General features: G+C 42.4%; 5 protein-coding genes across 14 annotated transcripts in view; 3 read left to right on the top strand and 2 right to left on the bottom strand.

Annotated features, from left to right (window-relative positions):
• Positions 1-18, bottom strand: part of serpinb1 (serpin peptidase inhibitor, clade B (ovalbumin), member 1) — a 13228-nt gene extending 13210 nt beyond the window's left edge. The window contains exon 1 of the mRNA XM_076278315.1: positions 1-18. This exon is cut by the window's left edge and continues 94 nt beyond it. The gene's annotated coding sequence lies outside the window, so the exon portion shown is untranslated.
• Positions 19-33256: 33238 nt separating this feature from the next.
• acot11b (acyl-CoA thioesterase 11b) lies at positions 33257-43365 on the top strand. Of its 2 annotated transcripts, none has more exons than XM_076278314.1 (16): positions 33257-33372; positions 35484-35698; positions 36388-36457; positions 36556-36616; positions 36742-36843; positions 37139-37268; positions 38267-38423; positions 38558-38677; positions 38805-38943; positions 39147-39202; positions 39343-39409; positions 39484-39567; positions 39659-39792; positions 39880-40011; positions 40179-40305; positions 40406-43365. In XM_076278314.1, the coding sequence occupies exons 2-16, from the start codon at positions 35509-35511 to the stop codon at positions 40562-40564; spliced, it is 1728 nt and encodes a 575-aa protein (XP_076134429.1). In that variant the 5' UTR covers positions 33257-33372; positions 35484-35508; the 3' UTR covers positions 40565-43365. The 2 variants fall into 2 exon arrangements, with proteins under 2 accessions (XP_076134429.1, XP_076134428.1); XM_076278313.1 differs by having other exon boundaries at positions 37133-37268.
• A 295-nt stretch (positions 43366-43660) lies between these two features.
• Positions 43661-44621, bottom strand: lrriq3 (leucine-rich repeats and IQ motif containing 3). Its single transcript, XM_076275398.1, has 3 exons — positions 44355-44621; positions 43925-44248; positions 43661-43795 (listed from the first exon to the last, which is right to left on the bottom strand). The coding sequence occupies exons 1-3, from the start codon at positions 44619-44621 to the stop codon at positions 43661-43663; spliced, it is 726 nt and encodes a 241-aa protein (XP_076131513.1).
• A 601-nt stretch (positions 44622-45222) lies between these two features.
• Positions 45223-49478, top strand: fpgt (fucose-1-phosphate guanylyltransferase). Of its 6 annotated transcripts, none has more exons than XM_076278308.1 (5): positions 45223-45257; positions 45363-45463; positions 47060-47227; positions 47308-47400; positions 48067-49478. In XM_076278308.1, the coding sequence occupies exons 2-5, from the start codon at positions 45391-45393 to the stop codon at positions 49470-49472; spliced, it is 1740 nt and encodes a 579-aa protein (XP_076134423.1). In that variant the 5' UTR covers positions 45223-45257; positions 45363-45390; the 3' UTR covers positions 49473-49478. The 6 variants fall into 6 exon arrangements, with proteins under 6 accessions (XP_076134423.1, XP_076134425.1, XP_076134424.1 ...); XM_076278310.1 differs by having other exon boundaries at positions 45235-45257; positions 45368-45463; XM_076278309.1 differs by having other exon boundaries at positions 45248-45272.
• Positions 49479-49595: 117 nt separating this feature from the next.
• tnni3k (TNNI3 interacting kinase) lies at positions 49596-68676 on the top strand. Of its 4 annotated transcripts, XM_076278303.1 has the most exons (26): positions 49596-49675; positions 50679-50790; positions 51045-51153; positions 51323-51408; positions 51533-51630; positions 52002-52112; positions 52932-53030; positions 53377-53515; positions 53875-54019; positions 54274-54378; positions 54642-54736; positions 54835-54984; positions 55796-55882; positions 56177-56233; positions 56611-56703; positions 56796-56853; positions 57470-57664; positions 57883-57987; positions 58403-58455; positions 58551-58603; positions 58799-58931; positions 59440-59549; positions 60791-60850; positions 61495-61664; positions 67441-67523; positions 67741-68676. In XM_076278303.1, the coding sequence occupies exons 2-26, from the start codon at positions 50751-50753 to the stop codon at positions 67815-67817; spliced, it is 2511 nt and encodes an 836-aa protein (XP_076134418.1). In that variant the 5' UTR covers positions 49596-49675; positions 50679-50750; the 3' UTR covers positions 67818-68676. The 4 variants fall into 4 exon arrangements, with proteins under 4 accessions (XP_076134418.1, XP_076134417.1, XP_076134419.1 ...); XM_076278302.1 differs by lacking the exon at positions 49596-49675 and having other exon boundaries at positions 49974-50790; XM_076278304.1 differs by lacking the exons at positions 49596-49675; positions 58799-58931; positions 59440-59549 and having other exon boundaries at positions 49975-50790.
• Positions 68677-70705: the final 2029 nt, after the last annotated feature.

Genomic DNA, 70705 nt, shown 5'->3' with positions numbered 1-70705 from the left:
TCTATCTTTCTGTGGAACTTGCTCTTCCGGCCTTTTAGTGGCAACGCCACGCCCACTGGATATAGACACTCAACCCTAAGTGTGTGTGTGTGTGTGTGTGTGTGTGTGTTCGTGTGTGTTCGTACAGAGGTAGTAAATGTGTCTACCTGTATGTAAGTATCTATTAGGGAGACAAAATGGAGGATGTGGTGTTTGACTTTTAGGTGTAGTCACAGTGGTAGTATCACACGACACAGCCATAAAGTAGGGTGAGGGACTGTGTGTGTGTGTGTGTTGCTGGTGGACTTTAGACTTTTTTGTTACACATACCGCATTTTCATCTGTCTCTCGCATACACAGCAAAAAGTATAAATAAGAATGTAGATACACACACACACATCCCATATCCAAAATGAGCAAATCAAATCTGAATCATCACCACACTCAACAGCGAAGTGTGTGTGTGTGTGTGTGTGTGTGTATGTGTGTGTGTGTGTCTGCCTGTGCGTGTTAGAGAGAGAGAAAGGGAGAAAGAGAGGGAAAAAGAGGAGAGAACCCAGATACCACAACTTATTATAACAATGACTGCATTTACATGCACCTCAGCATCCCGGTTATGATTGGGATTTTTAAGCATTGGGCATGTAAACATCATATCCCAACTTCTGAAGCCCGGATAAGCCCATATTCCAGTTTTGCTAGGTGGAGTACTCGGAAAAAAGTAACCGTGATACTGTAACATACACATCTTATCCTGGTTTATCATGCAAACGTGTGTGACTGTGCTAACAGATCTTAACTGTTATCCGGGATATATTCATGCAAACGTGTGTGACTGTGCTAACAGATCTTAACTGTTATCCGGGATATATTATCTATACAGGGATATCAATAACCAGGCTTCTCTGTGTTCAACACCAATATCTTGAATAATTGGGATAAGCCACATAACCGGGTTACTGACTGCATGTAAACGCAGTTACTGTTCAGAATTATTCCTCTCAGTAATTCAGACTGGAGTATAACTATAAATCATATAAATCTTAGTTTAGAGATGTAAAACATATTTGTCCTATTATATTAAAACAATATGTGCATCGGTTTTGGTCTGGCTATCACCAGACCAAGCTCAATCTTTTCAGGTCAGGCTGGGTTTACCCAGTCTACATCGGTTTTGTATTGTGTGAATAAATCACAACATTTAATAATTTATCATAAATGATCAGATTCATCATACCATCAAATAAACCAAACTAAAGAAGATATGAGAGAGACTCATGACTCTAATTTACAATTTTAATTTTTTTTTGCGCCAAAACATTACACATGTCTCATGGTGCTTTACGGAGTGTTAGACAATCAGAGAAAAGAAGGCCCATGGGTAAACGGGGGCGAGGAAAAACTCCCTATAATTGGAGATACATATACTGTAGGAAGAAACCTCGAGCAGATCCACGACTCAAGGGCCTGACCCATCTGCCTAGGGTCAGTTACAGAACAGTAAGGTCTGTATACATGATAAATGTATAAGTTAGTCAGATGTAGAAAATATAACATGGTGTTTAAAGCCACCTGAGGTGTATGTTACAAGAGGTGGGATGGTTACATATCCGGTATGATAATGCATGAATCCTATTTAGTGTCAGAAAGTTCAAATAGTCCAGTGTAGGAAATGGAATTGTCCAGGGGGATTAGGAGTTGTCATAGGGCAAGTGATGGGTCGCTAGGCTGTACCTGCCAGGAATACGGGCAGAGTTGTCATAGGACAAGTGGTGGTAATTTACATTGTTGTGCCTCCTGTAGTTTGTTAGCCTGGGAGAACCCACATGAACCTGTTAGCAATTCACAGCCAGTTAGGCCATTCACAGCCCTTTTCAAAAACCCAGGCATGAATCACAATCTCTTATCCGACATGGGATGGGCTTTTATGATATAGAGCAGTGCATTCGACACAATCAATGGCTGTGCTGATGGCGACAGGGTTAAACATATATGGACATGTATTTTTTTTTAACTGAGTAAACTGGATTTTAACCCTTTGTTTACAAGAAATATTTGATTGTTGCACTTCTGAACTGATTTGGTAAGAGTTTAATGCACCAATTTAAGTTTAATTTCACTGCTGGTTATGCCCCTGAAAGTAAGTCTATGACGCCTTTCCAGACCCATTCTCAATCTCAATTGAGATTTGAGAAACATTCTGGTGTTAACCAGGCTAGTAGTTTTGCTTCTGTCTTCCCTCTGCCTGCTCTATGAATTATCAGTTATCAGAATTCTGGCCATTTTTAACATATATCTCTGTGTCACAAGGTCACCAAGTACTGTACGGAAAAGGTGCTGCCTAGCTCAGGTTGCTGCAGCTAACAGCTAGAGCAACCAGGCAACTACAGTGCTACACTCTGGGGGCATTTTTAAAACCATGCCCCCATAGAATTGCCAATGTTTTCCTTTAAGTTGTGCTTTGCCGCTTTATAACTCAATGTGCTTGTGTGCATTTGATCTCTGTGTGTGTGTGTGTACTGTGTATGTATACATAGGCTACATACTCTGTGTGTGTGTGTGTGTGTGTGTACTACTACTTGGGAGAGATTGTGGTGGATTGTGGTGCATATCCCCTGGGTAATGAGCGAAATACAATATAGATAGGAAAGGAAACAGTGGTGCCACTCTGTGGTAGTAGTACGGTGTCTTGTGTAATCCTGCTGGATTTTTTTGCATATTTTGCTAGTATAGAGTCTAAGGAACAACATTTGTTTTGTCTTCAAATTTTCACTATCCATTTTCACACTTAGATGACATCATCATTTATATAATGCATAATTGAGACTGGGACTACTATCACTTGGGGGTCAAATGTGAGAAAACACTGGTAAAGAGGGTATTTTGCCTAATTTTTGGGTGCTGATTCTGAATATCATATTTACTTAGCTGATTTTTTAGTTTTAAACCTGCTAATTAGGATTTGCGGCCTAAAACTGGCTTCCATAGAACGGGTGAATAGGGTAAAACTAGAAAAGCATTTCCTGAAGGAAATACAGTGCATGAAAATGCCAAAAATATGATGTAAAATATCACAGAGTAAAAATAAACTATATTGGTTGCTAGGTAGATGAGGTTTAATATAGTTGGAATGACTGAACAGTTAAATAGGTGGATAGTTTAAATGGTTAAATTATTTATGTAGATAGTTGACGATAACTGACAGTTGGAATGGCTCTAATGTTTGCTAGCAGTTATGCTATCTATGTTAACAAAGATAATAATGTTAACCAAGTTACTTAACTTGTTAATTTAGCTAAAGTTTTCTAGCAGTTTTTAAAAAAAATGTTAATAATGCTAATGCTGTTAACTATGTTAACAATGCTAACTATGTGACTTAGTTAACTTAGCTAATAATTTATAGCAGTTATGCTAAAATACTAAGAATGTTAACATGCTAACCATGTGACTTAGCTAACTTAGCTATTCATTTTTAGCAGTTATGCTATCTATGCTAACTATATTAACCATGTTACTTAGCTAACTTAGCTAATGTTTTCTAATAGTTTTGTCAAAAATGATAACTATGCTAACAATGCTAACTAGCATGTTAACAATGCTAACTATATTAACCATGTGACTTAGCTAACCTAGCTAATCATTTTTAGCAGTTATGTTAACTATGCTAACTGACATGCTAACATGTTAACTATGTTAACCATGTGACTTAGCTAACCTAGCTAATAATTTTTAGCAGTTATGCTAACTAGCATGTTAACAATGCTAACCATGTTACTTAGCTAACCTAGCTAATTATTTTTAGTAGTTATGCTAACTAGCATGTTAGCAATGCTAACTATGTTAACCATATTACTTAGCTAACTTAGCTAATCATTTTTAGCAGTTTTGCTAAAAATGCTAACAATGTTAGCAATGCTAAAATGCTAACTATGCTAACCATGCTAACTAGCTACAGTGGGTAGGAGTCATAGTTGATGACAAGTAACAGTTACAATGGCTGAACAGTTAAAAAGTTCAGTAGTTTAAAGGGTTAAATTGTTTAACAGTGAAATATTGTAGTGAGGACTTTTATTTTGAAACAGTTTTTGTCAGAGGAAGCAGTTGAACAGGATGTGTAGCCTTAATAGAGCCAGTTTGTATGCTTAAAGCCTGAGACTGGCAGTTGATCCAGGTGGCCTGACCGCCTGGCATAGGTTTCTAATTGTGGGGACATTTTGAGTAGTTTTTAATTAATATTTTAAAAAGTATAAAAGTTACAAAGATGAAAAATGTTAAACGGTTGAAGCTGCATTAACTGCGTTAGAAGAAGAAGAATAATCAGAAGAAGAAAAAGCCTTGGAATAACAGTACAGTGCATTTTCATGCACTGTAAAAATTAACTCCTTGATATTCTTATGAAACTTTACTAGTTGATTATTTATGTAGAGACAATATTTTTTTATTAAGTTTTCTGAAAATATATGTTTATGGATGTAATTTAACAATATCTCATTCATTATGTACTAATTTGCATACATTTCAATTACAAAAAAAGAGACATCTGAATATTGGATAGTTAACATTAAATGTAGTCAGGTTGAGGTTATCTTCAGAACTTCAGGGTTCCCACACATTTTCCATTTCAAAATTCCATACTTTTTCCATACTCAAATGTTCAAACTTCTCGGTAGATTTTTCTGACCGTATTCTAGATATTGTCAATGGAGTGTTCTATTAACATTGTGAAGAGCTGTATAATCAGTGTTTGGAATAACGCCGTTTAAAAGAACGGCGTTAGGTAACGACGTTAATTTTTCAGTAACGGGGTAATCTTTATATATTTTTCCTGTCGTTACAACGCCGTTAACGTTACTGGACGTTAAATGCGGTGCGTTACTATGCATTGATTGAATAAACTGTGTAATCCGAACGCACCCCTGGCTCACAGCTAGTGAGGAGGTGGGTTAATAACGACGTAGGCGATTATAATTGGCTAAGGCAGAGTCATGTTTCATGATAGCCAATTAGAGCCAGTGTTTTTACACACTTGCCAGCACACAGGCCACACACACACGCAACACTAAAAGAGATTCGACGAAACAGCAGGTCAGGAGCAATCCGACGATGAAAAGTTGGCATTTTCAAGGTGGAGATATAAGCACTACTTCAAATTCATTGTGGTCAAAGGCAAGAACGTGCATGTAATGTGTACATTATGTCGAAGCGAAGACTTTGTCGACATCTGTTGTAAGCAACTGTAATTTAATGAAGCATCTCACACACGCATCTAAAGCTAGTGGACAAAAAACACCGATACCTCCACCACAGATGATAGCTCGCCATCCACTAGCAAAGAAGGACTCTAAGCAAAGTCCTCCAAGCAGCAAAAGCTCGATCTTTCTGCCTCACAACAAAAACCTATGACACAGGCTGAAGTCAACCGTAGGTCTGTGGATGTGCAATATCTTTGAATTTCCCCTTTGGGATTAATAAATCATCTATCTATCTATCGAATAAATATCGAAAGTTATGTAGCCTACAAACACCTGTCTGTTCTACTCATTTCAACTGGCTGCTCAAAAATCCAAATTTTTTGACATATAGCAACTTTTTTTTGTAACAGTAACGCAAATAGTTACTTTCCCTGGTAACGAGTTACTCTTATCATAGAGTAATTCAGTTACTAACTCAGTTACTTTTTGGAACAAGTAGTGAGTAACTATAACTAATTACTTTTTAAAGTAACGTTCCCAACACTGTGTATAATAATGTTTATTATTAACTCGTTAGCCCTCAGAAAACACTTGCCCATTGTTGGATACTTTTCGATGGGGAAGTGCTGTGTTGGAAGGTGCACTCACATTTGATACAGCATACTCAGGCCTCAGAAATCACCGTAAACAGTATTATTTGTTTGCAATAACAGTTTATCAGATAATGCAGTATCCATGTCTTGGTAACTTTTACAAAATCAAAAAAGTCTACCAGTGTTTTAGCCGAAAATAGCAGAGCTATGTATAGGGCACGTGCATAGAACTGGGGTTTTCGATTTGGTTTTGGTACCAGGGTCCCCTTGTGGGAGAGATTTTTTTCTGAGGACCCCCATTCAATTGTATCTTGATGATGTGGACTGACATCTTAAGCTACACAACAGTAGGAATGGTTTATTATGACCTGAGTGAAGTGATTAGTACTGTAGATGCAATAGTCTGGAAACACAAATATTTCTCCATACCCTTGTTTCTTTTTTCCATACTTATCCAGACCTGGAAATTACTAAAATCAAATTCCATACTTTTCCAGGTTTTCCATACTGCGCAGGAACCCTGGAACTTTTTCTGGATTCAGAGCCTTAAAAGAACGGCTTGTTCAAGCGCCAGTCCTCGGTTATGCCGATTTCAGTCATCCCTTTATCTTAGAGACGGATGCAAGCCATGCAGGATTGGGGGCAGTTCTGTGACAGGAGAAGGATGGGTTACGGCGACCAATAGACTTTGCTAGCCGGGGCTTGCGGCCAAGTGAGAGGAACATGTCGAATTATAGTGCCATGAAACTCAAACTCCTTGCAGTCAAGTGGGCAATCACGGACAACAATCCCCTCCAATACCTGCAGTCAGCGAAAATCGTCCTGGGACAGCTAATTGCAATGCCGATGCCCTTTCTAGGCTTCCCACAAGCCCCACGAACACTGTGCAATCTGTCACACGGCCTGGACGTCCCCCTGCCGATTGCCATAGCTGTCCCCCTGCCGATTGCCATAGCCAACATGTAAGCCTCGAGTGCACCTATCCAAAACTCTTGGATGACAGAATCTTGTATGGTGGACACCATCCCTGGTCGAACCAAAAGAGACCTGAAAGTCCTGCAAGGGACTGATCCCTGTATTTCCAGATACTGTGGTTTTGGCGACAGGGACGACCACCTACCCGTTAAGACAAGTGGAGTGAACCAAGGGAAGTCTAGCAGCTGATAAAGCAGTGGTCTCAGATACAGGAAGTGTATGGGACCTTGTACCGAGCGATCCAGGCTCCTCCTTCCAGGGATCCAGTGCTGCAGCATTTACTGCCCAAGGTGTTGCGAGTCGAAGTGCTCACTAGCCTACACAACAACCATGGCCATCTGGGAGTGGACAGGACCACAGATTTGATATGCTAGAGGTGCTACTGGCCCCAGATGTGGCATGAGGTGCAAAAGTGGTGTTCTGAGTGTGAGCACTGTGTGGTTGCTAAAGCAAGACAACCCAAGCCAGAACCTTCTTGGGAAATCTGTTAGCTACTAAATCTTTGTAGATAATCTCCATTGACTTTACTCTCTTGGATTGGGCTAGCACAGGACAAAAGAATGTTCTGGTAGTCATAAATGTTTTCTCAAAGTTGACCCAGACCTTTGCCACCCCTGATCAGAGAGCTTCCACCGAAGCTAAGATTTTAACTGAAAGATGGTTCTATTTGTATGGCGTGCCAAGGAGAATCCACTCTAATCAGGGGAGCAGCTTTGAGGGGGAGCTGTTGAAGCACCTGTGTGACATCTAAAGCATAACAAAGAGTAGAACCACCACTTATCATCCAGAGGGGAATGGTCAATGTGAACATTTCAACAGGACACTTCATGACTTGCTCAGGACCTTACCCCCTGAAAAGAAGCATAAATGGCCCCAGTTGCTCCCTCAGCTCCTGTTCGCCTATAATACCACCATGTACCAGTCCACACAGCACTCCCCATACGAGCTGATGTTCGGTCAGAAGCCACAGTTACCAGTCGACCACCTACTTGGAAATACTGGAGGTGACCACAGGGACAGTCCACCGACTGTTTGGGTGGTGCAACATTAAGAGTACCTGACTTCTGTCTATGCTACTGCTAGGAAACACTTAGAAGAGGCTGCGGCATATCGTAGGCATGGTGGTCCTGACACCGTACCCATATTACCACGTCACTCTAGTCTTTTTCTAGTGGACGGTGGTAGTGTAGTGGAATTCCCAGAAGATGACAGTAAGTTATGGTCAATATAGGCCTACTTCTTGCGAAGCCATTTAAAAGTATGACAGCCAAAACGGGCAGCCTGCAGGAATAAATGTTATTGCACAGACTACACAGCCATATCTACCGGTATGTATAGGTTCGCGCATGCATAAAAGTTACAGTTCGTTGTGTTTGTGAACAGTCGATGTGCTTTAGTAAAGCTTTGTGCTTCATTCAGCATTATAAACCAGTTCTTACGCTAACGTTTTGACCAGCAATGTATCTCTCTTGCCTACCTTGCCTCACCATTTCTGTTTTTGAAAGAAAGATGTATGTCCATGGCCTTCAAATCTTAGTGTTCTAATCCTTGGTGGTTGTGTGCGTGCTTGCGCTCTTATTCTCATTCTCTCTCCTGCGCAAACATTATGTCCTGCATGCCTAAATAAATTAGTTTGTTTTACAGAACATGGCCTACTGTCACACTGCATGCAGGCAAGACCCATTACAACAGATCAAGTGACAGTCCAACTAAAGAGATTGCGCAGCAATAAAGCAGCGGGGCCTGACAGACTGTGTCCAAGGCTACTCAAGGCCTGTGCTGCTGAACTGGGGGAGCCACTGAAGCACATCTTCAATTTGAGCCTACGCCTTGGACAAGTTCCAACACTGTTGAAGACATCATGTCTTACCCCTGTCCCTAAGAAGCCACACCCTAGTGAGCTTAATGACTACAGACCTGTCGCTCTTACATCACATGTGATTAAGACAATGGAGCGATTGGTCTTAGGTATGCTCAGACCCCAGGTACGCCATGCACTAGACCCGTTACAGTTTGCATACCAGGAGAAAGTGGGCGTGGACGATGCCATCACTTATCTTCTACACAGGACACATTCCCACCTAGACAAGGGGAAAAGTGCTGTGAGAATCATGTTCTTTGATTTCTCAAGTGCTTTTAACACCATCCAGCCCCTCAGATTGGGAGACAAGCTCTTGCAGATGGGTGTGGACGCTCACCTGGTAACCTGGATTACAGATTACCTGACCGAGCGACCACAGTTCGTCAGACTGAAGAACTGTCTCTCTGACGCTGTGATCTGCAGCACCGGAGCGCCACAGGGAACTGTGCTCTCTCCAGTCCTGTTCACCCTGTACACATCTGACTTCTGCTACAACACCGAGTCATGCCACATGCAGAAGTTTTCTGATGACACTGCAATTGTGGGGTGTATCAGGAACGGGCAGGAGGAGGAGTACAGGAGCCTGGTGGAGGACTTTGTGCAATGGTGCAAACTCAATCATCTTCAACTTAACACTTCAAAGACCAAGGAGATGGTGGTGGATTTCCGCAGGTCTAAGCCCCCTCTGCTACCAGTCCACATTGATGAGGTCAATGTGGAGGTGGTTAGCACCTACAAGTATCTGGGTCTCCACCTGGACAATAAACTGGACTGGTCAGCCAACACTGATGCACTCTACAAGAAAGGGCAGAGCAGGCTGTACTTCCTGAGGAGGCTGCGGTCGTTCAATGTGTGCAGTAAGCTCCTCAGGATGTTCTACCAGTCTGTTGTTGCCAGCGTCCTCTTCTATGCAGTAGTATGTTGGGGAGGAAGCACAAGGAAGAAGGATGCGGGCCGAATTGACAGGCTGGTAAGGAAAGCTGGCTCTGTAGTGGGAGCTGAACTGGAGTGCATCACTTCACTATCTGACAAAAGGACCCTGAACAAACTGATCAACATCTTGGACAATGAGTGTCACCCACTCCACAGCACTATTGTTAAGCAGAAGAGCCTGATCAGCTGGAGACTTCGCTCACTGCCTTGCACAACTGACAGACTGAGAAAGTCATTTGTCCCCAGGGCCATTGAACTGTTCAATGCCTCACTTAAGGGAAGAGGAGAGATAGACTTCTCTGCATAGTCTGTCTGCCTCTTCACCCCCTCCATGTTTGGATACTGTCTGTCCACTAGCCACTTTTACCACTGTCTTTATGCCTCACTGTTTGCGTGCTATATTAGCACATATGCATAACCCCCCCCCCTCCATGCCACAGCCGAACTGTGGCCACACTTATACATTTTCTTTAAATAGTTAAATATATAGATATATAGACTTTACTTTACTTTATTTCTGCATTGTTGCACTGTTGGACTTACTCATTTGCACTATCATCATGACCACTATCACCATTGCACTACCATCATGACACTCATTCACACAGAGCACCTTAGAGCACCTTACCATACCTTACTATGCACAGAGAATCACAGGCTCAGTCCCTGCCTCAGTCATTGCAAGCGCCTCTGATTGATTAATCACCACTATGTGGATACTGTTTTTAGAATTGATTTAGATTAAGTGTTAGTTAGTATAATTTGTATTTTAGTATATTTAGCATATTCTTTATCTTCTACTGTCCTTATTGCTTAGTTGTGTTTTTATATTATATACTTTAACTACTCTTTCTGCTGTAAAAGAATGCGTTTGTGTTGTCTGTACTGTATGCTGCTGAGACCTTGAATTTCCCCTGGGGATCAATAAAGAATCTATCTATATCTATCTCTATCTATCTATCTATCGATCTATAATCAAAAGCACACATTTTGTAAATAAGCGGGTCGGATCGCGGGTCGGGTATAATTTTGTCCTAATTAATATTCGCGGTCCGAGTTGCAGTCGGATTGATTAAAATATCGGGCGACCGCGGGCCGCTTGTGACCAAACCCGCGCAACACTGGTGTGTACCCGTGTGTGTGTGTGTGTGCTTATGACATTTGCTGGCCATTTTAACCTTGTAAACGTCACTTTTCGACCAGTTTTATTTGATTCACGTAGGGGGGAAGGCCTAGGAGAATTTTTTTTGAGCCGGGGGGAGGAAAAAAAAATTTGACCAGGGGGGAGGACCAGGCAGAACATTTTTAACCCGATCGTCTGGCGACCGGCCCTCCCCCCCGCTAAATATCGTACAGTCCCTTATTTGTTCTAAAAAGCCTTTCAAATGCGTCAATGACGTCATTCATTAGCAGAAAGCTAGTGTGTTGTGGGCAACAATGACCCAACCTGTAAGAAATCGAAAGGACGTAAGTACTCGTTCATTCAACTTTTGACCTATAATCCATATTGATCTTGCAGAAACCACAATCCAATCTTCGATTTTTCAACGACAACCAGGTGAAAGAGAAACATTTAGCCGTCTAGCTCCATAGACCCCCATTGTTTTGCACTTATTCGTGATCGCCCCTAGCGGAACTGCAGCAGATTGCAGGTACAATGGAATTAATAGGGAGTTATCCGGCTCTCCGTAAACGGGCTCTGATAGTAGCCTACTTCGCGTCTTTCGTGGTAGGATCGTAGGATGTGTCATGATGTGACATTTTATGGACCTCTAACGTATCGCTCTGCTGTGTCCTAAAACCACTAAAAAGGGAAGTTCTTTATTAAAAACACTTTGACAAATCCTAAAAAAGTGCCGTTGTTCCAGTTTAGATGGTGAGCAGTTTAACTGGTGATATTTGCATAAAATCAGTGAATATTCAACAAGACCCTGCCTACTTCTTAATCTGCTCTGCCTCCGATAGTGCAGGTTTATATTAGGCTACATTTTCACGAAGTGTTTGCAAGTGAGACAATATAACGGATATCGCTGAAAACATCACCAGTGTATGTCTAATACATGTCCGTTTATGCATTATCCACAAATATGACACATACTGAATGAATGGAAAAAAATAAAACTAGCGATCTAGCTGGGATTTGAACCACGCATGGACAAGAAAGTTGATTGGATTAGCTTCTACATCGTCTATACCACTACACTAAGAGCCGCTGAAATTGATGCCAGATTTCTATGTATATATTTAACTGTTAGTCAAAGTTAACACAGGTTAACATAAGTGAGAAATATACGCCCATGTTAACTGGTGCCATCACAATTTAACATGGGCATATGTGTGGCAGGGACAAGATAACTTTGAGAATTTATTGCATCGACTACGCCACCTAGGGGACGGGAGGCCGGCCCCTAGGACAAGGAACTAAACTAGATTAACCCCTGAGGGTAATTGGAGCACACAGGTTCGTCAAACCCAAGGAGCCGGAGACATGCGTTGCATCAAAAATATTTATTCAAACATGACACATTAATTATTACAGTTGCACAGTAAAACACAACCACACAATTGACACAGTGACCAGGGGGCTACTATATAAGGCACTGTAGTTATGTGGTTGACTAGCACCTTGCTATTAGGCGAGTGACCTGGTCTCAGGGGAGGGGTAACTAGAGCAGGGCAGATGCTTACCACAGCGAGCCGGACTACTGCAGGACAGAGGGGAGGGGATCCAGAAAATACACACCATGCATGAGAGAAACACTGCAATCCAAGCAAAAGACACCTCAATGTGCACACAGCAAGGGAAAGTGAAGGCCTCCACCACGAACTCAGTCCTCCGCTCACGTGGGCCACACTGCTCCTGTCTGACAGAGGGGAAGAGGAGACACAAGCACTAAATAACAGGGTGATTGATCTTACAAGCCAGGGATGCTAGCAGTACTACAAATGCTACTTATCTTCGGCAGCAGGTTTGGTGCTCCAGCTCATCAAAGGTCAAATGGGACAGCAACCCTGGTCACAGCATTGGGATTATAGACAGGCATGCATACACACCTACGCACACACACAAACATGCACATGCACAGCAAGCAGGGTAGCAACCCAGACAGACTGGGGGTTATCCCGAGCGGGGGAAGAACAGCAACCCTGGTCACAGCATTGGGATTGTAAACCAACATGCACACACCCACACACACACATGCACATGCACAGCAAGCAGAGTAGCAACACAGGTAGAACAGGGTTTCTCCCACAACCAACAAATAAAAGTAAAAAGAAGTGCATGCAGGTTAGGCCCGAGAAACGGCGACACAGCACTGCATAGCCCAAGCATGCATTGTAACCAACAAAACAAGTCCTAACACCAGCCAGAGCCAGTAGCTAGCAAGATCACAGATTAACAAATATCCTAATAATTGGACATGACATTACTAAGTAATAATGACAAGACAAACACTAAAAGGAGACAAAGCAGCAGTCTCTTAGGACGTGGGAACAGCCGATGAGTATAGCCAGCATATAGGCCAATCTGTAAAGCACAACAAAAGCTAAAATTACGATTAGCAGCTTGTTCTAAAAATAGACTGCACAGCGTTGCTTTAACGTACATACCTCAAAGGATCGCCAGCTATGATCCAATTACAGGTACGAGGAGGAGAGACAACGCACTCACCACTCTACTGCTGATAGCAAACTAAAGCAGACAACAACGTTTAGATATGTGACAAAGCAGAGAGGCCGTAATAGTATGTTGAGCATGATAGCCTACCTGACACCAACAAGTTGCCCGCGTTGCGGTCCACTGGACGTAATGCATGCGAGTTTCCAAAGCAAATACCAACCGCACTAAAACACACGACCGAACAAACAGCTAAGATTCCACCTCAAAGAGAGTCATTTAAAACAATGGGAAAGCAAGCAGTGCTTACCTGTTGAGCCAGCGGTTTCACCTACACGCACACAAAGCTACCGGTATCCCACGTCACTAACCAGGAAGTCCTTTCACTGACTGAACGACGTACATGTCAGTCGAGAGCCACTTCCTTAAATACTAATCCAGGGTACGCCCCCTAATCAATAACCTGTCAGTCAAGATGACTCAAGGTGGAAACCCATTTCACCACAATCTGCCCTCCAATTTGTTTTCGTCGTCCCGACGATAGAACCAACTGGCATCCCCATCTTAGCAGCTGACATTACTGGTTGGGGCCCACCGGCCAGGGCAGGTGATGTGGGTTAGAATGTTGGCCAGCTGTATGTCGTGTCGTTCGGCGCACAGCGAGGGAACTTGAACCAGGCTGGTCAACTAAAGAAGGAGTGGCTACCGGTGACGAGGGGTGATACTGCTGTGGGCTGTTGGGGACAGTAGTATTCATGGGGGTACCGGCCTCCAAGAGTGTCTCAAGTGGAGGTTCAGTAGCCACTGGTGAATGCGGCCCTCCAGCCACAGGGGGAAAGGGAGCTAGGGGAGTCCTTGAGATTATTAGACATAACTCCTCCTCAGCAATGGGGTCGGTGCAATTGGTCTGGCCCAGGGAGGTCGGGGGTGTAACTAGTTGGCGAGGGGGCTCTGCTCCCACTAGAGGTTTCAAGAGGTCTCGGTGCACCTGTTTAACCTTGTGCACTGCGTCTACGGGGGCAATGGTATAGACTACTCCCCCACTGTTTGGGACTTTGAGGACCTGGTAGCTCACCGAGCTCCAAATGTCCTGAATCTTGTGGCGGCCTCTAATGCCACAGTCCCGTAAAAGAACCAATTGGCCCACTTGCAGTGGTGCATCCCGCACCCGCAAGTCATGCCTTTCCTTTCGTCGACTAGCTGCTACCAGGGACCGGTCGCGGGCACCCTCGAAAGCCACTCTGAGCCTGGCCTGGTGCTCCACCACCCAGTCTTGCACGTTACCTGGCTGGGGATCTTGAACACGGCCCAGGAGAAAGTCAACCGGGAGCCTTGGTTCTTGGCCAAACATTAAAAAGAAGGGGGATTCACCAGTGCCCTGATGGGGGGTAGAGTTGTAAAAAAATAGTACTTGTGGGAGACAAGATGCCCAGTCCCTTTTTCGGGAGGGTGGCAATGTGCGGAGAAGGTTGTGAAGTGTCCGGTTGAACCTCTCACACTGCCCATTACCCGCAGGGTGGTAAGGGGTGGTGCGGGACTTCGCAACTCCATACAGGTCACAAAGCTGATGGATGAGGGAACTCTCAAAGCTTTTTCCCTGGTCTGAATGGATTCGGCTCGGGACACCAAACTTATAGAACCACTCATTCAGCAAGACACGTGCCACCGTAGGCGCACGCTGATCCCGGGTAGGAACGGCCTGAGTGAATTTGCTGAACACATCAGTCATGACGAGGACATTCTCTATACCACCGTTAGATGGTTCCATCACTGTGAAATCTATGGCCAAGATTTCATTTGGCCTAGAAGCCAACAAGTGGCCCATGAAACTGTGTGATCCAGTCCCAGAATGCTTTGCCACTTGGCACCGTCCACACTCTTGGCACCACTGTTTGATGTCTGTAGACATCCCTGGCCAATAGCATCGGGACCTCACCAATTCGGTAGTTCTCTCAATGCCCTGGTGGCCATGTTCCTGGTGCAATTGCGTCAGGATGTCTGGCTTCAAGACAGCTGGCAAAAGGAGTTGGAGGCACTCTTCCTTCCCGTCAGGGCGGAAGATCCGACGGTGTAACAGCCCCTCCCTCTCTACCAGGCGATCCCACTGACGGAACAGCATTGCCACACTCTTAGGGGCCCGTCGTTTCTCTTCTGGAGTTGGTGGGACTTGCCTCTTCCAGAATATCAGAACCTCCTGCAGGAGGGGGTCAGCCTCCTGCAAGGAGCGAATGTCAGAGGGGGAGTGAGATGGAAGGACGGTGACCATAAATTGGGTAGCACAAACTTGGGGTTGTATCGCTGAAGCTTGCTGCAAAGGTTCGGGGACGGCAGTACCAGGGAGGGTATGTTCCCCCAAGTCATGACCAGACATGTACTGGCGCGACAATGCGTCTGCATTCTTATTACTGCGTCCTGACCGGTATTTAATCTCAAAGTCAAATGCAGCAAGCTGAGCTGCCCACCGTTGTTCTGTAGCCCCAAGTTTGGCCGACTTGAGGTAACTCAACGGATTGTTGTCCGTAAAGACAACGCATTTCTGACCAAGGAGGTATTCCCTAAATTTTTCGGTCATGGCCCACTTGAGCGCAAGGAATTCCAGTTTCATTGAACTGTAATTGTTCATATTGCGCTCAGTGGGCCGAAGACCTCTGCTGGCATAGGCTATGGGTTTAACCCCGGTTTCCTGCTCCTGTGACAGAACTGCTCCCAGGCCGTTAAAACTAGCATCGACCTCCAAGATAAAGGGACGCGAGAAATCAGCATAGCCAAGAACTGGGGCGGAAACCAACTTGGCCTTCAATGTCTCGAAGCTGTGCTCACAGTCCGGTGTCCATGCGGTGGTGATAGACTGTCCTAACCCTCGCCTAGACTTGGTGCTTCCAAGTTCAGCCACCAGTTTGTGTAAAGGGCTAGCCAGCTTTGCAAACCCTTCTACAAACCGCCTATAGTAACTGGCAAATCCCAAGAACGAGCGTAGTTCTGACACATGACTCGGACGTTGCCAGCTGGCTACTGCATCAATCTTAGTTGGATCGGTGGAGACTCCTTGACTGGAGATAATATGTCCTAAGTACCCAACTTCCTTACGGAAGAACGCACACTTCTCTAATTTGGCCTTCAACCCTTCTTTGTGAAGTCGACTGAGGACGACTTCTAAGCGTTGGAGGTGTTGAGAGACAGAGGCAGAAAACACTATGATGTCATCGAGGTACAGGAGCAGTGATTGGCTTTGCTGATCCCCAAACAGTCTCTGCATTAGCCGCTGAAACGTGCTTGGGGCGTTGCATAAGCCAAATGGCATCCTGTTCCACTCGAAGAGGCCAAAAGGTGTACAAAAGGCCGTTTTGACCTTGTCTGGCTCGGAGACCGGGACCTGATTATAACCGCTGGCCAGGTCTAACGTTGAAAACCAACAGGCCCCTGACAGGGTATCAAGACTCTCCTCAATCCGTGGAAGGGGAAACGCATCCTTTCGTGTTCTACTATTAAGTAAGCGGTAGTCCACACACATGCGCAAGGTGCCATCTTTTTTCTTGGCCAAGACAATAGGCGAGGCGTACGGACTGCAGCTCTCACGGATGACATGGGCGTCCAGAAGTTGGTTAATGTGGGCCTTCACTGTCTCATATTCAGATGGGGGAATACGCCTATACCGCTGCCGTACTGGGGTATCATCCAGCAGGGGAATGTCGTGTGCAATGAGGTTCGTACAGCCTAGGTCACCCTCATGGGCAGAGAAGACAGAGCTGTACCGCAGAAGTAAGTCTCTAACCTCAGACTGTTCTGGTTCAGACAAGGCACCCAAGTCCGCCGCCAGAATCCGATCCTGCACAGCACTCGTGACTACTTGGGAGGAAACTGTTGCAGTGGTAGACCTCACCTCAGTTACACCTGTGGGCAGGCTAATGACATGGGCAGCTGTTACTGACCCTACACTAGCACGTGGGTAGAGAAGAACGTCAGTTACCCCGACATTAACCACTGGGACGAACACAGTGCCCCTAACGATTTGGACGAGGCAAGGCGACGCCAGCAGACCAGCAGGTAACCCAGATTCTGGAGGCTCGAAAAGTGCAGCCAAACCCGCAAGCTGTTCAGAACAAGTACAAGCCACAAACTTCATTACCCCACCAGGTATGCGTACAGCCTGTGTGCCACGAACCCGTACCATCCCTCTGGAAGCATTCTGACTTTTAATGGCTGATTGATGGCACTGCTGGAGTGCCTTAAAGATGGGCCCCGGAGCTTGAGTCACAGGAGGGGAATCAAACAGAGAGGGGCCATGGGCCCCAAAAAGCTCTTGATAACAGCGGCTAATAACGTTCATGCCTAACACCCCAGGAATGGCAGGGGGAGCACCAGGGGGGTCCCGTACCACTAAGATGCCACAACGCGGGATGGTCTTCCCACATAGGACAACATCAAGTTCTAAATACCCGATATAGGGGATTGCCAGGCCATTGGCAGCTTGAAGCCGAAGCCAATGACAGGACTGAAGGCGATCATTGCCCCAGGGTTCAAACTGCTGACAGAAAAAGCTCTCCATTACTGTAGATACCATGGATCCGGTATCTAGTAAGCATTGGACCATAACACCCCCCACTAAAACATCAATATTCGGACAAGAGGACATCAATCTAGACACCACACCCACTTGTGAGCCAGTGGAGACCCCATCTGAGCTGTGGCTCAACAACTCAGTGGGAATCAGTTTTCCGACTGGCGAGACCCGTGGGAAGACCTGGACCGATCTGAAGAAGGAGCGGAAGAGGAATTGGGACGAGGTTGGGAGGGAACTCGTTCCCCGTCACAGTCCTTTGCAAAGTGACCTGGCTGTTGACAACGACGGCAAATGAAGGGGGCATTACGATAAGGACGATTGGGCATGGTGGAGGTTTGCAATGCGGCTACAGTCTGAGTGAGCTGATTCAGCTGCTCTTGTTGGTGCTTCAACATGGCCTTTAACTCACCCAACTCTGAGCATGGAGGGGTAACTGGAGTGGTGGGCTGAGAGGAGCCTCGCACAGCATACTGCAGGCCATAAGCTGAGGGTAGGGAAAAGCTACGGGCTCTAGCACCTGCCGGAAGTCCCTCCCTTTCCCATCTCAGGGCTTCCCTACGGATTTCTAGCAGGGTGGTGGTGGGCTGACCACGGATATATTGTTTCAACTCTCTACGAAGGGAACTATCCAAAACATGTTCTACAAACTGATCGCGAAGTAAAACCTCTGCATTAAGCACACCACCTGGAGCACACTGCCTGACTTTGTCCATTAAAGCCATTAGGGCCAAGGAAAATTCCTGCAAAGTCTCTCCTTCTTCTTGCTGTCTAGAAAAAAATGCCTGCTGCAAGGTTACGTAAGACTGGGAGGGACCATAAAGTTCCTTCAGAATGTCTAAGACCCTGACTGGATCAACCCGCTCTACACTGGGTCGATACTTAATTTCTTCCTTGGCCTCTCCCTCCAAATGATCAAAGATGAAAAATGCCTTATCAGCAGTAGACAAGTGGCGGGCCCGCATACATGCCTGCACCTCCTCAGTCCACTCAAGTATGCCTATCCCTGTCTTCCCATTAAACATGGGACACTTGCGCTCTCGTGGTAAAACGACCAGGCGCTCAGTTACTGGCGCGGCTGGTGTAGGACCAGATGGTCCAGGAGCTAGTGGATCACTATTAGGAATGGGTTGGGGAGTTGACCGTTCCTGTAGTAAGCGCTCTTTCTCAGCTCTGAGCTGCAGCACTAGGTCACGAAGCTGCTCTGGACTTAAATCCTCATCCCCCATACTTGAAAGGGGAAAGCTACACTAACTACACACAACAACCCTACCTTTGGGTAGATATTCCAGGACTCCTAGGCAAGAAGCTGCTGCTTTGTCCCACTGTCAAACACATACAATCCACTAACACCGTTACACAGTCAACACAGTCAAGGAAAGAAACAACAAATGAACGCACGTCTCTGGCTTACACAAGAGTAATCCTGCCGACTACGCCAAAATGTGGCAGGGACAAGATAACTTTGAGAATTTATTGCATCGACTACGCCACCTAGGGGACGGGAGGCCGGCCCCTAGGACAAGGAACTAAACTAGATTAACCCCTGAGGGTAATTGGAGCACACAGGTTCGTCAAACCCAAGGAGCCGGAGACATGCGTTGCATCAAAAATATTTATTCAAACATGACACATTAATTATTACAGTTGCACAGTAAAACACAACCACACAATTGACACAGTGACCAGGGGGCTACTATATAAGGCACTGTAGTTATGTGGTTGACTAGCACCTTGCTATTAGGCGAGTGACCTGGTCTCAGGGGAGGGGTAACTAGAGCAGGGCAGATGCTTACCACAGCGAGCCGGACTACTGCAGGACAGAGGGGAGGGGATCCAGAAAATACACACCATGCATGAGAGAAACACTGCAATCCAAGCAAAAGACACCTCAATGTGCACACAGCAAGGGAAAGTGAAGGCCTCCACCACGAACTCAGTCCTCCGCTCACGTGGGCCACACTGCTCCTGTCTGACAGAGGGGAAGAGGAGACACAAGCACTAAATAACAGGGTGATTGATCTTACAAGCCAGGGATGCTAGCAGTACTACAAATGCTACTTATCTTCGGCAGCAGGTTTGGTGCTCCAGCTCATCAAAGGTCAAATGGGACAGCAACCCTGGTCACAGCATTGGGATTATAGACAGGCATGCATACACACCTACGCACACACACAAACATGCACATGCACAGCAAGCAGGGTAGCAACCCAGACAGACTGGGGGTTATCCCGAGCGGGGGAAGAACAGCAACCCTGGTCACAGCATTGGGATTGTAAACCAACATGCACACACCCACACACACACATGCACATGCACAGCAAGCAGAGTAGCAACACAGGTAGAACAGGGTTTCTCCCACAACCAACAAATAAAAGTAAAAAGAAGTGCATGCAGGTTAGGCCCGAGAAACGGCGACACAGCACTGCATAGCCCAAGCATGCATTGTAACCAACAAAACAAGTCCTAACACCAGCCAGAGCCAGTAGCTAGCAAGATCACAGATTAACAAATATCCTAATAATTGGACATGACATTACTAAGTAATAATGACAAGACAAACACTAAAAGGAGACAAAGCAGCAGTCTCTTAGGACGTGGGAACAGCCGATGAGTATAGCCAGCATATAGGCCAATCTGTAAAGCACAACAAAAGCTAAAATTACGATTAGCAGCTTGTTCTAAAAATAGACTGCACAGCGTTGCTTTAACGTACATACCTCAAAGGATCGCCAGCTATGATCCAATTACAGGTACGAGGAGGAGAGACAACGCACTCACCACTCTACTGCTGATAGCAAACTAAAGCAGACAACAACGTTTAGATATGTGACAAAGCAGAGAGGCCGTAATAGTATGTTGAGCATGATAGCCTACCTGACACCAACAAGTTGCCCGCGTTGCGGTCCACTGGACGTAATGCATGCGAGTTTCCAAAGCAAATACCAACCGCACTAAAACACACGACCGAACAAACAGCTAAGATTCCACCTCAAAGAGAGTCATTTAAAACAATGGGAAAGCAAGCAGTGCTTACCTGTTGAGCCAGCGGTTTCACCTACACGCACACAAAGCTACCGGTATCCCACGTCACTAACCAGGAAGTCCTTTCACTGACTGAACGACGTACATGTCAGTCGAGAGCCACTTCCTTAAATACTAATCCAGGGTACGCCCCCTAATCAATAACCTGTCAGTCAAGATGACTCAAGGTGGAAACCCATTTCACCACATATGCAAGCCTCAAAACAACAAAATAGGTTCATCTTTGCCTCACATACCAAAACCTAACTGATGTACAACAAACTGGCATGTCCCATAACACTTTATTCCGTTTTGGGGGTTAATAATATGAAATACGTCAGTCATGTGCAAAAATTATCATAACTTAGTGTCATGTCTCGGTGAAGTTATGCAGTGAGCTGTCTAATGATTTGAAGTGAACACATGAAACTTATTTTCTCCGAGTTAAATATTATTTAATTTGTTGGTCCTAATTTGACGACACAAAATGGTTATCATGGTAGCATATATTACAAAACTTTGATGTAGCTAGAGTTTGATGACAGATGTTGCTGTTTCAGATTCCCACGTAGCCTAAATTAGAAAATAGTTTAGCCTACTTACTGCTCGTTCAGCAGCCTGTTGCAAAACATTCACTTAGCCTAGATGTTTGCTATAATGAATATCTTGATCAATTGACAACATAGACCTACATTCATTTAATAGGAACACCATGCTATTGCATAAATACAAAATAACCAGTGGTGCAATTGGTTAGCAGCGTGGACTATTGCTGCTAGCTTGCTATTTTAGTGAGCAGTTCGAGGCCCAAGTGATCTTCATAATTTTTGCTTTCTGCACAAAAAACGAGCAACGTCTGATGGGGTCATTTGTTACTGTTTGTGATGCAAAATTACTGAGGCAAAATTAATCTGCATTATTCAAGGCATGCATTCGCTGTGTTTGCTCATGTTATAGGCTATCACCAGTTAACATGGACATCAGGATAGCTAGTAAGCTAGTAGACTAGTCTAATAGACTAATAACAAGTGTTGCTCTCTGTGGTGTAGTGGTGATAGTGCTTACTGTTTAGAACATTTTGCCTCAGTGAGACTCATGTTCGAAACCCAACAAAACCTTCGCTGATTTTACATTACATTACATTACATTACATTACATTTGGCTGACGCATTTTTAACCAAAGCGACTAACAACATGGTAAACAGTTTAAGTTTTAGAGCGATTCTCAACAATATGATTTACTTTGACACATTTCCTGTTTGCACAACATTTTGTGTGGATGCTTAAGCAGACATGCATTATAGGCTACATAGCGATTCCCGCATGTTTTCGGCAAGATTTTGCTTCATATTCTGTCGTGCACTGCAGGCTTGTGAAATTGTGAATCTCCAGCACTGGAAGGGCGGAAGCAGAGCAAAGCGTTGTTAACAAGTAGGCAGGGTCTTGTTGAATATTCACAGATTTTATGCAAATATCACAAGTTAACCTGCTCACCATCTAAACTGGAACACCGTCCCTAGCCAAATCTGAGCTACATCTTCCACAGTTGTGTTGTAATAAAGACGGATGTAAAAAAAAAAAACTTTAAATATAAAACTATGTAAGTTGTTATCGTTCACATCAATATATTCAAATCATGCTAAAAATAAATTGTAGAAATAAATGTTGTTATAACTGTCCCCCAGTTTTGTTCCATTTTCAGATCATATAAATAACTAAAAGAATGCACACCCTCCAAGGTGCTGGCAAGGGAAAATAAACTAAGAAAAACTTGGTCGCTGCACACTCTATCTTTTTTTCCTTTTATTGTAATCCCAACGTTTCGGCCTGTCAGCCGATTAAAATAAAAGGAAAAAGTGCAGCGACCAAGGTTTTCCCAAGGTTTTCGTTACCACCATGTCTACATTACTGTTCTAAATGTCCTAGTTGTTCGTAGATAAATGTGATTTCATATAAACAGCACTCGCCACATTCATAGCCTAGGCTACTGTCAATCCATCAAAACTTCGCAGAAATGTGCTCCGATGCTTTCGTTCTTATCCAGAGAATACGGTTATTTTTTATTTTTTTTTGTATTTCAAATCTTTTATTGTGAAAAACATTTCAAAATATTACACATTTATACACATTCAGAGTTTTTTTTTTTTTAAGTAGGAAATAACAACACAAACAATAACCCACACACAACAACAAATAACAAAGCCCACCTCCCACCCTCACACAAACACATAACCCTCCCCCCACCCTCACACAAACACATAACCCACCCCCCACCCTCACACAAACACATAACCCACCCCCCACCCTCACACAAACACATAACCCACCCCCTACCCTCACACAAACACATAACCCACCCTGGGACTTCCTGATCTATTACATTGCTGAGGCAATAAGATATTATGGATAAACAAAACAACATCTTAACAAGATCAATGAATGTGCTGGAGAAGGGGATACCAAATCTCCTCAAATGTCTCCAGTCTGTTTGATAGCACATACCGTATCCTTTCTAGGTGCAAAAGTCGGATCATTTCGTCTAGCCACATTTTAACAGAAGGGGTCTCACTTTTCTTCCAAAATTGTAAGAGTAGTTTCTTAGCTGTAATTAACATGTATGATAGCAATTGTTGTTGGAGTACTGGGAGTGAATTAAATTTATCTGACACGCCTAGCACCACCAAAATTGGATCTGGTTCCAGTGAAGTCTCAAGCATATCTGATATTGATTTAAATATCTGGACCCAAAATGGTAAAATCTTAGGGCAAAGACAGTAACTGTGAAGTAGAGAGGCTTCATCTGCCATACATTTATCACACAATGGGGAGATTTCTGGGAATATCTTGTGTAGTTTTGTTTTTGAGAGGTGGAGTCTATGGATTATCTTAAACTGAATCATACAATGTCTTGAATTAGCAGAGCATTTATGTATGTTTTCCAAAGCATCATCCCAGAGTTCTTCACTTATTCCCTCATCCAAATTCTTGTTCCCAAAGAGTTTTAATACCCTACGTAGATGGTACGGACCTGCTTAATAATGCAGAATAAAGTGTTGAAATGAGATGCCAAGCTCCACCTCAAAATATAAACAACACATCCAAAGTTGTGGGTTCAACACAATCTAGTTTGTACATGTTTCCTCACATAGTCCCTCACCTGTAGATATCTGAAGAAATTATTTTTATGTAGACCATATTGACTTTGAAGTTGGCTGAAAGAGGCAAAAGTTTTATTAATGAAAAGATTTCCAATGTTCAGAATACCCAACTCTCTCCATTGTGAGAAGGCAAGAGTCCATATAGGATGGAGGAAAAGATGGATTTTTAGCTATAGGTAAAGAAAAGGAAAGAGACTTAGCATTGAACCTTGACTTAATCTGTTGCCATATGCGAATGCCATTATAGATTATACAATTATGACTATAGCAAGCCTTCTGAATTTTTGTTGGTGCTAATACCAATGTGCCAATGTCATATGGAGCACAGTCTGCTCTTTCCATTACAATCCAGGATGGATCTTTAAAAGTGTGATCCAACCACATAATCATAATGCGGAAAGCACAGGCCTGATAATAAGAAAAGAAATCAGGGAGACCCATGCCACCATCTAACTTAGGTCTGCAAAGATGTGCTTTTTTATTCTAGGTGTCTTGTTATCCCACAAAAATGGAGTTTAAGTGGATCAAGCTGTTTAAAGAATTTCTTAGGGAGGAAAATTGGGATATTTTGAAAGAGATATAAGATTTGTGGGAGAAAGACCATTTTTATTGCATTAACTCTCCCTGCTAGTGAAATAGGGAGTGATTTCCAAAACTCAATGTTATTCTGCAGCTTAGATATTAATGGAGGGAAGTTGTACTTGTACAGTGATTGAAAGTCCTTAGTAACTCTGATACCTAAATATGTAAATTCTTGCAGTGATATCTTAAAAGGGAACCCCTGTAAGGCTGAGAGGTTGTGTGTTTTTACCGGAATTAATTCGCTCTTTGACCAGTTGATCCTATAACCTGAAAAACTTCCGAAATGAGATATCAGATCTAGTATGGCTGGTATTGAGGACAAAGGTTTAGTCACGTACAATAATATATCATCTGCATAAAGGGAAATCTTATTTGATGTATTATTGATGTCATTTCCATGTATGCAGACCTCAGACCTGATCTTTTGTGCCAAAGGCTCAATGGCCAGGGCAAATAGTAAGGGTGATAAGGCACACCCTTGCCTTGTACCTCTGTGCAAGAGAAAAGGCGGAGAAAGAACGCCATTAGTTAAAATTCTGGTACTAGGTCTGTCGTACAAGACCATCAACCACTTTTTGAAATCGTTACCAATTTTATATTTTTCTAGTGCAGAAAATAAATAAGGCCACAATAATTCGTCAAATGCTTTCTGTGCATCTAATGATAGGATAACTAAATCAGAAGACTTCTTTTTCTGAGAGTAAATAATGTTAAAGAGGCGTCTAAGATTAAAGAAGGAATGTCTGTTTGGTATAAAACCAGTTTGGTCCGGATGAACAAGTTTACTAATTAAAGAGCTAAGCCTGAGAGATAGAGTTTTAGCTAGTATCTTTTGGTCAGATGTCAAAAGTGATATGGGTCTATAGTTGCCCACTTCCATTGAGTCCTTCCCTTTTTTAGGTAATACTGTTATGATGGCCTCGTTAAGTGAGGGAGGTAAAGTGCCATCTTCTTTTGCTTGTGTAGATAGATAGATAGATAGATAGATAGATAGATACTTTATTGATCCCCAGGGGAAATTCAAGGTCTCAGCAGCATACATACAACACAAACACATTCTTTAACAGCAGAAAGACTAATTAAAGTATATAATATAAAAACACAACTAAGCAGTAAGGACAGTAGAAGATAAAGAATATGCTAAATATACTAAAATACAAATTATACTAACACTTAATACAATATGTAAAAATATACTAAAATACAATTACAAAAATACAAATTATACTAACACTTAATCTAAATCAATTCTAAAAACAGTATCCACATAGTGGTGATTAATAAATCAGAGGCGCTTGCAATGACTGAGGGACTGAGCCTGTGATTCTCTGTGCATAGTAAGGTATGGTAAGGTGCTCTGTGTGAATGAGTGTCATGGTGGTAGTGCAATGGTGATAGTGGTCATGGTGATAGTGCAAATGAGTAAGTCAACAGTGCAACAATGCAGAAATAAAATAAAGTAAAGTCTATATAGCTATATATTTAACTATTTAAGAAAATGTATAAGTGTGGCCACAGTTCTGCTGTGGCATGGAGGGGGGGGGGTTATGCATATGTGCTAATGTGCTAATATAGCACGCAAACAGTGAGGCATAAAGACAGTGGTACAAGTGGCTAGTGGACAGACAGTACCAAACATGGAGGGGGTGAAGAGGCAGACAGACTATGCAGAGAAGTCTATCTCTCCTCTTCCCTTAAGTGAGGCATTGAACAGTTCAATGGCCCTGGGGACAAATGACTTTCTCAGTCTGTCAGTTGTGCAAGGCAGTGAGCGAAGTCTCCAGCTGATCAGGCTCTTCTGCTTAACAATAGTGCTGTGGAGTGGGTGACACTCATTGTCCAAGATGTTGATCAGTTTGTTCAGGGTCCTTTTGTCAGATAGTGAAGTGATGCACTCCAGTTCAGCTCCCACTACAGAGCCTACAGAGAGGGTGTATACATTCTCAGAGAGGGTGTATACATTCTCAGAAGGTAAGGAGAGAGAAGATCACTGAATTGCTTATAAAACCCGTTTGGAAACCCATCGGGCCCAGGGGTCTTACTATTTTTCGAGAATACGGTTATTTTGCTCTGGTTGTATGCTCATTACGTCACTTTAGCATTGATTTCGGAAAAAAAGTTTATTACTCAGCCGTTAAGTCAGTTACGAGGTTATGACACCAATTACACAATGTTGTATTACTCCGAAAATAGAAAAAGTTCATATAAAGGCTTAAAACGCTCCAGCTGTAACGTTATTTGATGTTAAAGTGGCGCCAAAATTGAATGGGCTTCAATGGGATGGCTAGGTGAACTGGTCTACTATTTAGCCTCAGATCAGCCATAGTGTCTACCAGAGGTGGGAGTAAGTCACACATGTGCAAGTCACAAGCAAGTCTCAAGCAAGTCCAAGTCATTTTTTGTGACAGTCAAGCAAGTCAAGTCAAGTCATAGCTTGGGTCAAGCAAGTCAAGTCAAGTCATAGCCAAATCATTGAAATTCATGATGATTTACCCATGTTTTCATCTTTAAAATAAGCTACAATAGGCTAGTTATGAACTGCTGGAGTTTTATTTGTAACAAACAAAATAGACATTGCATTCTATCAAGCCTACATCTGAATGGTTTATAGAATAAGATGAAATGTATACGAATAAAAATAAATGTATTTCAAATAGCCTATTATTGTTTCAATATGCCTCAAATATTAGGTAGCCTAAGCTACAGCAAATCATGAAAATATATTCAAACAGTTCAAGTTACACCTGTCCTGACCTGTCACATCTCCATGGAACCAATAATGTTGAAAAAGTAAACTAATCAATCAACCAAACGCTGCCGCCGACGTCACTGCCAAAGTTTGACAAGCGCGACAGCGCAATTGATTTTAGGTTTAGGACCGTCAATGCTATTTCATATTATACATAAGCCTACCATGTGAAATAAGCTAATTTTCTATGCTGACTGCTGGCAGTTAGCTAGGCCTACTTACTGTTGTTAGCCTACTACTAGGCTGTAACGTATGGAACATGGACGTGTTTAAAAGGGAGGGAGAAAGAGAGGCGCTTACTTTAGGTTACATTGGCAACATTTTCGCTATATAGATTAAACTTAGACAAGAAAATGTTTCACTTTGCTATTTCACACATTTTAATCTAATATGGCGTTAACTAAAAATCATAATATATTCAAAGCCTCTTAACATGCCTCAAATTTGACGTTAGGTTTCTAACACGACTAACTTCGGATGAAAATCAACTTGGTGTTATGTCGCTATTTTGCACACTTGCAGACTGCTGTTCATTTCTCCTTTGACTTGTCAGATACATCATCTGTGAAGCCAAACATTATTATGTTTTGGTATAAACGTAGAGCCTTCCATATTTGAAGTTAGCCTCTCAGTCTGTCTCATTTGATCTGGCACTTGCTGTTGGCCTGTCGCGTCGCGTCACTTGGTACAATGACAGGTTCGCTCGCGTGACGCATGCAATAGCACGGGTAACCATGAAAATTGTGCACTTTTTGAAAGAAACATGAAACTTCTACCATAGCAGAGAATGTATAATAAGGGGAGAACCGCCACTCACGGGAAACTTCCGGTTTCTGAACTGGTTGCAGTTCCTTTTCTGGTTCCACATGAGGGCGCTCACGAATAAGTGCAAAATGAATGGAGGCCTATGGAGCTGTACCCCTCAAATCCACTTTTCTCGGGATATCATTTTTTGCCCAGACATTTGTATGTTGCAGTCGAAAGAGGAGGCAGAGAAAATACAAACCGCTGAGTATTATATTTTTTGAGTCACTTATTTATTCTAAAAAGCCTTTCAAATGTGTCAATGAAAGCTAGTGTGTTGTGGGCAACAACGACCCAACCTGTAAGAAATCGAAAGGACGTGACTACTCGTTCATTCAACTTTTGACATATAATCCATATTGAGCTTGCAGAAACCACAATCAAATATTCAATTTCTCAACGACAACCAGGTGAAAGAGACAAATTTAGCCGTCTAGCTCCATAGACCCCCATTGTTTTGCACTTATTCGTGATCGCCTCTAGCGGAACTGCAGCAGATTGCAGGTACAATGGAGTTAATAGGGAGTGATCCGGCTCTCCGTAAACGGGCTCTGACCATAGTTAGGTTATACCAAAGATGGTTGATTACGAAGATACTTCATGAGAGGCCATTTCCTGTCCCTGGAAATTTATGCAAATAGGGTAGCAGTACACGCCCCCGCACATTTATGCAGTGATCGGGCTCTTATTTTAACATTGAGGTCTATGGCAGAATCCAAGAATTTCCCAGAATTTGTCAAAGCCTTATTTTTCTGAGCAATGGATGCACATTTCGGACACGGTATCATGATCTCCAAACCCACAAATGTAGAATGTCGTGATAGTATGACCCTCCAGTCAGGAGAAAATCAACATTAATGAAGGTGTACACCAAGTTTATTTTGTACTCCGGCTTGTCTGGCGTGGAACCGAGGCGTTCAAACGTAAGTCATACGTCAGTGACACGCCCCTGTGCAGGCGGGAACTGAACCAGAGCCCGTCTCTCACTGAACTCCACTTTGCCCTCATAGACATGAACTAGGACGACCCATCTTGCTACGCATTCATTATCTTTGGTTATACCATGAGGTTTTTTTTTCAGATTGGGAGGGAAGTCAAATTTGACCTCTGAGGCCCAGGAGAGGTCAAATCCAAGATGGCCGCCAATAATATTCAAAAGTGCCTCTCACGTTGGAACCAAACACAGTAGAAAAACACTTACGGTGTCATTTCCCACTAACTTTTGGGTGCCCATTCTGTATCTGATAACTTTGAAACCACCAGAGTTCAAGAAAATGCATTTATGTAAAGGTCAAGGTAAACAAAACATCAAAATATAATTTTTTTATGTATCCCAATTAATTTCTTTGTTGCCGCTGTATTATTCAGTTATTAGTTGTTATTTCATGAGATTTGTGGCTAATTTCATTTCTTTACAGCACAGAATTATCCACAGGTGACCCCCCTAGACCATTTTCACAGACCTGCAATACCACCGCTGGTTGAAAAAACCCTGCTTTAGAGAGTTGTTGCTACAGGCCACAGTACGCACAATGTAGAGAGCACTTCAACCGACATATTCTAACAGGTAAACAGATTGACTATGAACAAACAATATTATTACATTATTACATAATTTTATTCATCTTGCAAATTAATTTAACCATAGCCAGGAAGGCGTTTTCCTTGGTAGTTAGCTTTTGAGGTAAAAACCATGGACATTGATCAAAATAATTATCCTAGCTAAACTAGAAGATAGTCTGGAACATTTATGTGAGCTGAAGCTAGTTTAATGATTGAACAGAGTATATTGTAGATATGTCAGCTTGGTAATGTGAAATTTGTTATGGCTGAAATAGGTAATGTTAACAGAGTAGCCTAGTTAAAGGGACACCAGGCAACGTTTTCGTGTTACTCCTCTTCGTAAGTCGATATATGGTTAAATGACTCGTTACAGGGCGAGTGAAGACTCTCTCGCCCGCCCCTATTGCCTGTAGGAAGAATATCCCGCTTGCAAGTTCAGTGTATCCTACCCGCCGACCGAAGCAGGCAGGCTAACGAAACGCTAGAGATTGTTGCAAACGTGTGTATGGCAGAGCCGGCGAAGAAGCAGCGAAAACCCTTGACAGAAGACGCAAAGAAAAGGAAAAGAGCTTCAGACCGAGCGAGGGGGAGTTTCGTAGAGAAAAAGCAGCAGGCTTGCCTGGTGTCCCTTTAAATAGCCGGTCAACCGGGCTTGAACACATTTGTAGCTAGCATGTTAATATAAGGCTGTGTCTTTAATTACTACTTAATTAATTACTTCTTACTGTTAAGACTATCAATTGGGAGATTGTTAGGGCAGGTTTTGTGGTGGACTGATGCTCAATGTTTGTACCATCAAGTACTATGTTGATGAAGGCCAAGAGAGATGGTGGCACAGCCCTCTGCTGGCAGTTTTCTTTGAATGACCCGTCAAAAGAGAAAGATGAATTAAGGATCTCTTTGCGCACTACTTGTGCTGCTCGCATTAAGTGCATGCATCACTGTCAGTTTGACAGGCTATCATGAGAGTGGGTCCAATGTCCTTCTCAAAACTCAGGAGTGTGTCTCTTCCGTGTGAATGTGCCCTCAGATGTGGAAGCTCAGAAAGCAGTCGTTCTTTCAGTCTGGTGGTGTGAATCCATTCACCTACAGTAGTACCTGTAGTAATGCAATATTTAGAAAATCTACTCTTGAACTCTTGATACTCAAGTAATAATGCAATATTTAGTAATGCAATATTTATAAAATGTACTCTTGTACTCTTGATACTCAAGTACTTTAAAAAACAAGTACTTCAGTACTTTTACTTAAGTAGACATCTGACTGTTGTACTTTTACTTGTACTTGAGTAAAATTTAGCAAAGGGTATCTGTACTTTTACTTAAGTAATGAATCTGTGTACTCTGTCCGCCTCTGGGGTTCTGCCACCTGGAGTGGAGACGATGTGCTGCTATTAGGAGCAGAGAGAACAACAGGTACACATGAACGCACACACACACACACACACACACACACACACAAATAGTCACATGCACAAGCTTATAGAGATGCTACACACACACTCACACACACACACACACAATAGTCACATGCACAAGTGCACAAAGACGCTACATACACACACACACACACACATTATGAACAACTAACTGTGCACATGCACATTCACACACTATTAGTATACCTACTGTATCTAAAAAGTAATAAGTTGTTATGACAATATTTAACCAGCAGAGGGCAACATAAGCCTGGAAAACTATTGGACACTTGGAAACTTACCTCTGGAAACTGACATCTTAAACAACCATTCTATAACCAATTTTAAATATTACCATACACTCTAATAATCTTGCATCCTTTCTCTCTCAATTCAATTCAATTCAATTCAAGAATGCTTTATTGGCATGACAAGCTCACTTATATTGCCAAAGCAGTTATACAATAAATCTGAACACATACATGTCAGTAGATTTTCATAAGAATAAAATAAATAGGTAAAATAAAGTAAAATGCAGTGTATGATGCAGTGTGTGTGTGTGTGTGTGTGTGTGTGTGTGTGTGTGTGTGTGTGTGTGCGCGCGTGTGTGCGCACCTGTCTGAATGTGTCTGTGTGTCTGTTTCTTTGACGATACAGGTCACTCATTGTCCCTCAGATTGTGGCATGTTGATACATATTGGGCAGCAAGATATGCTTTATCTCCTTCTAATAATATCTTTAATTTTGATATGTCATTAAGTTCATTAAAATTAGGAATTTCTGAGTTAAATTTGTTGAAGAAAAGGTTTCTTGTTTGATTGAAGGATGTACATTGTAGGAGGAAGTGCATCTCTGTCTCGACCTCACCTGCCATGCAGTAACCACATATTCTGTGTTCTTTTGGTTGCCATGATTTCCTGAGTCTTCCTTTTTCGATTTCCAATTTGTGGTCACTTAGCCTGTACTTGGTTAGGGTCAGTCTCTGTTTTCTATCTCTGACAGTATTAAGATATTCTGCTAATTTATATTCTCGGTTTAGGGCCAGATAGCATTGTAATCTAACTTGATTTTTTGTTTCTTCTTTCCAATAGTCCAAATAGGCTTCTTTACATTGTTTCATAATTTGGTTTATTCTGATTGGTTTTTGGAAAACAGTGTTGTTGTGAGACTGATCAGAGTGGGTGTGTGGCAAGGCAGTTAGTCTCTGCAACAACTGGTGTAGGGGACTTTTTTCTGGGTTCAGCTCTTGGGTTTGGAGGGCTTTAGAATGAAGGGTGTCTTGTGGGCTGGATTTAAGGTGATTCAGAAAATTGAGTGCTCTTTTGTTGATGTTAATGATTAGTGGGTATCTACCTAATTCAGCTCTACATGCATTTGTTGGTGTTTTTCTCTGTACTTGTAGAATGTATCTGCAGAACTCAGCATGTAGGGATTCTATTGTGTGTTTGTCCTAGTGAGTATAGCTATGATGACTGAGTGGACCCCATACTTCACTACCCTCTCTCTCTCTCTCTCTCTCTCTCGCTTTCTTTCTTTTCGTTCTTTCTGTCTTTGATAGACAGTCTTTGTGACGCGTTCAACAAAAACTCAAAAGGAGTAAATGTGGCGATATTTCGCAACAAAATAGACCTCTCCAGAATATATCCCGCCTCCTAACTTCCGTATCCATCCAACTTCCGTGCGTGGATTGTCTATGGGAAATAACATGGCGTTTTGAAAGATCGTACCTGTCAAACTCTGTAGGTGACAAAGTAGAAAAAGCTGCTGGGCAGATTGGCCTACACACTTCTGCCATCTAGTTTCCACTGGATTTTTTGATTTTCGGTGCCGTTTAAGTAGTATTGTCTATAGTATACTACTTAAACGGCACCGACAATCAAAAAATCCAGTGGAAACTATATGGCAAAAGTGTGTAGGCCAATCTGCCCACCAGCTTTTTCAACTTCGCTACCTACAGATGTTTTACCGGTATGATATTTCGAAACGCCATGTTATTTCCCATAGACAATCCACGCCCGGAAGTTGGATGGATACGGAAGTTACGGAGGCGGGACTTATTCTGGAGAGGTCAATACCAGCTCCTACCGTAGGCCTAGGCTATTTTAAAATTACACGTAGATTAGCAAGTGGATGATGTGTAGGCTTTTTGCAACTACTCCGTTCTACCTTTAAAAAATTGATGGGCGGAACTGTAACGCAATCTTTTTAGGGAGGTCTGTTATGGTCGTTCGCTTACAGGCCACGGCATGCATGCGGTTGTAGTTGGTAGACGGTGGAGTGCCCCGGTAAATGTTTTCATCCAAAGTCTTGGGAATCAGAAGAAGCCACATACAAATATGACGAGAAATCACTCTGGACACTTTTAGTAAGTCCTTTTTATTGATTTGAACTATGTTTGTACCTCAGTTCAAATCACGTTAAACGTTATTACTGAAATAACTGAATCAAGCAATGAATGTAGAACACATCCAAAGCCAAAGAGTGATAAGTCTGTTTTTACTGTATAGCCTATGCCAGTTGTTGTATAGCCTGTGTCTATGCCTTATTAAAGTTATTCAAACTATTTAGTAACTGAATTAAGACGCATATTCGTTTTATGTGAATAACCTTCCTATTGTGGACTAACTCGTCTTTGCTGTCTAAGAATAGTAATGCAATGGCTATACAGACAAAGTGATGTTTGGTTGGAGGTCGGGGAATGTCGTGGATTTAAAGAAGGCACGACAGACAGGTGACCAGGCCATGTGAGCTGGTAGCCTAGTCCTAGAAGAACGCTTGGTATTCAGTGCTACGCCGTGAAAATAGTTTTTCGAATATGCGCTGTAACAAATGTAGGCCATTTTCCATGCAGGACTGTGCTGTAAAATTGGATCGTTTTGATCTAAAGCGCAAGTTGGGGAATTTTCTGCCAGAGAATTGTGCGTGACTTTGACTAACGCGGAGCCTCCCGGTTGAAAAGTCTGAGGAGACGTGGAGAAGTGGCAGTCTTGCAAGTTGCCCTCGCTATAAGCTTAAACACAATCCAGCCATTGTCAGCTTTGTGGCACATGCCCAACTCTGGATTTAAGTTTGTCTTTGTTTTTCAAAACAGTTATGGTCTTCTGATTTCAGAGAGTGATACGAATGAAGTGAATTGATTTGCCAGTGTCAGTTAGGAAATCAAAATGGTCAACAATGTTAGTACAAATAATTCATAGTGAATTATAGTGGGAGACATTGGGCATTGATCTGTTTTTCTGAATTTGTGGCATATAATCAGTGTGCTAGACATAGCCTACTGTGTTTTTGAGACAAGCACTCAATGTTAAATAGATTACAATGATGCTTCATTATTGACTGGCATTAGCCTACACTTGTAACTTGTAGATCTAGGTTCTTAATACTGAATACAGCACTGAGGCAGGAAAACAATCTGAAATATTTGAAACATGTTTGTTTTTTTATTTATTTGTGGTAAAGAAATTAAGTGTCTGAAATCAACATGATTAAAAATATAGACTGTTATTTAGATATGAAGTTGTCATACATTTGATAGCCAGTGTTTCCCACAGAATTGGATTCTATAGGTGGTAGGTTTGCAGAATAAACTTGTATGCAACAGTTTTTAGCAAATTAGCGCAGCGTGGTTATGATACTAACCAGATTTAAGTACAATTTAGTACAACCTGGAAAATCATTATGTGGTGGTCAATGTTGATATTGTGGTGGGCTGCCACAAATAAGTCAATATATGGGAAACACTGATAGCAGATAAAAGGGGAAGACATCACTGGAGCTTATTGTCTGACTCCTTCATTTATACAATTATTCATTTAGTAGACACTGTTGTCCAAAGTGAAAAGTGACTTATGTCAACTATATTACAAGGGATTACATTGTCCCCAGAGCAATTTGGGGTTAAGTGCCTTGCTCAAGGGCACAACGGTGGAGGCCGGGAGTTGAACCCACAACGTTCAGGATACTGCACGCTAGCCCAGCTCCAAAATGTCCTAAATGTCATTATGTCATTATCCTGGACAGCCTACTGTAGGCCTACAGTATATGTTTTCTAAGTTGTGTGGTACGTTTTCTAAAGCCTTTTTGTTTTGTTGAATTTGCACACGTTATTTGTGTACTTTGCAAAAGGCATACAGTATGTGATGCCAGCTGTTCTGCTCAGTTATTCCCACAATTACATGTGTATTGCAAAATGGTCTCTTTCAAGTACTAATTCTTCTGAAAGTGAAAAAGTCTATAATCTTCAAAATCCTACTTGAAGTAGGCCTAATTAATCTTTCAAACATGTGAGTGCATGAAACTGTTATTATTATGGACATGAAGACTTGTTCAAATCCTTTGATGTGGTAATACAGAACACAACACTGCCAACTGTGAACACAACCTTCTCCTTTCGTGCCCCTTGTGTTTGCTGTGTCCAACTCTGTTACTGCTGGTCAGTGTCAGCTAATTCACTGTTTACTGTATAAACTTGGGCAGAAATTTCAGCCTCCTTAATACAGCCATGGCCTCCGAGGACTGGGAGTCGGAGCTCCTTGAGGAGCCCCTGTTCATCCTGGAGAACGGCGATGTGTACAGGAACCCCACGGAGGTGAAGATGAGCCAGATCGTGCTGCCCTGCCATGCCAACCACTGCGGGGAGCTCAGCGCAGGCCAGCTGCTCAAGTGGATGGACTCCACTGCCTGCCTCTCAGGTAAGCTCCCCAAGGGATTGAAGATTTTTTTTTTTATTTTATTTAATCTTTATTTAGCCAGGAAGGTCCCATTGAGACACAATGTCTCTTCTGCCAGGGAAGTCCTGGTCAAGACAGCAGCAACGATTTAATTTAGAAAAACATTGAATGGACAACATGGGACAGGAGAGATGTCAGGAGAGGAGGACTATACCGTTTTCTCACTGGATGTGTTTGGACTCCGACGTTTTGTTTTGAGAGGAACACAACACAGAATGCACTCTGCAGCTCTCCAAGTTGACTGTAAATGTCTTACAGACCTGGAGCTATAAACCTGTTCCACCTGCTCTGTGTAAACATGTTGGTTAGGAAAACACAGATGACCCACCACTCCTCTTGTTTAAACAAACCGCCATCAAAGACTGAAGGAGCTAGCTACTGAATGGCCACGAAAGGCTATTTTACACTGATTTTGAAGGCTTTATCTTATCATAGATATGTCAATCATGGCCTGTTGCTTGAAATGTACCGAATGACGAATCACAACAAGTTAGCCTGTAATGTTGAATTGTTGAATGTATTTTGTCCTGTAAACAATTTCTTGTGTATCTCAACGTTTAGACAGTCATAAGTATTTGTAGTTTATTTGTTATACTGCAGATTTTTGTGGTATATTGTGAAATTACTGTAATTCATTTCCTTTGCCACAGCTGAAAGGCATGCCGGATGTTCCTGTGTAACTGCCTCTGTTGATGATATACACTTTGAACACACCATTAGGTAAAATTCACCGCAATCTAAGCACATTTTACACTTCTTAAATGAATAAGCATAAATTAGATTGTTATTATTTATTACTGTTTTATATCTCTCTCTAGTGTTGGGCAAGTTGTCCACATCAAAGCCAAAGTGAACAGGGCATTCACATCTAGCATGGAGGTAGTTTTTTACATGTGTATGACATAATTTATAATTAATTAATTTCATATTTCAGTGGATTTATACAAAGGTGTATTTTGTGCTTATTGTGAAGTGTTAATGTCAGTAATTTTAATTCTCCTCAGGTCGGTATCGTGGTTAGCTGCGAGGACCTTTTTAGCGATCAGCAGTGCAAGGTGTGCCATGCATTTGCCACATTTGTTGCACGGCGAACAGAAGCGGGGAAGGTGAGGGTGTTGTTCAGTTCTAGATATAAATGTGTCGTAACCTGTTGTTCAAACATCATCAAGGGATGATTTATACATAACACTAACAGCTAAAATGGGACAGTAGAAAGGCAGACGCAGTTTAAAAACAATTTGTATAAACAACTTTTTTAAGTCTTTCAAAATGTCAACTCCTGACCAACAGAAGTTCATTCATAGTTGTCGGAATACTATTTTAAAGACAATGACTCATGTTGTGGCAGTCAGTCCATGGGCTCTCACACTCTGTCACCTGTGTGACTGTGTGCAGGTCCAGCTGAAACAGGTGATCCCGCTCACACAAGCTGAGCAGATGGAGTACAGCCTAGCAGCGGAGAGGAGGAGGATGCGGCTCATTCATGCAGAGATCATCAACGACCTGCTCAGCAGCAGCACGTCTCAGACAGGTACAGAACCATAACTCACCTCACTTAACTCACCTGAAGAGAAGGTCTCTTAAAGCGTAACTCTCGCCAAAATGCAGCCTAGGGTCTTTTTGTGAATGTAACCGAGTCAAACTTGTGTTTTTAAAGCATAATTACTCAAGCATTGAGAACATTGTTTGTGTACACAGAGTTTACTGCACTTGTACAAAACCTTTCTTTTTAGTAAACGCTGTGTACACAAACAATGTTCTCAATGCTTGAGTTCATGTGTAGTGAACCTGGTGATACTTTGAGTAAAGTTTCATGTTGTGTCGAGCCTTCTTAGTGTTTTAAAAATAGCCATCATCATAATATGATCGCATCAAAATAGTAGTATTCCTAGCACTCCAATTCAAAAGGCCATTTGACCTGAAAATGACAATAAGAAAGATCAACCTTAAAAGTGGCACTTCCGTCCTAATTATGCTTTTAAATGTAAGTTTGACTCGGGTATATTTACAAAAAGAGTTACGCTTTAACTCTTTAGCTTTAGGTTTGACATTAAGTTTGTTTTGCATCTGAAATTAACTCTTATACTGTCTGGTGTTCGTGTTAGAATTCAAATGAACTTCCATGGCATTTTGTTGCATTCATTTGCTCCGTGCTCATTGTGCCTCATTCGTACATTCCTTAAACGTATCTGCCAGATGACTTAATGCAAAATGTAAATGCATGACTAAAGGGAAGTTGAAAGAGAAGTTGACTCAGTAAATCTCCTGCCATGCTTTTACTGCAGTGCCACTGCACTGGCTCAGCTGATTGCACCCATCACACCTCCCTTTGCTTGCCTTACAGAACTGAGGACTTAAACGTTTCCAAAGGTTTTCGCCCCATGATTAAGTGTCTTGCACCATACATTACATGCCGAAAGAGTGACCTAAGCCTTTAAGGTTAGGAAATACAGGATAAGCTGTCTGAAGCAATTACTCCATATTATATGCAGTTATTTGTTTTTTGGGGGGCGTATGCTTGCCCCTCAGCTCCTGAATGTGAGGAGCATCAGGGTTCAGTGCCAGCTGAACGCACCAGGGTGGAGAGTGTGGAGCTGGTCCTGCCACCCCATGCCAACCACCAAGTCAGCACGTTCGGGGGACAGATAATGGCCTGGATGGAGAATGTGGCCACCATTGCAGCCAGGTGAATCACAGGGAACAACAATACGCCATAATAGGCTTATTGTGTCATTTTGCTTATTAGACTGCCAGAGATGGAAAGTGACTCTGACTTTTCTTTGACTTTGACTATTCTGACCATCTTTTTCCATCTTTCAGCCGACTGTGTAATGCCCACCCGACTCTGAGGACGATTGACATGTTCCACTTTCGAGGCCCCTCTCACATAGGTGACCGCTTGGTTTTAAAGGCAATTGTTAACAACGCCTTCAAGAAAAGGTAGTTCTCTTCAAAATACAAGTGTACCAGTTATTACTATCATTAATATATTTAATTAAACCCTCTACTGTAATAGCAATGTCAATGTTACATCAAGTCTGACAGTACTGTCTTTGTAAAACCACAGCATGGAGGTGGGAGTGTGTGCAGAAGCATACCAAGGAGGCGAGCCACTTCGCCATATCAACAGTGCCTTCATGACATTTGAGGTGCTGGACAGTGACAAGAAACCGCGCACATTGCCCCGCATTCGACCTGTACCAGTGGTAAGACCATGTTAATGCCACCGGGCTGATACTGTACATTCCAAACTATGTGGAGAATTAGCTGCATTCCTCAAAACTGAAAATGTCAGTGGTGCTTATCCCCAAATATCCCCCTAATACTGGATTGTTTTTCAGCTCAGCAGCTGAAAAATGGTCTTGTTTTTCTCACAAACACTGATTCCTGAGTCTTACTGCGTCCACAGGATGGGAAGCGCCGGTACCAGGAAGCCATTGCCAGGAAGAAAATTAGACTGGACAGGTGTGTGGTGGTAACAATAATAGTTTTTTTAAGCAGCATTGAGATTGTCTGTAGATATTGAATATAGAGTCTAGACAATTTCCATCTCTACATTGTTACTCTACCAACATTTTGGTTCATCTACACTGTGTTTGTTTTAGAAAGTACATAATTTCCTGCAAGCATACTGAAGTGCCATTATCTGTTCCTTGGGACCCCAGTAATCAGGTAGCCCTGCACTTGTAATGCACTTGACATGTCAAAATGGTTGACCTTTTACCTAACATTGTTTTCTTCAACAGATGTACCTCAGTTACAACAATGTGTCTGCCTTAAAACTGTTGTCTGCACGGGGCAACTGGGCATTGAACTCAGAAAAATATAAGGTTGGAACTAGTTGCAAATGTTTCTTTATTATGGATAATTAGTAAATTAATAAATGGTAATTTAATTGAAAATTTACCATTTTATCCCTAGGTGAGCTTGTATACATTAGAGGAGAACCAGAAGTTGTGTTTTAAAGTGGAGACACATGTAAACGTCCCAGCAGAACAAGTGTTTGTGCTTTTGTCCGATCTGACGCGCAGGAAGGAATGGGATAGGCATTATAAGTAAGTGTTATTACAAATATGTACATATCAATATAGATATTAGTATATGTATTTTCTATAGCATTTTTATAATAATGTTATTATTAGGGAATGCGAAGTAATAAACCAAGCTGATGAGGATGACACCATCTACCGAGTGGTCACTCCCTCTGTCAGGAAGGGGGGAAAAGACCAAGACTTCATTATGCTGGCCTCACGGAGGCGTCCATGTGACCCGAGGTGGGGAATTCTAAGAAAAGCACCACTTTTTCTCAGTAGCTTTAGCAACCTAATCAAGGCTTCACAGAACCCCCCAGAGAGTACTCTCACTCTCTGACAGTCCACCTCAATTGCCTTACAGCCTCAACGGCCACTCACTCTCTCTCCCTCTGCTTATCCCTCCTCAGTGAGCCTTACTTGATCGCCCTGCGCTCTGTGACGCTGCCCACTCATCCACCAACAGAGGACTTAAACCGAGGAGAGGTCCTCTGTGCTGGTTTCAGTATTTCGGAAGAGTCAGACAACCTTAGTAAGGTGTGAAAAAAAAACAACTTCCTACTGGATAAAAAGATACAGCAGTGTTCATGAGAGATCGGCACCATTTTGACATGTATTCCATCTGTATGGTTCTCAGATCTCCTACTACAACCAGGCCACGCCGGGTGTCTTGCCTTACATCTCCACTGATATCGCTGGACTCTCCTCAATGTTCTACAACACCTTTTCCTCTTGCAGCGAGTTTCTTGAGAGGAACAGAGACAGCCTGGGGTCCCATTCCCCCTCTGAACTCTGAAGAATCCAGGATGATGAGTCTCTTCTTCAGCAGCAGAAGCTGATATCGCTGACACTCCTAACTCTTGCCCTGACTGAATTAGACTCCTCATTTCACTTACCTACTGTAGCCAGTATCGATTCCCATGCTATGATAAATTATTTATGATATATTATTATATTATTTAGTACAATTCCTTTTCTGCAGTGGCTTATGTCCTGACATTTTCCTGAAAATGTAATGTTTTTATGGTCAAAAAAATGTTTTTGAAGATGTTAGTTGGTTTATTGTAAACTAAGGTCAGCTTGAAGCAATGTCATGCTTTGTTACAGGTTTCATGCAGTAATATTGTGTAGGAAATCACAGCACTTTACAGCCCTTAAGGTATTAAAAGCATGAGTAGTTGTTATACCATAGGGAATTTCAATATTGTCAATTAGATGTAGGTTTCCAACATCTAATTCAACACCATTAACTCAGACACATGTTTATGATCACACACTTGGATCCCTTCCTCTGAACTGCAGTTATGTCGTTTGTGGTGCCAGTAAAAGTAAAATGCTTCTGTCCTCAACAGCAACATAGTCATCCTAAGGATATGATTCACAGAAAAACAGACAATACAATTCCAAAGCCCTGAGCAAGTGTCTTAATATTTGGTAAAATTATTTTTGGGCAATTGTAAGCCCAGCAAGATGCACAGCACACACACAGTCCCAATGCAATCAAACGCTGCATGGGAACACTGCAAGTCTGACTCAAGTATTCTCTATGCCAACACCTTAATAATTACATTAATGTTGCGGGGGAAGAAGCAAGTTTGTGTTTTGGGGCAAAAAATTACATGTTTTTCAGTTCCTTTCCGTTTCAAAGTTTTGGTTGGCATCAGATAAAATGCACCAAGTTTACCAAGACAATACAGGCATCATTTTGCATATGAAAGATTATATATATACATATGTACTTCAGGTGTTTGATGTGTCTGTACATGAATGATAACATGATGTGGATTAATGTGGATTGATGTGCAAAAAAATATGATATTTGGAGAAGTATTTTTTAAAGACTAAAGACTATAAGGAAAGAGCCACATTTCTCTGATGGTTTATCTGTTCCCTTTTTTAACTGTGGTGTTTATGATATGTGTTTCTTTAAGTGGTTCTCTCAAGCACCAGTGTTTTCCTGGCTGCTGTCTTTGCATGACTGGATTTCATCCTCGCCACCCGGACCTTGGCTGCCCGGAGCAAGTTATTGTGCACCTTCAGCTTGTAGGAGTCGAGTGTCATTCGAGAAATCATGGTACTCTCCTTAATCGACTGTTTCCTAGAACAACATGCAACAATAACAAGCGATGTTAAAAACAGCATGTGAAAGCATCAGTTTCACATGAAAAGGACCATAAAGGTGTTGTTTTTTACCTGCGCTCAAAGTACTTCTGGATCAGCTGCTTTTGCTTGGCTACATGTGCCCGGGTGGACGTCACAAGGCTTTGTCTCTCGTCCATTATAACTTTACGCCTCTGTCGGTCCTGCTGTTTGACGATGACCTTGCACAGGGAGAGGTGGCGGCAGCAGAAATCGCCCGTCTTGGCCTGCTCCAGCTGCTTGAGCTTCCTCGTCTCCAGGCACAGTGCGTGCCTCTCCCTGGCCGCCTGCGCCTCTCGGTTCTGGTTGGCCTTCAGCCGCAGCAGCGCGTCCTGCAGCTCCACCTGCTCCTGTTCCCTCTGCTGCAGCACCTCCTTCCGCCGGCCCTCCATGACCATGTCCCTGTACTCCCGCGCCTCCTCCCTCCTCGCCTGGGCCTGCGTGACGTGCTCGGCCCTCTTCCTGTGCACCTCGTCGCGCTCACGCGCCCGGTTGGCTCGCTCGACTATGTTGAAGACCTCCAGGTTGATGCCGGCATGGCAGCGGTCCGTCAGCCGCTGCTCTGCAGTGACTATGGGGCGGTGAGGGTGCGGCGGCTTCTTGGGGCTCGGTTTTAGGCTGTGGAGCAGGCCGAGGTCCCTCCGGACGTCCTTGCCGTCCTGCTGGCGCGAGAGGTGCATGTTGGTGACAGGGTCCGTCTGGTGGAGGACGGCCTTGTAGCCATACAGGTGGATTTCTGTCATCTCGAGTGCCAGGCTTTGCAGCTCCTCCGATAGATCTGTGACATCTGTCCAGGTATGTGACATAGGAAATGTGATTTTGATTCAAACTGCCAGCCATATTTGATAACAACAGGAAAGACACATTACCTTTCTCTTTGGGTGTGCTTAAAACTTTACTGTTCTGGGGGGGTGGAGGGGTACAGGCTTTCAGTTTTTTAATAGTAGATGAAAGAGCCTGTTCTTCACGTACAACCTGCAACAAGGTAAAATGTCTATTGTCTTTCAGAATGATTAAGTAACTCTACAATATTATAAATGCCTTTGCTCATCTTACCTCTGCAGTACCAGTGAGCAAGTTCATTAAAAGCTTCATTTTCACATCCCCTTCATACTGATCCTGAGTGGCAAATAAATTAAATCAACAATGCCAACCTTTATTCAGATTGTCTGGTACCTTTAACTTAATGTTTAAATTACATAATCAAATTAACTTAATTTAAAGTTCTCATTACATAACCGTCATAATTTGTATTGAACGAACTCACATCCATATGTTTGCCAACCATGGTTGGCCATTTGTCAGAATAAAGAGGGTCATCAGTAATTGTGGCTTCAGAAACGATGGGTGAAAGCTGTTTTTTTATCTTTCTCCAATGCCATGTTGAACTTGTGATGCTGACAATGTGATATACAGTATAAATATGCATTAACATGTCATATAAAACATTTCTCACCAGCCTAATGTACAGAGACTGGTTTTTTTTTACATTGTATTCAGGGCAGAGGCAACTAGTGGATGGTGATGTATGTGGCAAAAAATGTTTTAGCTTAGAAACCGCGTAACATCGCTTAGAGCACCTTTAAGGGTGCCAAAGCGGCACTTGTCAAAATTATAAAACAGCACCTCAATACTATTCGTACCCTACTTCACAGTTGTGTTGAGGTTCTACTGGACTGAAGGTAAAAGTGTATGGATAAAGGCATCTGCCACATTTGTAAATATGAGAGTAATATTGAAACATTAAAGTTCTTTACCCAAGACTTTTCCTGGTAAGATGACCTCTGAACCATTTTTGGATGATTAAAGTTGGGGAATAATGTGCTTGGATCTGATTAATCTTTGAGATTGTCTTCATGACTAACTTCATTTCACTCTTGAAGGGCTCCTGAGGTTACAGACAGGGCATTCAGTGCAAGCAATGAAACTGTATAGTATACACATAGTACACACAAATACACTTTACTGCACATGGTATTAACTTCATAATTGTGAACTGTGAAATTCCAGCACCTACCATTTTTGAGGAAGGGTGAAGATCGATTGCTAAATGAGGGGTCATTTGTTTGAATTTATGAAGGATGGTACAGCCTTCAATGATCTCCTCATCAGAAATGACATACTTGTCTAAAGCCTTCAGTGACCACAAGCTGTTGACCATACAGTGCCTGTAGTTTCCCCTTAAACTCAAGGGTGTGTTATGCAGGCTCAGGGCAGCCAAGTTTGAACAGCCAGATAACCCCATAACATGCTGTCTGGTTGACATATTGTTGTCATGCAGATTTAGTAGCTGTAGTTCCACAAACCTCTTCCAAAAGCCTACATCTGGTAATTGTGTTATCTGAAATTAGCATGGACAAGTAAGTTCCTGAAAAGAACCGCATATCAAAATAATAATAAAAATAAAGACATTGTGTGTCTGGATCTCTGTCATCTAGGCTACTTACCTGATTTCCACTCAGATCTAATTTCACTAGATGAACACATTCTGACAAACCAGCTATGTTGGTAATGAAGTTGTTGGCAAGGATGCGAATCCTTAACGACTGACAACACTCGAAATGGACCACATTTTTAAGCATATAGTTGCTCAGTCTGACCATCACAATTTCCTGTACGATACCTTTCGTGCCCTCCTGCTCAACCACTCCATGCTGCTCAATTAGTGATGCAGTGCAGCTTACGAGAAACTGCTGAGCATCAAGGACATCCATTTTGCCACATTTTGTGTCACTAAAAGATCAGAGTGAACATTCACAAATAACGTAAAGCTTGCAAGGGTCCCTCACGTTAAGTAGGCTAAGGCATCGCATTAACGTTAACGTAGTAGCAGTAGCCTACATAAACAAGTTACAGAATATATGTAACAACTATTATTAACTATTAATGACTATTAACTATTATGTAACTAATATACTACAATACATCAATAAAATGTATAATAATTAATTGTGCCAAAATATTTAGCAATACCGAGAGGTATATCAGAAGTTATTAACATATTAACTTTACCTGACCTGTAACGTCAGCTAATCCATGGTTTCTCTAATCTCACGTACTCATAACACATACTCGCCTCTACACCGTTGTCATGACTACTGGGTGACAGCAAGAAGGAAAAAGCAGAGAATGTCTAATAAGGGGAAAAAGTTTGCTGCATGATATCGGGAGTCCACTTTGTACAACACTTCTGTACAACGCTACTGTATTTCTATTTCTATATTTCTGTATCCGTCCGTCACATTTTAATTATTAACTGTTGTGTGTTCTGGTGGACCAGTAGTTTACGAGTCATGTGACAACGTGACGCGATTCAAACACGGAAGTAATCTTGTGGCAGCTTCAACTGGGTAAATTGCCTATGGGTAACCTCTGTGATTTCACTATCAGTAAATTTAGAAATTACCATGCATATAATGCATTTGTAATGTATCTGGTTGTATCCCTATGTCTAGTATAGTGCCCAAAGAGATCTCATTAAGCATGGCTGAACACGGAAATAAAATACTGCAAAGGTCGACCAGGAAAAAGCTGAAAAAGTTTCACGGAAGAAGAGGTAGGCTAACACAGGGGTCCCCAACCTTTTATGTACCATGGACCGGTTTGATTCCCTTTTTTTTTTCACGGACCGGCGGGGGGGGTCCATGTTCCATATGTGTTGTGCATGCATTAGCCTACTTGAAAATAACTAGCTCCAGTTATGTATGAACAGTGTAACGAACTCTTAAACATGTGAAAAACGTTAACTTGAAGAAGTGAAAATTGAACAATATGAACTATGAATATTGAACAACTTGAAGCTACATCTATCAAGTGTGAACATGTTTAACAAAATATGGGAACAAAACATGGGAACTAAACGTGCATTACGAATATAATCAGTGGGAGCCCTGCTTGTTTCCCTGCAACAAGATGGTTCCATCTGGGGGTGATGGAAGATAGTGACACCCTCAGTGTGTTTGAAATGTCCAGTCGATTGCGCAATTTGGTCTTAGTTGCAGTCATTGCCGAAAACCCGGCCTCGCATAGATAGGCCTACGTGGTGGGAAATGGTAGCAACGTTTTCAGCGCTTTTACGGCTATCTCGGGATGATTTGGTTTTGATCCAAAAACCTACCAGAGAGGTTTCCTCATACACACTCTTAAGACCACCGTCATTTGCAATTTCGATCAATTGCTCTTCCTCCTGCGCTGACAAGTTAGGACTATTCGGGATTGACAAATGGGTTGCGGACCCACTCATTGGTTTGCCGTGGATCTTTGGAGGATGGGAAGTAACGCTCAAACTCATTTGAAAGCGCAACAAGGTGATCGCGCACCAGCTGCGAGAGAAGGGCCCTGCCTCAGTCTCCCAAAACCCCCACTACTGTTTGGAACATATCAAATACACACCCCGGTCCACTCGTCCCCACAAATCAGCTTTAAATGCAGCGACTTTATCTGCCAGTTTAAAGACAGTCGTCATTCTCCCCTGGAGTGACAGGTTGAGGTCATTAAGCAACCCGAATATGTCACACAGGTAAGCGAGTTTTGACACCCGGCGCTTAAGGCAATATGTAAAGTGTTGAAGGCGGGACAGACAAATGTAAGAAAATAGACCTTGCAAAATGCAAACATGCGTGCAATCAAACAACTGCATATAGGCCTATGTCATGTAGAAACGTGACATTATTGCGAATTAAATTGAGTTAAGTTTGCATGCATTTTTTTTAAACTCATGTAGGCTTAACCTACGGCCCGGTACCGGGCCACGGCCCGGTGATTGGGACCGCTGGGCTAACACACTGGTGAAACACAAATATTGTGAAAGAATTGACGTTGCATACACATTTCTACAAGTATTCAATGTTATTACTTTGGGTATGGTGTGTCCTGATCCACCATATTTTGTTTGTCAGATAACTCTAGGTTTGGTAGCCTATGTTGGCCATTCATAATAGTGTGTTGTATGTTGACCATTCATGGTAGTGTGAGGGCCATTCATTGCAAACCCTCTCGATCATCATGTCAAAGCTATTTCTATGAATTTGGGTGGGATAACAATAACTATATCATGATTGGACAGTATGCACAGTGTATCTATTCATCATAGACTGATGAGTTAAATTAAACTTGACGCTTAGGTCCATTTACTTTTATCAACTATGTGCAGGTAAAGAGGTGAAGCCTGGAGAATTCTGGGACCTTGTCGTTCTCACAGCTGTAGACGAACATCAGAGAGTTGCTTATGAGCTTCAGATCAAAGAGAAACTCTGCAGAAAAGAGCTACCACTTGGCGTTCCATATCACGTGTTTGCAGATCCACCTGGCTGTAAAATAGGTGGGTGGCCAAGTTTAGCTTTCAATTCCTCTTGCTGTGTTTTGACAATTTATAAATCTTCTTTTGCCTTGTGATTATAGGAAATGGAGGCTCAACTCTTTATGCACTACAACACCTTGAGAAAATATATGGCAAGGCGTTATCTTCATTCAGAGTGATCCTGATTCATGCGGGTTTGTGTCAGTTTGGGTTATCTTTGTGAAGGCCGTTGTGCCAAAATTTCTTCAAACTTTTAACTGTGAATTCAGTTTTGACTTGTCTTGCTGGATTCTGTATTCCTTGATATTTCATCCAAGCACCTTGTTAGTTGGTGAAGTTGCGGCATTCTCTCACAATACTGTAATGTTTGGAGCCATCTTGATTTTGTTTTAGACAAACTACATACTGGAAAAGACTATAGATCATACAGGAAGTTTTGGATATGAGGTGCAAGTAGGGCTGCATTATTTGGGGAAAATATCTAATTGCGATTTTTCTGACAGATATTGTGATTGCGATTTGCGATATGATTTTTGAATGTCAATGAAGTCAATGAATGTCAATATTCCAAATGTCTCTTTAATTTGTGGCACCCCTGATTGGTGAGAACCCCCGACCGACTTTGGAGCTCACCAGTCAGAGTTTCTGTGCCCCTCGCACTACGCACTCACCAACCAGAAGTAGCACAATCAAGGAGGATGATGTGAATATAAATATCATACATGTGACAAAATTAACTGTGCACAATTATTTGTAGCTTTTGTGAATAGGTAATTGCGTTGGTTCATATTTCCATTGCAATTGCAGTAATTGTGCAGCCCTACGTGCAAGTTTTAAATGATGGTTCTATGTTCCCACAGGTGGATTCAGCCAGCGTTTGCCAAACGCTAGTGCATTGGGAAAGATTTTCACTGCCCTGCCATGTGGAGAACCTCTGTATCAGATGTTAGAGATCAAGCTGGCTCTATACGTTGACTTCCCTGTCCACATGAAGCCAGGTGTGTTAGTAACGTGTGCAGATGACATTGAACTGTACAGCATCGCAGAAGGGGAGAGCATCAAGTTCAACAGGTCAGGTTTCACAGCTTTGGCCCACCCATCTTCACTCACCATTGGTACGACCCATGGGGTGTTCGTGTTGGATTCAGGGGAAAACTGTGGCGTCTCTGAGATGGAATATACATCATGTCAGCAGTTTTTGCACAAGCCAAGTGTAGATAAAATGTATAAAACAGGTGCAGTTCGCAAGAGACAGGACAGCTGTGAGTCTATATGTGATGCAGAATTTGTATACACAGACAGCACATACTACATGGACTACTCTACTTCAGAGACTCTGCTGAACATGCTCAAAGAAGTTGAGCCTTTAACTTGTGAGGTTGATGCGTACGGGGACTTTCTTCAGGCTCTGGGGCCTGGAGCCACCGTGGAGTACACTACCAACATCGCCAACGTAACCAAAAAGGAAAGCAGTCTGGTGGACATCCGGCAGAAGATATTCCACTGCCTGAAAGGCACCCCTCTTAATGTCATCCTGCTCAACAACTCAAAATTCTATCACATCGGTACCACAGAGGAGTACCTCTTCCACCTGACTGAGGATCCTACTCTCAGAGAGGAACTAGGCCTTCTGCCTGTCGCCTTCAGCGTCTGTGACTGCAAAGAAGACCTGGGGTCCTCCGTGGCGTGTGTTATGCACAGTGTTTTGCACCCCAGTGCGGTTGTGTCCGCAGGATCAGTAGTGGAGTACTCCAAGCTCGGCGCAGATGTTACAGTGGGTGAAAGGTCGATCGTCAGTGGGTGCTTGCTTGATGCTGGACAGTCAGTTCCATGCCAGACCTTCATGCACTCTCTGTCCGTCAACCTAAACAAGAGCATTGGCTTTGTGACAGTCGCTTTTAGCATAAAGGACAACCTCAAGCACAGTGTGTCCAGTCCTGCGCAAGCAACAGCCCTGAAGTATTTCGGTAAAAGCCTGGTGGAGTGCGCCGCGCGCTGGGGCCTGCCTCTGGAGAGCCTGTGTTTCTCTGGAGACAAATCCGCGTGCAGCTTGTGGAATGCCTGCATCTTCCCGGTGTGCTCTGACCTGAGGAGTTCAGTCTCCACGAGCCTGCAGATGGTTGAGGCTCCGCAGGGAAGCTCCGTGATCACTGCACTCAAGGACCTCAGGCTTGTCTCACTGCAGGAGGCCCTGCAGAACAAAAACTTGGAGGAGATGCTGAGGTTCAGAAGGGGCCTCTATGAGGACATTTTGAAGGAGAAGTAACATTCAACCATTTATGTTTAATGATGTTATGTAACAACATATACATAACAACATTTCGGAAATGAAGGGAAACGGATTTATGGACCACAGCCAATATTTTTGTATAGAGATCAAATCAAAGAGGACATAGAACTGTTGCATTTTTTCATTTTGAATGTAATTCATTTAGCAAATGCCTTTATCCAAAGTGACTGAAATGAAAGGTAGTTCATACTTTTTATTAGTTTTTGTGACCCTAGGTTTTGTTTTGGGCTGGTGTGAAAACATACTGTATATGAAATGGTTAAACATTTAGTTAAATAATAATAGGGTAATATATTTAATTTGGTTTGTGTCTTAACAAATGATCATGGTGTTTGTGTTTGATTGCTGACGGGGAGTAAATTAACGTCTGAATAATTTATAATAATAATAATGGTATTTATTTATCGGTAATTAAAAATCTTTCTGATTTACAAAAATATTTTTTTAGAACTGCTCATTGTTTCATTTATACTTTCTTTGGAGACCTTAGGATGGTTTTCATACAACAGCTCTATGTGACATTTAGTGTTGGCCAGAAGACTTAGATAAGGTTGCTCTGGAATCCCTGTGAAGTATAGTGCTGCATCTGGAAAAGCCTCAGTATCCTTCAGCCATACCAAGTAAAGATTACATTTTCCTCAGAAAACCCCCTTGAAGTAGCTTTATATAATCTTTTAGAATGCATTTAAGCTACTTCTTTTCACTTTTGCTCCATGAGCACAACGTAGCCTATATGATAAATACGTTGCGAGAATGTGAAGTGTCAATCAAGAAGAATTTAATTTTTTAGTCCTTAAACCCCACCACAGGAAATGCCTTCATATAATTTCTCTGCATGCATGTTAAACCACTAGCTGCCTAAAAATGCCAGTCGAATGCAAGTCCTCTGCAGCAGAGGAGAAAGTGAAATAAAATATCAAGACTTGAGAGGCTTCAGTGTCATAAAAACACCTCATTGCTTTAAGTGACGGTTGCACAGGTTTACTGGACAATGGGCACCTGTTGTTTAAGTGAAGCCACAGTTAGGCCTCTGTGTGTGCGCTCCGTCTGTATTAGAGGCTTGCTCCCAGAGGGGAAATCAGCTGTCACTGTTGTCAGGCATTCCTCTTGGAGGCAGGGTTATTTTTAGTAGGGGCCATGATCCTGCCTTTATCTGCTCCTCGCCTATTGTGTCATACACAGAAAGTACTGTATGGTGTCGGCCGACTTCTCCACGAGCACAACAAAGAAATCTAACGAAAAGGCCAGCATCCAATGGGGAATTATAAATCAAGGCCCTCTCAAACGTGTACAGGTAACCATGTGATATGGTTTATCATAATCTAGTTTGGCTCATGTAAATTCTTGAGGGCACTGTATGAAAAAAATGACCATAGACACAAAGACATAAATAACTAGTGTGATGTACAAAATAGAGACACTACTGTGATATTTTAAGGGGAGGCTATTCCTTTACATTCCCTTCATCTTGTTGTATGAGATATTTTAAATATTTCAATAGTAATGCAAACTTTGTGATGCGGGACACTGATGGTGTGTTTTATTAAGATGAATGGAAGAAGAAAGTCAGTGAGTCCTACTCTGTGATAATCGAAAGGCTGGAGGATGATCTGCGCATCAAAGAGAGTGAGTTGATGGAGCTCAAGCATGTCTTCAGGTAAGAATCCCCAAAGAGCTATTTACTGAACCCTGGTGTGACTGTGGCACACCAAGGCAAGCCACTGATTTCCTTACTCCAGCTGTGTGCATCTGACCTGGTTTATTAAATAGGTCATAGCTGTTTATTCAGTTCCATCTAAGGGACTCTTTTTAATTTGATTTTGCAGCTCTGACGAGGCCTTCCATAAAGTGAACTTAAACTACCGCACAGAGAGCGGGCTGTCCCTCTTACACCTCAGCTGCATGTGTGGAGGTATGTGATGAGAGAAAGAGAGAGAGAGAGAGACTGAGGAAAATGTCCGCAGATATTCCCAATTGCTTAGGAACTTTATCAGGCTTACACACTAAAGCAGCAGCAGTGTGCTTTACCTGAACAGGCAACAAAACGCACATCAGGGCCCTGATGCTGAAGGGCCTCCGTGCTTCTAGACTGACCAGAAATGGATTCACTGCACTGCACTTTGCTGCATTCAAGGCAAGGACTAGACGGTGCACTTTTCTACTGTCCCCTGTAATGTGTTCTGAGATGGATACTTTTGGATATTATTTGGAGCTAATTAGTGATCAGAGTGTTAATTCATAATAGGGTATAATAATCATTAGAAACATTAGGCCCTTTTACGATACATGTACTTTTCACAGCACATGGCAGTCTAAATGCATGAGGGTGAATGTGGTTTATTGTTGTGATTCTGTAACATTTTAACTTGTAACAACTTGGTTTGTCCACACGGTGGCATGCGTGAGACATGGCTCGATGGCACATACATACACATGTTGGGACTCTGATAATGTGTGCAGTATCAAGAGGGAAAATGTGATTGTGTTTTTGGTTTGTAATTGAAGGACAATGCGGAACTTGTGACTGCCCTCCTCCATGGAGGCGCAGACATCCAGCAAGTTGGCTATGGAGCCCTCACAGCTCTGCACATTGCCACAATAGCAGGGCACCATGAGGTTGGTATCTGCTTTAGAGCAGTTCTCAACCATTTTTTTGAATTGTGACCCCCCCACCCCAGAATAACCAAGTTAGTGTTTGCACAAAACCACACCACCTTTTAGATTAGATTGAGATTGGAGTCTTGAGTTTGAAAGTCACCATGAGCGGTAGATGAGGCTTCTACTTTATCAACCATTGCAGGTGTTATGAATGCACTGGACAACATTATAATGTTCATAGCAGCAATTACTGACCACAAACAACAATGCGCACAGTTAAAGGGACAAGACAGACATGGAGGACTACATATTATCATGACATAAAATAATTCATGCTCAAAGGCAGCAGTATTACTATTGCCAATGTATTGATCCTTTGCTAAGGCCTATACATAGACTGCTGTAGACTTGTTTGTTTAGAAATGGGAATGGAACTGATGAAAATTAATGGTTTTATGTAAAATGAATATGTTATTTGTTTATTTACACAATCTAACACTCTTCAGAAAAGTATCTTATAACACCTGTGGGGGCCCCAACCCCCAGGTTGAGAACCACTACTTAAGAGTGTTGCACAGGTGCTCAACTGCTGAATATGAATATAAAGTGATGACAGCTGTTCTGTTTTTTGTTTTTGGTGGAACACAAAAAGAGTTAGTTATTTTATTGAGTAGTGTCTCCTAAAGTAGATCATAGCTCTTATTCCACAAGATGGACAGTGCTTGGAGGCCAAGGATATTTTTCTTAAAGTTCAGGTTTTATGGCTTTGGGGTTGAGAAATTTAAATTGTGAACCATCCTTTCGAAACCCCATCTGAAGCCTATTTTATCTCTTCAGGCAGTGGATATTCTTCTTCAGCATGGAGCATACGTGAATGTCCAGGATGCTGTGTTCTTCACACCCCTACACATAGCAGCATACCACGGACACGAGCAGGTAATAATCATCACCCTGTGTCTGAGGTGATCACTGCTCTCCGAAAAGCTTGTTTGACAGGCATGCTGTCCAATCTCCATCCGGATTTTGGTTGAATTGGCTCTCCCGGTGCCAATGATTGTGGGCAATGTGTTTTGGTTAAAAATATTAATTTCTTTATGAGATTTTCCCTTTTCTTAGATAAATTTGCTTCCCTTCAAGGATGGATTTTCCCCATTGTTTTCATTGTGAGATTATAAAAGATGATTTTTTATACCTGTTTTTACTGAACTTTACCAGGGGTGCCAATCATTCCGGAGGGCACTGTAACTGTCACAGCATGATATACTGTACTCGTCTGCCATAGGTGTCCAAGTTGTTGCTGAAGTTTGGAGCTGATGTAAATGCCAGCGGGGAGGTTGGAGATCGGCCTCTTCACCTGGCAGCAGCCAAGGGCTTCCTGAATATCGTCAAGCTGCTGATGGAGGACGGGGGCAAGACTGATGGTAAGATAGAGTGATACATTGGGGGAAATAAGTATTGAATGCATCAACATAGTTCAGTATAATATATGTATTTCCAATGAGGCTATTCACATGAAATTTTCACCGGACATTAGTATTAACTCAACAAATATTTTTCCTCCACTGTACATGAGAAATATGCACGGGATGAAGTCATAAATATGTCCATGTAAGTGTAGGAATATACTCCTCAAGCTCCACTTTTAAACACACATTCCCACTTGTAGCCCCACCACATATGACATTCCATTAACTGATGATTTTAATGAGGTGATTGGAGTGTTTTGTTTTTTTCAAAGTCTAGTCCAGTCCAAAGTCAAGTCCAGTTTTTCTCCACACAGTGAATGCTCAGGATAATGAGGACCACGTTCCTCTGCACTTCTGTGCTCGCTTTGGACACCAGGAGGTGGTGCGCTTCCTGCTTCAGGGCAACTTCCACGCACATCCACACTCAGTCAACATCTATGGGGACACTCCTATCCACTTGTGAGTACGGACCAGCTGAGATAGAAGCTGACACCTCAGTCTATAGTCGTTACTACATATATAACATGTGGAATCACTGTAGAATTATGGGTAAATTTCCACCTGCACACTGAAATTGCTCCACAAAACACCCTTATTGGTAATCATTGAAGCTGTGAAAAAAATTTATAATAAGTTATTTAGGACCTGTCAGGATCAGCTTTTATTACTGTCTCCATTTTTGTGTATTACTTAACTTCTGGTTGTTCTCATAGGGCTTGCTACAATGGTAAGTTTGAAGTGGTGAAGGAGATTATTCAGCTGTCAGGAACAGAGAGCCTGTCGAAGGAGAACATCTTCAGTGAAACTGCTTTTCACAGGTATCTCATCCATCCACACGACTACATCTGTTTCAGACTATATCACTGGTTGCGCTGTAAGATATACCGTATTTTCCGGACTATAAGTCACACCTGAGTATAAGTCGCACCAGTGAAAAAATGTGTCATGAAGAGGAAAAAAACATATATATAAATATATATATGTTGCACCTGAGTCGCAGGACCAGCCAAACTATGAAAAAAAAGTGCGACTTATAGTCCGGAAAATACGGTAATACAACTGTGTATGTCTGCTCTCTCAGTGCCTGCACCTATGGCAGAAACATTGAGATGGTGAAGTTCCTGATGAGCCAAAATGCCATGAGCATCAACCACCAGGGCCGCGACGGTCACACAGGTAGCGACGCTGCCAAAAACATCTCACCTTACTGAAGCTTCAGAGCAGCTTCTGTCCCACAGATGACACTCATGTTTCTGCTATTACCCCTGCCGCAGGTCTGCACAGTGCCTGTTACCATGGACACATCCGGCTGGTGCAGTTTCTGCTGGATAGCGGGGCGGACATGAACCTGGTGGCCTCTGACCCCAGCCGGTCCAGTGGGGAGAAGGACGAGCAGACGTGTCTCATGTGGGCTTATGAGAAAGGTGAGACTGGGAAGTGATTTTTAAATGAATGAATGGATAGGTGGATGACTGAATGAACGAATGAATGAATGAATGAATGAATGAATGAATGAATGAATGAATGAATGGATGGATGGATGGATGCATGGATGGATGGATGCAGTTATGTTGTGTTTACTTGGTCTGATTGGAACTTAATGAGTGTTAGTGATAGCCTGACAAGTCAGACCCACATCAAGATGTAGGGTCTGGGAACTCACCATTGACAGTGCTCAATCTGAGGGGCGGGATAAACGGTTGTCTTTCAAATTCCCTCTGTACGCAATAGGATAGTGCTACAACTCATGAGTCCCATGCGTTTTCCCACCAGCAGAGCTAGTTGGCTAGTTGATCAAACTTTTGCCAACTTAAAAAAAGCTTAACTCGAGTCGTGCTGTTCGCCAGCAGCAGCATCCATCTTCTTTGTTTTCAAGTAGCAGGGAATTCATGCAGAACCGTCGCAAGTCAGTCGTCATTATGTTAAGCCCGCCCACCGACTCTATACACGATGTGATTGGCCTGATCGAAGTTTGATTTTTCCAGCTCACAAGCCAACGGAGAGTTGGCCGACTACCCTGGCTGCAAATTACATAGATTTCCAGATTTCTAGGCTATGTTAGTGAGTCATTTTTCAAATAGCCATTTAAAATTGTAAACAGACAAGACAAACTGTCATGGAGCAAGAGACATCAGCACTAGTAACAGAGAACCACAAGGCTGGATTTTGGAAACAGAAAGGGTTGTGGTGTTTTTGTAGTTGGCATTTTTACCTGCCATTTTTCTTTCAATGCAGGTCATGATGCCATTGTCACCCTGCTGAAACACTACAAAAGGCCCCAGGATGATTCACCCTGCAATGAGTACTCCCAGCCAGCAGGGGGTGAGGCGCGCTTCAGCTCAGAAGCTCTCACCATGCAGGGCCTCTTAGTCACAGGCTGATGCCGATCCTCAGCACCAGAGCCGTATACGGCTCTGCTCAGCACTACATTCTTCTTTAGTTACAGTAGCACTGAATAAATTTGAGATTCTACGAAATGGAAAAATAAAATAGAAAGGGATTTGTGGATGATGACTCTGTTTGATTATAATGTTTTTAAATGACAGTTTAAATGAGTTAAGCCAGCTGTCCGTTTGTGAAGATGTGAAACTTACAGGTCCTTTTTATTTTTCATAGATGGATCTTATGTGTCTATTCCCTCTCCCCTGGGGAAGATCAAAAGCATGACTAAAGGTTCAGCCACCGCACATGCACACACACACACACACACACACACACACACACACAGAGGGAAAGAGCGAGATTGCATCTCGGCCCATTGTCAAGAGCTGACTCATTGTGTTCTTGTTGCCATTGTGCTCACTTTGAACTCACCCAAGTGCACGCACAACTAAACACTCCCCAGGTTGATGACTACAGGGCTGCTTCTTCTAATCATTCAACCAGAGTGACACCTGTTAATACTGCTATTACTGATATGATTCATGATTAAAAATGTTAGAAATCCTTAGGCTTAGACACTGTAATTACTTCCCTTCTGCAGTTGTAGTAGTGGTATACTGTAGACTTCTGTCTCATGCACCACTGACTTGTTGATTGTCTCTCTCCAGAAAAAGCTGACGTGCTCTTGCTCAGAGCCAGTCTCCCTTCCAACTTCCACCTCCAGCTGTCAGAACTGGAGTTCCATGAAATTATTGGTTCAGGTAAACACAGTGAAAGATGTGGTGAAGAATACTGATTGTGTGGAGAAGTGTGGTGTAATTTCTGACTGTACTAACTGGGTATGCATTCACAGGTTCATTCGGAAAGGTGTACAGAGGCAAATGCCGCAACAAAGTTGTGGCAATAAAACGGTAAGAAGATAAATTCAGTGTTTATCAACACCAGTGCATCCTCCCCCCCATATATCCTCCATTTTAATGAATTTTCATAAATCATTTATTTTAATTTTGTTTTCCAAATAATTTCAGTGGAAATGTAATTGGGTATCGCTATTTGATTTATCTTTGCTCGATAAAAACAACAGTACTGCAATTTTATTAGCTTAAATACACAATTAAATAACATAAGTTATGAATGGCTTATGGTTTCCAGGCCAAGTATACTTGTATATACAAGGAATTTGGTCTCTGCATTTATCCCATCCGTAAATTAGTGAACACACAGTGAGGTGAAGCACACACTAACGGAACAGTGAGCTGCCGTGCTACAGTGGTGCTCGGGAAGCATTGAGGGGTTAGGTGCCTTGCTAAGGGCACTTCAGCCGTTCCCACTGGTCAGGGATCGAACCGGCAACCCTTCAGTTCCTAGCCCGAAGCCCTAACCAGTAGGCCACGACTGCCCCAGGGCATATTCCTGGGAGAATATACATCCAAAAAGTTTAATGGTCTTGAACCAATACAAAGTAATTCACAAAAACAAACAAACTACCATTACTTTGTTGTTTTTTATTTGGTTTTTAATATCCAGGTACAGAGCCAATACCTATTGTTCTAAATCAGACACGGACATGTTCTGCCGAGAGGTGTCCATTCTCTGCCGCCTCAACCACCCTTGTGTCATTCAGTTTGTGGGAGCTTGTCTCGACGACCCCAGCCAATTTGCCATTGTCACCCAGTACGTGTCTGGAGGTTCGCTCTTCTCCCTGCTACACGAACAGAAGAGGTGAGTGGAGCCCCTGCAGTGTGGAGAGGAAATCGTTTCATACCTTTTATAATTCTATAGACCGACATGTCTTTCAAGGAAGCTTCCACAGACTCAACGCCTGTTAAACTCAGACACTTTGCTGTCTTGATTTGCATTGATCTGTTGAAAAGTGTGCTGGAATGGACTGAGCGATCAATGTGACTGAAGTGAGTCAGTAACAATGTTTAAATGGACAGGATCATTGATCTGCAGTCCAAGCTCATCATAGCCATCGACGTGGCCAAGGGCATGGAGTACTTGCACAACCTCACACAGCCCATCATCCACAGAGACCTCAACAGGTGAGTTATTATCCTCTTCAACATTATTATCAGCATCAGCATCATCACTATTGTCATGATCTTCATCACCATCATCATAATCATCAACAGCAGCATCACCAACACTACCAGCTTGCCTATTTCCACTAGATTATCCCTGGTTTTGTAAAGGAAAAACACCATTATGACTATTAGGCAGAGGTGAACATCCCGGTTTATGTATTGATTCTACTTGAGCACTTAGCTCAGATATTTTCGCAGATTAGGTCAGCTACAGGACTGAGGGGTTCTGCTTATTAGAATCAGCTGGTTTTGTACTTACTTTCCGAAGCCGGGATGTCCACCTCTGCTATTAGAGTAGTATATTTATGTTGCAAATAATGCTTCTCTTGCATCTTATGTCATTGGGTTTTTTCCCAATCTGAATATTCCCTAGCCACAACATACTGCTCTATGAGGATGGCCATGCTGTGGTTGCTGATTTTGGAGGTGAGACATAAGACATGTCAAGATGTAGCTTTCATTTCCAAGAATTGCTACACTCTTGATTTTTGGAGTTTAATCTATCTTGTTTCCACTCTCAGAGTCCAGATTTCTGATGTCTGTGGATGAGGACAATATGACAAAACAGCCTGGGGTTTGTCCTGCATTTAATTTTTAAATCCGTTCTGTTAAATCTTAACCATCACACAACACACAAAGTGTCTGCTTGGCTGGCATTCTTAGCTATGCTAATGCTGCAGCTCTGCCTGTCAGAGCTCCATATGAAGCTCAGGCAGCCGAGTCCTTGGAGTGGTGAGTGTGTTGAGTGATGTTGCCGTGGTGATTGCAGAACCTGCGTTGGATGGCCCCCGAGGTGTTCACCCAGTGCACACGCTACACCGTCAAGGCCGACATGTTCAGCTACGCCCTGTGTCTGTGGGAGCTGCTCACCGGGGAGATTCCCTTCGCCCACCTGAAGCCCGGTACCGCTCCACTCAGAGCTGGTCTAGAGTTTAGCCTGACCTAGAATGCACCTATAAATCACTACACAATGACAGGATTCATTACTACCTGCGGTATACATAACTCATCCCATTACTTAGTCCATGGTAGTCAGTATAAGTATAATGGGAAATTATATCATAAATTAGTGATTCAGACCCATCTCCTCATAAGTACAGTATTTTAACATCATTAAGGAATTTATTTGAGATGGACCTGCAGGGAGTAGCTGGTCCCAAACTTGAATTGAGGTGATGACAGAGCACATGTACTTGGTAGTAAATCCATGGTTTAGGTGTTATGACAGACTTTGTGGACAAAAAATAACTAACCTGTTTGCCAAGTAAAGCATTACACAATACTTAACCTTACTTTAAATACAATTGTCTGCGTTTGTCTAAAATTATTTTTGAGGTCTCAGTCATATGTTACTGATGGGATCGTATGTTGTCGGGAGCTGAAGAGTGCTTATTCTCTCCCCTTGTCCAGCGGCCGCAGCGGCTGACATGGCCTACCACCACATCAGGCCTCCCATTGGCTACTCCATCCCCAAGCCCATCTCCGCCCTGCTAATGAGAGCCTGGACAGTGTGTCCAGAGGTGGGTGGTCTGTCCACACGCCACTCAAACACCACCTTCATTACCCACACAGCATCCCTTCCCATAGGCCCCTGTAGAACAAGCTACACGGATTACGCAGTCAATTCTAAGGGCGGCAATAACACAAATGTCACATATTTTCAATGTTAGGGATTTGAACAAGCATGCAAGTAGTTTGCACAGCTTCTCTTAATGTTCTCTATATCCCTGGCTCTTAGCGTTACCATCTGCCTCAAAGCGAAAATGCGCTTTTGACAGCAGGGAGGTGTTGAGCTCAGAGCTGCCTTTAGCACTGTGTGGGGACTGAGCTGGTCCCCAGGTGCTCCCCATTGCATGACTCCACACCGGCTCTCAATGAAGCCCGTCGGTTCCCACAGTCCCGTAGTGAGTCTCAGTAATGAGGCTGTTAGTTAGTGCGTGTTCGCTGGCCCTCATTACGAAACATTCTCTCCATTCCGGGGCATGTCGTGGCAGTCCTCACTCTCCCTTCGCTCCCTCCCTAACACTCCGCCTGTGCCAGTTGCGGCTGTTTGCCAGGACCTGGTTGCCAGCCGACAGCGTCTCTCTCTCTCTCTCTCTCTCTCTCTCTTCCCTCTCTCTCTCTCCTTCTCTCTCTCTCTCTCTTTCTCTTTCCCTCTCTCTCAACAAAAAGACTTCTGTCCGCTCAGGTCCCCTGTGAATTCTCCTCCTCCTCTCAGCCGTACCCTTGGGCATCCCTGCTGAAGTTTGGAGCAAACCACAAACAAGCTACCAAGCCATTACCACACACTCAGCAGAGTCAGCACTATCACCTCCCACAGATCTACTACTTCTTAGGAGGCACTTGGCCTTTGTACAGTATGCCAGTACTGTAAATCAGGCCTTACTCTGAATACTGAGTTTTTTAGGCAAGGATGCTGCTTTCAGAGAAATGCCCTTTTCCCAAACACTTCCAATACACTTTTCTAAATAATTAATATGATATACGGGATTAGACATTACAATATGAATATTGAATATCTTTTTTATGTTTTTTATATATCTCTTTATTCTGTTGAGGATGAGAGATTGCTTTGAAGCCACTTCTCTCCCTGTGGTGAATAGGTCATGAGATCACCATGTCTAACTTGAACATATGAACTAAGCCAAGGATATGTTAATGATGAATATGGTAATGTGTACTTTGGTTTAGATCTTTGACTTTGGTCATTGTATCTCACGAGAAGCACTGGTGAACGTAATGCGTTATTTATTTCTCCTAGGAACGGCCTGAGTTTTCTGAGGTGGTGGCAAAGCTTGAAGAATGTCTGTGCAATGTTGAGGTGGGCTGTGGCATTATAAACCTCTTGTTCAAAGATCTTAGAAACAGAGTGGAACCCTCTAGAATCTTTGTTCTTCACCAAAGCCAGTCATTGTGAAAATAATGAGTGGTTCATGTTAATGGTGTTGGTGGTGACTCATTCAATCATTACTAGTTGTCCAGTTTTCTTAATGTATATAGACAAATAACTTTATCCGTATAACCAAGTTTATTTCCCCAGTCTTCCTGACAAAATAGGGCATTTAGCTAAAAAAGTTGCCCGCCAATTAATAGGGCATTTAGTTAAAACAGTTATCAGCCAAATGTAATTGATCATTTGTGCGTTTGTGCATTTCTTTTAACGAAGACGGTCTTCTTGTCAGGATATCTTTCTCATTAACTTTTTCATTTTTCAGTACATGTATTGCTGATATTTATGTTAGCTAGTCTGTCAGTATAGTATATTTAAACAAGTGGATGTTTGTTTCTTATGCATGCAATGGAACATTTGTCTATTCCTAATTGAAGCATTAGATAGCTAGAAACTGTCTTTTATATCTTTAATATAGTTGTCTTTAGTTGAGGCCACCATGCGAATGTTTATCAGACACGTTGAATAACTGCTGTATTAATATCAGTGTTTCTTTTATTATGTGTCGCATAAAGTTGATGTCCCCGGCGTCCAGTAACAGCAGCGGTTCTCTGTCTCCTTCGGCCTCCTCTGACTGCTTGTCTGCGCGTGGTGGGCCCGGACGTAGTCATGTGGCAGCGCTGCGCTCGCGCTTCGAGCTGGAGTACGCCCTCAACGCCCGCGCGTATGCCGTGTGGACTCAGAGGTACACACTCACCGTATTGCACACCACATCAAAAGAAAACTGAGAGAAATGTTAAAGAAAACTGAGTGGGTGAAATGTGTTCACTGATTTCTGTTGTTGCAACGCTGTATATTGAGTATGACCACCAAGAGACAAAATAAGTAGGCCTAAAGTGCCTACACTGCGCCTCAGTAGCCCCTGAGGTCTAATTATTAATACAGTAGTAGCTTTCATTGTATTTACTTTTAGTGTTTTCCAGAACTCCTCTACGTGGGGCTAAACAAACATTTGAGGTCCTCTGTAAAACCCAGCCGTAGGCTCCCACTGTCTGTGCTGAATTGTTTGCCCAGTGACGCGCTCTACACTCCAAACACTTCACTGCAGCACTTTAAAGTGTGGTTGCCAGGCGACTGTGTCACAGAGACAAAGGAAAGCAAATGCAATGAAACATGCATGACATTCTGACCAGGGCCCTCCCTGGTGGCCGGCCCTTAATTCTTCATGTGTGTGGTGCTTGAGGTCGAACCGGAGGCAGCCAGGCAACACACAACACAGTGACCATTCAATTAGTGGAGGCTTGACTTTTCCGCTCATGAAAAAGAAGTTTTACATATAGCCACAAGTGGCGATAATGGGCCCGAGCACCTACGGTTCCGACCCATGACATTTCGTAATCCTACAATCCATTCACATATGGTGTGTGTTCGAAATGGGTAAAGTTGCTGCCTTTTAAGATATGTAACTGGGGAGCAAGGCAGCAAGTGCGGTTCGAAACCGAAAAAAAAAACAAATTCTGCTGCCTTTTAAGATATCTTAGAATTCCCAAATTACGGTCATTTTTGGAGGCAGCATCGATGGACACTTCATGCTCCCTCCTACCCATAATCCCTTGGGGCAACGTCTGAAACAGCTGTGAAAGGTAAACAAACATGGCGGATGACATCAGTAATGGCTGCTGAATCTGTTTAAAATGTAATTTGTGGGACCTTATTTTGCTTAGATTTGTAGATTAGAGATGAGAAATAAACAATTTACTATCTGATTATGCCATTGTTGTAACCATGAATAGCGTCTGGTCTGATATATCTGCCGGCCGTAAAACTAATTTATACCGTTAGCCTGCTAGCTTACGTAAGCTAATTTAGTTTAACGTCAGGCCTTTGCTAACGTCATACCGTAGTGTTAAGGGACCGTTCGTTATTTATAAACGGGGTCACCGGAGGAAAATAGGGGAGGGTCATGTCTTTTTATTCTTTGTTGAGGGGAGGGTCACCTAACTTTTTTTTGTCTAGGAGGGGGGGTCACCCATCTTTTGTATTAATGAAAACAGCAAAAAATCTAAGTGGCTTGTTTGATTGTTGATTTCTGTCGCCATATAACGTTCTCTTTCGTTCCATAGCTCTGTCAACATTGAACAATGAAAATAAGGGAGATTTCCCGGGTTTCTCACGCAAAGTACGGAAAATGTCAACATCCGTCCCCATTAACGTTGGAAGGGTTGGAGCAACAAAGTAGCCTACTTTATTCACGCCTAACAGCCTACATCCATTTGGTCAACTTTATCCAGCCCTAAAAAAGCTAAATTTAACTTTGGTTTACTTGTAGTTTACCATGTAGCCTCACTTTAAACAGTGTGCATGCTTATAAAGCATAGCCTACTTGTGCTTCATTCATCCACACATCCAGCTCCTAACGTTTTGACAAGCATTTCTACCAATTGACCTTGTTCCTGCCCATCTCTAGCTTTGCGGTCTCCATCCTTTCTGTTTTTGTTGTTTGCAAAAAAATATATAGTAGGCCCTATTTATTGGTAACCAGCAACAAGTGCAATTTGTTAATCGCTGTCATTCTCTCTCCTGCCAACAAAAATGTGTTACGTTCCAACTAGCAGTGCGTAATTCTGCTTCATAAAGTTGAACAAATACATTGGTCATATAAATAGCCAGTTTATGGCCTACAATGTAGAGCTGGTAAGTTATGGTAGGTCAACTTGGAGTGAATATACAGGGGTATTTCTTTGGCTCTTAGCCTGGCAGGTGTGCATGTAGACATAGCCTATACGGCCGAACACTGCAAGCGCCAACGAATCGTGCTCTCACAACAACCACGTCGTTAACTTAAATAGGCCTAGGTTAACATCACTTTGAGTTCGCATTCAAGCAAGCAAAACGATGATTTGAATACATCTGTTTCACTGGAAGGGCAAAGGGTAACAACAAGACAACACAGAGACAGGCCAGAATGCAGGACTAATGTTATGAGAGTATTACAGTAATATGGGATATTCTACGGGAAAATATTAAAACGGCAAGAGTGGGGAAAAGTTCAAATGATAGGCCTAAACCCGGAAAAAGTTGGCATGTTAGGTATTTTTCGGTCCCTGTGATTATTTGTGAAATTGTGCAAACGGCCTTTTCAAGTCATTTGAGAAGGAAGGAGTGTAGCAAGCTCCCAAATTGACGCTCGTCTGAGAAATTGAGTTTTGGATAATGTTCAGCTTCGGCAGCTTTACAATGACTGAGGAAGCCTAGAGACGAGTCCATAGCAACAAGTTCATGTGTTGAATTTGTTATTACCCAGTGTGCTTTGTTGAATGGTCTCAATGTTTTATTGTTTTAATTCATGTGAATACTTACTAGAGGAGTAACTTATTTCAAGTAGGCTAATGCAGTTGCAGGAAGTGTGCATTTAGTTTCCATGCTTATTGTGTTTCCACAACAATGTTAGTGAGTAAATCTACTGAAATGGCCACCATCTTGGTGAAGTGTGATGTGTAAGATCAGAAAGCAGAGGGTGAAATTAGAACGATAGCTTGCGTCGATGTGTATTCATTGCGCTTTGTAGCGGGTGGAAGGTATCGACAATTAGCCGGGGAGGGTCATGTCTTTTTTGAAAAGACTGATGGAGGGTAGTTGAACATTTTCTTGCAGGCACGGGAGGGTCATGCAATTTTTGTTTTAAGCACTCAAAATCCCTCCGGTGACCCCGTTTATAAATAACGAACGGTCCCTAACCAAAGATTCTAGAGTGCTACGCTCGTTTTTAAAAGATGCATTTAATCCAAAGTCATGCCTAGTGAGACAGCTCTCTATGTAGGGAGGGAGGCAGTAGGCAGCTGTCTCCCGTTTCGAACACACCAATGGTATGTGTGTCAAATGCACATATCTGATGTGTGTACACAATTTCACAAGTTTACATTTGAAGCTTAACTCACTTCCTGTTGGATGTGGCAGTATTATGCATTAGTATATGCTGATCAAAAGACTCAATGACATAAATTATACACTGGTCAAAAAAATTAAGTGAACACTTACAGCTTTCCACAATTGTAAAAACACATTTTTTGAAACCTTCCAACCTTTTCTCCATTCTCAAACTACATTCACAGAATGTCTGACAGTTCTTGCAAAATAAAACACTCGCCTCAAAAGTTTTACTTGGGCTCAGAACCAGACAGTGTCAGAGTACCGATCCAGTGTATGATTGAAGTGTTCCCTTAATTTTTTTGAGCAGTAGGCCTATATGTTGTAAGTTGTAAATTATAGTGCCCCATAGACAAAATTTCATGAATTTATAAATATCTACACCAAACGTGAAACCTGAAACAAGCTAAGACCGTTGAAATAGCTGTTCTTTCTGTTACCAGGTGGTGGCATGCCAGACATGCCTTTTGCGCATGTGAATATTATCATCATAATCAATTATCTCTAGTATGAGTCATGTCAAGTAACACATGTCGAATTTACATTTCCTGTTTATGTGGCAACATTTAAATTAATTATTTCAGCATAACATATCAAAAAAACATTTCACAATTCCAAATTAGCAACATCTTGATGCTAGATAACCAACTTTGACATGAATTGGATGAATCATTGAAAATTGTTCATGTACAGTGGGCGTTACTTTCAAATGGCCACTTCAGTCGCGCATTACGCGGCGTGAAGCTGCGTGAAACTTTAGTACCACTTAGCCACTGTGCGTCGCTCTGCCACTGTACATCGCTCTGTCAGTAGCCTGCCTGCTGCCCCTTCTGAAAAAGCAGGAGGCTACCGTTAAAGAGAGGAATCCCAGCCTACGAATTCAATAACAAAATAAATCATGCATAATTAAACATTACCTCGATTTAGGCTATTTGGGTATGGCTTAAGGCTTGACTACACGGTGGTAACGAAAATAGAAATCTGCTTTTGATAGCCTAACGGTGCCGCTCCACAAAACGAAAAAATAACTTAATTTGCTGTCTAAGTTATTGTCAGTGTTGGGGGTAACGCAACTACGCAAATCAAAACAGTGTCTTGTGTGATAATTGAGCCAGTAGAGAAATAACTGTTCAGAATTAATCTGTAGCCTTGGGTAGGCTTCTGCAGAAAACAATGTTGTTGGCGATTTAATACTATTATAGTAGTCAATTGACTGCTTGACATGCCATTTTTATTTTTCTGTACAATAAACAAATACATCTGCTTTATGCCGCAGAATTACATTCATATTTGGCTGACTTCTGCAGACGCGCAAAAAAACACTGCCACTTCCCTCCCCATATTCCACTGATCACACATCAGATCAGCTTGTAGGCCATTAGCAATCTGTTTATTTCATTTTATGAAGCCTATACAGTAGATCACCTACCACATTCTCACTTGCAATAGACAGATGCAATAGCCATTGGTCAAGTATTGAGTATAAAGCAATTAAGATAGTAGCCTATACAAAAAGTACTTCATACTATCATAAAAAATTGTTAAAACGAATAGCAATTTGCAACTTGACAAAACACTGGATTAAATATCGTAGGCACAGGAGAAAACTTGTACATCCATTGGCCCGTGGGGAGATCACATGCCATTTACTATTGGACATGGCTAATGAACTTTACACACGAAAGTTGTTCGTCTTGGGGAGCCTCACGCACCTACAGCAGCAGAATAAATAACAGGCGCACACCTGATATAAGGTTGATTTTCTCCAGACTGGAATGCTCAAAAATGCTAGAAAAGTACCTGAAATGGTCTGAAGGGTTTGAGGATCATGAAAAACTGCCCAAAATTCACATTCCTAACTCTATAGAACCAAGACCTTAGCATAATGTGGTGAAATTCTGAGCTGTGGCCATAGACTTCAATGGAACAGTTGCTGCCTCTGCACTGCATAAAGGGGGTCCGGGTTCCCGGAAGTGGCTCCTGATTAAATATCTTGCTCCGCCATATACAATTTTTGTTTGAACCAAATACCAACAAAACTCCAGAGAGTGAACTCACCAATCCCTCCCACTTTCCCAAACTCCCATCCCTCCCTTTCGGTGATTGGCTGGAACAGTTTTGTTGTGTTTGGGGGGACTGGCTTGCTCCACTTTGTTTGTTTCCCGTTCAGCCAGGGTTGTGTCCGAAGACTATATTGTTGTTGTTTTTGGTTACAGTGTACTCAAAGAGTGGAGAACTGGCGGATCGTGAGGAGATATTTGCAGAATGTGACAACTTTTTTACTAGTTAGAAATCGCTTAGAGTCGCTGACGGCACCTTTAAATGACATAATGACATAAATGGACTGGCTGATGACAATACAAACTGCTTAGCAGCTTACTTGAGCCCAAGGGCCCTGACTCAGACACTATTGTTCTTGACTGACAGGAGCACATAAGCAGGTTTCAGTTCTCCCTCATTAATCTTTTATGATGTGGTTCTAAGAAATCAGCATTCTAGGATGCCCTTGAAGAGGTAATAATCACAGCAATTTGTACACAATGGCTGATGGATTCTGTGTCACTCTTCCCCCCCCCCCCCTTCTACCTGTACAGCTCAGAGCGACGGTCATCGCAAGGTCTGTCTTTGGATGATCTTAGGAGGAATTTACAGCAGTTCCCACCAATGGACAGAAATGGTATATCGGGAAGTTTTAAATACACAAAACACAAAATTCATGTCATACAACGATACTTTCAATTAATATTTGTGGACGTCATTATAATATGGTTACGTAGAGTTCATTTTGATGCAGACAGTAGTGGATGTATTGTTACACAAACCATCTATTCCCCCATCTATTGTCTCATGTGCTGAAATATTTTTTTCTTTTGTCCTGTTGTCTTTCCTCACAGGTTATGTGTCAGATCCCATGAGCACAATGAGGTTTCATTCGTGTAGCAGCAATGGGAGCTTTGAAGACAGCAACTAACACCCCACCTCAGCTTTCTTACTCTCTAAATCTCACTACGTCAGTCCTGAGTGTCTGTTCATTATACAATAACTAACCATCACTGTTAACATTATAACATTTTGTAGGTTGTCATGAATACTGTGCTCTTCACACTTACTTTTGAAGTGGTTATATTGTATATTTTTATGTAAATATGTTGCTTTTTTGGTCATTTTTGTTAGAAAGTCATAGATGAGATTGTCAAATTATAAGTGTCAAAATTAGGCTATGTGTAATCCTGTGCTTTGACATGCAAAATTGCATACAGAAGTCAGAGAAATGACATAACATAATGCATAAGGAGGGTTTAAACACTGGGTCCATCTGATACAAAATAAAACTTAACAGTGTTTAACGTGAATAGCATATTTGAAGTTTTTGGCCTTCAAGGAATGTCAGGTGCAATATACACTCACAGCAGGGCTACACCAGACACACAACTGAAGTGTTTGCAGAGTGTATTCTGCAACAAATAGCTTCCACTATAATCAAATGGACTGGCTATTACAGACATGATAGTGGGGCACATTCGATAAAATTAGGCCTCTGGTGAAACAATTTAGCATATTCGTACAATCCTGCCATTACGTTTACTGTAGCAAAATTGTTATACAGACTCCAGTTTATTATCATCACTGTATAACAAAGGTTTACAAGGACTAAAAATGAATACATGCAGTATTCTTCATTCAATATTTAAAGTCAAATATAACTAGAGCTGACAAATGCACCTGATATAAGATTATCTCCTTGTTGAGATTCAGTGTTTTTTAAAACATAAAATATAATGTGTAAAGTGTACACCATTATACTGTCACATAATGGCATTAATGAAATTGTTAAGATTATATATTGTGTTTTATATATATATATATATATATATATTATCAAACAAACAATGACTTAAATGATTCATGACTTAAAATGTGTGACATGAATTTATTAGTAATTTCAACAATGATCATATTTGTAAAGAAAAAAAAAGTAGGAATTAAAAACATCACCTTAACCACCTTAACTTATGTAAAACATGACTACTTATAAATATTTGTGCTGACACATTTTAATCATCCACTTTATTTTTAGTGAACCTTTGTGAAACCTTTAGTGAAACTATAAAGTGTTTATGCAAACTGTGATTCAGCCCTTCTCTGTACAGAGGTGCCAAATTACCTATTCAAAGTGTATGCAGTTTTCATTGAAATTCTGCATGTACCGTGCACACAACATCAAGCCAGTGTGTTGTCATCTCAAAATCTCATGCATACTCTGGCTCCTATGATCAAAGGAAAGTGTGATATTGTAATTTTCTCAGAGAGAAATCCTCTGTGTGTATGTACGGGGTGAGTGAGTGAGTGTGTGTGTGTGTGTGTCTGGTGGTCTGTGTACTACTGGCTTGAGAGTGAGTGGATGAGTGTGTGTGCATTTGTGTCTGGGTTTGGGAAGAGTGTGGACATGTTTGGGTAAGGGTAGTCTGTTTGTGTGTGTGTGTGTGTGTGTGTGTGTGTGTGTTTCTGCTGTCCTCTGCTCTGCTTTGCCCTTTAAAGTGTGTGCGCCCGCTTCCACTCCGGGCTGACCTGCGGGAGGTCCACAGCATATGAATAATTAAATTATTTGTGCTGAGAGCGTCCAGGGGTATCTGCTTTCAGTAGACTGGTAAAAGGCTGTGTACACTAGATCCCCTCAGCATACGGCACATCCACGAGTGCTGTCCGTAAATGATAGGTAAACAGTGCATCGCCGTACGAGAGTAAACATACCACCACCTAGACTCACTAAAATGGTTTCTCACCAAATCAGTGGGTGGTTCATCTGTAAACAACCATGTCACTGTGCAAGCTTCAGAACTGATTGAAGATGTTCACAGGACACATCAGAGTCTTCACTTCATTTGTACTCTACCCCCATATAATCAACAGCGGCTCTATAAACATAAAATGCACATTTTTATATTAATACTTGGGTCTGATTACTATTCAGTCAGCAAAGAGAGTGAGTGTTACTTACTGATCCATAATTTAACTGTCACTATTAATGAAATATGTTAGTCTCATATTAAAATGCAAGAGGCAATTAATCTTACCGCCATGGCCCTCATTTGGTTTCAAGTTCAGTAGCTCTGCTCTGGGTGAGCTGTAGATAGCCTTGGATAAGTGGTTGGACCAAATAAGCGAGAGTCCTCAACTGAGAAAGTGCTCAGTCTGTCTCTGCTAAGACTCTGAGGGATGACATCCTCAAACCTCAGCTGTTGCTTTTTCTCTGTTGTGTCTTCAGCATGTGCCGAGTGGACAGAATGATCTGTTTTGGTGTGAGATGCAGATTCAGATGAAGATTCAGAGTCCGGTTTAGAGTCATCCTTGGTTTTGGTGGTGGCTATCAGATCGATTACTCTGTCTGATACAGCTCCTTGTTCATAAGGTTGGTTTTCCCTGTCTTTTGTTGCTATGCTGGCTGTGTCTTTCTCAGCATATTCAGTTTCAGCAGTAAGCCTAACATCTCTAATCTCTTTATCTTGCCTCTCTTCCAACATGTCTTTGGTTGCAAGAGTTGACTCATCATTGGAATGCTTACTTCTTACATCAGATTCTGCTTTTTCCTCTTTAGTTTCCATAACAAAGTCCTCAACAGTGGTTTCCTGTTTGTCTACAGTGTGTGCGCTCATTGGCGGTGAGCCGTAATCCTCTTTCATTTCAGACATTTGATCCAGAGTATCAGACTCTGGCACATTCGTGAACTGGCTTCCCTCCCCCTTCTCCAAGTGACCATCCACATCCACTTTGCCCTTTGACAACGAGGAGGTGTCTTTTATGTCATCTAAGGGCTCGACAAATGTCTGAAAACATCCTCTGGTTTGGTGTTGGTTCACC

The sequence above is a fragment of the Alosa pseudoharengus genome, unplaced genomic scaffold (genome assembly GCF_046254945.1).
Source record: "Alosa pseudoharengus isolate Yale_2024_CS ecotype anadromous, Long Island Sound unplaced genomic scaffold, YU_APseudo_1.1 YU_APseudo_1.1_scf_11, whole genome shotgun sequence".
Lineage (NCBI taxonomy): Eukaryota > Metazoa > Chordata > Actinopteri > Clupeiformes > Clupeidae > Alosa > Alosa pseudoharengus.
The sequence above is the reverse complement of the archived record's forward strand: the minus strand, read 5'-3'. Positions and strand labels throughout refer to the sequence as shown.

Excerpts from the sequence above, each read along its gene's own strand:
- fpgt (XM_076278306.1), top strand. The coding sequence starts at position 45,355 with ATGTCTAGTATAGTGCCCAAAGAGATCTCATTAAGCATGGCTGAACAC. Across the intron at positions 45,464-47,059 it reads AAAGTTTCACGGAAGAAGAG|GTAAAGAGGTGAAGCCTGGA; the intron begins GTAGGCTAACAC and ends AACTATGTGCAG. Across the intron at positions 47,228-47,307 it reads TCCACCTGGCTGTAAAATAG|GAAATGGAGGCTCAACTCTT; the intron begins GTGGGTGGCCAA and ends TTGTGATTATAG.
- lrriq3 (XM_076275398.1), bottom strand. The coding sequence starts at position 44,621 with ATGGATGTCCTTGATGCTCAGCAGTTTCTCGTAAGCTGCACTGCATCA. Across the intron at positions 44,249-44,354 it reads TAGATCTGAGTGGAAATCAG|ATAACACAATTACCAGATGT; the intron begins GTAAGTAGCCTA and ends TGCTAATTTCAG. Across the intron at positions 43,796-43,924 it reads TTCACCCTTCCTCAAAAATG|GAGCCCTTCAAGAGTGAAAT; the intron begins GTAGGTGCTGGA and ends CTGTAACCTCAG.
- acot11b (XM_076278313.1), top strand. The coding sequence starts at position 35,509 with ATGGCCTCCGAGGACTGGGAGTCGGAGCTCCTTGAGGAGCCCCTGTTC. Across the intron at positions 35,699-36,387 it reads CTCCACTGCCTGCCTCTCAG|CTGAAAGGCATGCCGGATGT; the intron begins GTAAGCTCCCCA and ends CCTTTGCCACAG. Across the intron at positions 36,844-37,132 it reads GGCGAACAGAAGCGGGGAAG|GTCCAGCTGAAACAGGTGAT; the intron begins GTGAGGGTGTTG and ends GACTGTGTGCAG.
- tnni3k (XM_076278303.1), top strand. The coding sequence starts at position 50,751 with ATGGGGAATTATAAATCAAGGCCCTCTCAAACGTGTACAG. Across the intron at positions 54,985-55,795 it reads CATGTGGGCTTATGAGAAAG|GTCATGATGCCATTGTCACC; the intron begins GTGAGACTGGGA and ends CTTTCAATGCAG. Across the intron at positions 59,550-60,790 it reads CCTGGACAGTGTGTCCAGAG|GAACGGCCTGAGTTTTCTGA; the intron begins GTGGGTGGTCTG and ends TATTTCTCCTAG.